General features: G+C 45.2%; 1 protein-coding gene and 1 non-coding gene across 2 annotated transcripts; both read right to left on the bottom strand.

Annotated features, from left to right (window-relative positions):
- Window positions 1–24,731: 24,731 nt before the first annotated feature.
- On the bottom strand, window positions 24,732–24,803 carry Trnag-ucc. Its single transcript has one exon. It is a non-coding gene; the product is annotated as a tRNA-Gly (tRNA).
- A 3,260-nt stretch (window positions 24,804–28,063) lies between these two features.
- LOC115319401 (4 kDa defensin) lies at window positions 28,064–29,087 on the bottom strand. The gene is made up of 3 exons (XM_029979374.3): window positions 29,045–29,087; window positions 28,917–28,976; window positions 28,064–28,185 (listed from the first exon to the last, which is right to left on the bottom strand). The coding sequence occupies exons 1-3, from the start codon at window positions 29,085–29,087 to the stop codon at window positions 28,064–28,066; spliced, it is 225 nt and encodes a 74-aa protein (XP_029835234.3).
- Window positions 29,088–72,089: the final 43,002 nt, after the last annotated feature.

Consider the following 72,089-nt stretch of genomic DNA (forward strand, 5'->3'; position numbering starts at 1 on the left):
CCTATAGACCTTTTTCTAAATTACCCAAGCATCGAGAAGAACGCTGGAAGTATAATTCTGCGGTCTGCGCGCACTGGCCTTCCTCTTATAAAAGATTCGAAGTAAATAATCATAATAAATATTTGACCAACGCACGTGCAAGACAGAATTTGTTTTAGACTTTTTGCTTTAGAACAGTTACTACTTCAGACGCCAGCATGTGCAACGCGTGTAACTACACTTGTAGCATGCACCTCGGTGCTTGGGAAATTTAGAGAAAGGTCTAATATGGTCTATTGGGACGCTGTCTGCTTTTGTGTGCTATTAATACCCGGCCGATTGAGTCAAGGCAATCCACTTTCCAAAGACATTGCCATGCTAACATTTATCGCATTCATTTAGGCTTAGGGATGGCCAGAATCGAAAGACTATCTAAAAATGTGGCGAGGTCATATGCTCATGCTTTGCGATTTAAATGAGGTAAGGCAAAGCGAAAGCCTCTGGCACCATTCATTGCTGACTAACGCGCCCAATATTGCAGCTACAACGACATATTAGTTTCAAAGCGAGCGGCGCTCACTCACCGGGGCACCGCCATGTTTCCCTGCATTCCTGCCGAGCCAGTCACGTGATTTCAAAATCCCTCTCCTAGGTACTGCGGTTAACTTTAGCCGCGGTTAGCGCTTGAGCAAACGGGCCCTGGAAGACACACACTTTTGTTTGAAATATCAGAAGATTGAATTATCAAAATTCATCTAAATATTGTCACAAATAAAAACATACTTCTTTATTAAACTTAAAATCAGTGTGTAATGCGCCGAACTTGCGCTGAGAAACATAAATTAACAAAGACTTTTGATGGTGTCGAAAGGACAACTGCCTCACGCAGCCAAGTGAAGGTACTTTTGTAAGCGCGTGGGTATCTAGAAGTTTCTGAGCTCGAACAAAAAAAAATTTAGAGTCGTCTCATCATTCCAGTCACGCAAACAATAGAAAGAAGGACATGCGCTGGCGGGGTCAGCGGCATGTGAGTCGATCACGCTGCTGACTCGGCTATTTGCACGTGAAAGACTCATCGTCTTTATGCAACACAAAATTAAATTAACAGCTTAAACAAGACTAGGTTAAAATACAGTCTCGTAAATAGCAGATTTTCACAGTCCTACCGAGCGTACCTAGTTCAGTTGAGTCGGAAGACGTGAATCGCCTACGGGTCGCAGAGGGCAGCGTGACAATGTTGATGTGCCATTGGCCAACGACTTACAACTTGGGTCTCATGTAGCGAATAACCTTGAGGTCGAAGCACCACTTTAACAGTTCCTTGCTGCGACGATGAATTGGTGTTTAGATTCACAGTGGGTAGCCAGGCTGAAACTGGGCGTCGTGGTGACAAAGATTGTAAGTCATCGTCAGGAAGTTTTGGCTTGCATCAAAATGCTACCAAGCTGGCAAACTTCCTCCGTTCGTTGAGTGACATACCAGGCGTCGTCGTCCTGTTCGTCTTCGTGACAGATACCACACTTGCCGTAGGTATTGTCATCGGGTTCATCATCAAGGTCGCCGTCAAGTTTGTAGTCGTGGTTGTCGTTAAAGGGCAACTCCGGACCATACTTTCAATTTTGGGATTATGATTGTTTTTAGTGCAGTCAGCGTCCCTGAATTGCAAGGTGTAATTTTTTCCTCGTTATTGTGCGTAGTTTTAAAGATATGGACGCCTCAAAGTTTTGTTTGGGGCACGGCCAACAAAACCGAAACTAGCCGCTCGAGGCCCTGTCAGCACTAGAAATCAGCCGCTATGTGAACGTGACGTCAGGTTCGTTCTTGTTCAACGAGTATGCAGGTTGATCAGCAGCTACTTCTGTTGCGCTAGCCGTCTAAAGGTAGGAGGTAAGCTGATTTTATTTTAATTCTGTATATATGGTAGTTATCCAGCACATGTAGGAAGAGTTAGTGCGTATACCCAAAAGCTAGTGACTGGAAAACCCGTAAACTCGTACAGTGCCGTACTCGGCGGCCGCTGCCGCCGTGCGTGTGCCATGCCGTACTTGTCGCTAGTATACCCAAAAGGTAGCGACTGGAAAACGAGTGAACTCGTTCAGTACCGTACTCAGCGGCTGTCGCCGTGTGTGCAGTCTTCCGTACTCTGTCGCTAGGCCTAAATTGTCATCGGGGCTCCGTGGATGGAGCGGCGTTGCTCTACGACGCGCTGCCAGTGAAGTACAGTACTGGGTGCCCTCTCGCTTTCGCGCTGCGGGTCAGTAACAGACGCGAAGCTTTGAGGCTTTCCGGCACGGGCTGCTGCGTTAGGGCTGTACATGTCTGTTTTTGCATTCTTTTTTCCTTGGGCGCGTAAAAGCCAAAGTCCACTAGTCGAATAGCGTTTACCCACACCTTCTTCAATTTCTGGTACGTTGGAAACTTGTGAAAAAGCACCTCCGGGTTGTGCAGCGGGTTGTTTGAGCAGCCCACAGCACTACAAGTTCTACTCGGCATCCTTCGAGGAACAGCTGGGCAGTCTTGGGCGCTACGAGTTGCTCGCTAAAACCAGTCTTTGAGTCCTCACAAGCAAATAAACAAAAGGCTATACCGAAGCTACACGGGCTACAGATAAAAGCAATGGCTAAACATGACAATCACAAGTCCAAGTAGCGGTGGTAGCGGCTCAAAGAAGCGCACTCCGCGTAACGCTTGGAGGAAAAAAAGAACGATACTGACGTCACGGCCCAATGTTGCTTTAGTGATCGGCAACCCGCTAGCCGACCGCTAAGGTGCAGCGGCTCGCGGCGGGTCACATTTTTATTATCGGCATTAGTTGAGAATGCGGCATCCCACGGACGTAATATTTTGGCTGAGGTCGTATTTTGTGTCACTACAGCGATACCAGTAATTTCTTTAATTTCGAGTTTTGGCCGGAGTTGCCCTTTAAAGTCATCGTCCGGATTGCCCTTGGATAACTGTCAAAACCGTAGTCGGGATCGTCTTCCATGAAATTGTTTGAGTCTTCGCCTGGGTCATCATAGTGTCATCATCAGTCTCGTCACCACGGTTGAAGACTGTTTGTCATCGAGGCCGTTGTCAGGTTGGTTGTTGACATTGTAGCCGGGTTTGGTCTTTGGAGTTGTCGTCCGTTTCATCATCAGCGTAGAAGTCGTCATGATGTTTTCGTCTAAGTGTAGTAGCCAGGGGCTTTGTCAAGTTCAATGTCCGGGTCGCTTCCGAGGCCTTGAGGTCGTCGTTGGTGTCAGAGTTGGAGTCGTCCTCGGATGATTTCAAGGACGTCGCCTTCACGATCGTCGTCTTCACAGTTATCGTGTTCACAGATGGTACGCTTTATGGGCATAGACTGCGTTACCCTGCACATCCACCAATATATCATGAACAAAAACAAACTTGATTAATAAAACTTCAGATCAATATTAAATGCAGCGAACTTGTGCCGAGAAACAAAGTAACAAAGACTGCACATACTTTGACAGCGACAAAAGGACGACTGACTCGAGCAGCCATGCAAAGCTCTTTTTGTAAGCCCGTAGGTATCTAGAAGGTTCCGAGCTCGAACAAACAAGATTCTCGAGTCATCTCAAACATTCTAGGCGTGCAAACAAACAAAAGATTCCCCATTCCACCCAACTCCATTGCAGAGAATTGGAATTTTCTAATACTAATTCCATTCCTTTGAACTCCTGGAAAGGAAACACTGGGCCCATTCCCACTCCTGGAATGGCTGAACTGCTGCATTCCATTCCTCTCGATCCCTCCCAATTGTGAAAATGGCACTTGACAGCTAGTACTAAGTTACCGGAAAATAACGTCGGCGTAAAGCTGGCGTTGTGAAATGCGTAGACAACTGCAAAATTCAAAACCCTACCCGCAATCATTGATTTTACTAAGTTGAGCTTTGGTTGCACATAACACTAGTGGCAATTGGTATGGGGGCACTGCAGATATTGATCGCACCACCAGGTGTAAAAGCCTCGTAACAGAGAGGAAAACTAAGTCGCCCATCTTTTCCACAAAAGAACCGTATATGTCCTCCACTTTTACGAGATACATAATAAGTGAGGAGTCACGTGTATTAACGAAGTGCGGGCGATGTGACATTGTCCCTGCCTGGTGGCCTGCAACTGGTGCTGTAATCACACATGGTCCCAACAGCCTTATGGTTGCATCTCGCAGCACCAGGAACGACACTTTGGCTGTGTTCCAAATCTTACCCAAATAGATCCGAGTTACTCCGGTGGGTCGTGTCACGTGACAACAGATTGAAAAGTGCTGGGCACGGGTAGTTTTTGGAACGCTGAGGTGCAAAACCCTTAAGGCCCGTTCACACTCTTGCGACTGCTTGCGACCTCTTAAACCTGGGTTCCTTAAAGCTTCTTAAACCAGAGAACACACTGGCGCCATCTATTGGGAAGCAGTGTAAACTCGGCGGTCCGGCATATTTTTTTTTATTTCTCGCGCAATATCCTTTCTTTTTTGGCTCGAAAAGCTTTTGTCAATGTTATAAACGAGCCTTTCGATGGGTATTACGCACATTTGACCTCGGAAATCCCGCAAAACCTTCGCTTTTGTGAAATGCAGTTCTAGGGTCACCGCATAGATGGCGCCACAATGTCAGTGCGTTCCGTCATTCTAGAAACATTTAAGAAGTTGTAAGAGATCTCGTCTCTCTCAGTCGTACTCGGTCGCAAGAGTGTGAATGGGCCTTTACCCTGGATTAAGATCGAGTAAATTGCCCTTGTCAGCCTACAACTCTACAGTTTGGGTTGCTTCACTGGGGTTGCCACTTTCATCCTCGAAAGAACATAAGCAGTCAGATAACCAAACCGTCAGTTACCTAAGTGCAATAATGCCGTTTCGAAAGCCCCTTTGACGGCATCTAAGCAGCTCGCATTAGAACAAAGCCTATTCCATTCCTACTCTATTCTGGGCAAAATGTAACTACTAATTTCATTCCCATTCCATTCCAGTGCTGCCACCATTTTATTTGCATTCGATTCCAGGGTTATGGAAGTGCGGAATCGTTCCAACTCTGGTGTGGCAACTCCTCAACACTGGTGATAGTCACCAAGGCACCCAGTTCAGTGTGAATGCTGTCCTCACAGCCCATCCAAAGCTGTTATTACTGTAACAAACTCCAGTACGACGAAGTAGTTGAATTCGGAAGCCTGTTGTGCAGATTTGTACCTTGCATTGTTTCCGGTATTTTTTATTTCTTTTGTATTTTATAATGGACAACAACCGTTGTAATCTCGGTATTGTTGCCAAACCTGAAGGTTTTATCATCGGTGCACTTTTAAATAAATACATATATGCCACAGCCGCAGCTCAGCGATGAGCACTTACACTGCGACTTGGGTGTTTCGTAAGTATTCATTTTGATTGCGCGATAATGATGTTTGTCTTCTGTTAGAATTAAAAAAAAAAAAACAATATTCAACATGATGGATAATTTTGGACACCCGCGGCATGTGTGATCTGAGCATTTGTTCTTTTCATCTGAAGTGTGTCTCTTGCTTGCTACCTATAGAGTATACGATGTTGTGGACGGAAAAGATGATGCGACCAACTCCGAGCAATAAAAACATTCTGTTTATTCTCATGTCGTTGAGCTCGTGGTGACGAGTATGAGTAGCACTGTCATCTTTGGCGATGCCAAGGCTGAACCGATAGACTGCCGCAGAGCTATCGCCCTCAGCTCTGCACTGTGAGGAATGGCACGATTTTGTTGAAGTGATTGCGGCTCCGGAGAGGTGTCGTTGCTGTTGACATGTACCGCAAGCAGGATGACATACTAGAGAGCAGGAAAGAGAGCGTTTGGAAGCCGTGCATGGTAGTTGACGCCGAGGTCAGGAAATGAGGCAGCAGACGGGGGAAATCGACCCTGTCGTGCTTTCAGTCCGGCTCGATCAGTTTGGAGTGTACAGCCTCGGACTGAAAGGGGGATGCCGGCCGACTGCGGGGCCGATGCAACATCCCCTAAGATGAGGAACCGAACTGAGAGCGAATGCCTGACATGGCAACGATGAGGAGACCCTGGTCGGCTAGCAACATGCCTTGTGAACAGTGTGAAGATGTCGATGAATATTCACTTGCCAAGCCGGTGGGGCAAGCAAGGTGGTCGCAGCCCATTGCTGGGAGATGCCGGTGCTAGATGCGACAGAGCAGAGGTGGTTGCGGAGGCGCTGCAGATGTGGAGGCTGAGAAATTTGAATATGTGCCTACTGCATTTTCGTCCGAAAAGGCAGAGCCATTGCCGTGCCATTGGCCACGAAGAACATTCCCCTGGATAGCAGGTGCTCGGAGTCAATCATCATGTCCAGGTCACCAATCTGTAGCACTTTCGATCTTGAGGACGAAAGAGACGGTGCAACAGACTCTGAGTTTAACTGTGAAAACATTCTCTTTATTCTCGTACCGTCAAGCTCGTTCCGACGAGTAGCTTGCTTTTATACACTGCAGTCATTAGCATTATAGTTGATCTAAGTATCTTGCAACACTATTAATACGGCAGATTGGGCGAGTTGGTACGGCATAATTACGAACCAGCGCACAGGTGGACCAGTTACTCTAAATCCAAATACACAAAAATATGCACTCGCACAGCGCTGATGTGAGTTTTTTGTGTTTGGATTTTTGGTAACTGTCTACCTGTGCGCTGGTTCGTATTATTGCAACACTGCCGTCTTTAGGCGGTGTGGAGGCTGAACCGATGGACCGCCCGAGGCCCATATCTGTATCTGTTTCATATACTGAATGCCTTTTTGCACGGCTCTGTGTTTACTTTTGTCTTCCAGATTTTTACTTCTCACTTGTTTTTTAAATTTTATTTAGAGGATACTACTGGCCATTGAAGGCCCAAGTAGGAGTGGGGTACAACATATGCATTCACACACCTACAACAACAAACAAATAACACGACATTAAGAGGTTTACAACAACTAACCAGCAAATATACAGGATATATATATTTAAAAGGGGGGGGGGGGGGCGGCACAGCAGGCATCAAGCAGCATGTAATTCAATCATTTGTAATAATAGATGTGAAATTTCAAACTCATATTTAAGATTGAACATTATCAAACAAATGTGAATTTAATTAAGCTATAAATTTTATATAGACTGTTACTTTTTATACAATTTTGTCTAGATTTGTCAGGATACAATCTGCAAGTATGCATAAAGTAACTGGAAAGTTGAAAGAAGCAAATTAGTGATTCCAAAACCTACTTCTCAATAGATATTTTTTCCCAAAGTATTTACGTGATAGTGCAGCTGAAATAAGGCTCCTTTTTCAATTTTTTTTATTTGAAACACCTTAAAAATACATTGTTCTCTAAGATTTTTTTTATTATTGTGCTTGGAAAATTAAGTTACCGATTGTGTTCAGTTTATTCTAAACTATTTATATGAAATTTCAGAGTGCTTTTGTGCATATATCAGTGGCTAGATAAGGTTTTTATAATTTCTGATAAAACAAACTGACTAGTTTCTCTTTAGTGACCGTTTCGCCAAGGTGACAGCAGAACAAGTAACGGATCCCGACGTCAAACTACAGGAATTTGAGATATATGTTTTCTTAGCGAATGCACGCCACTGTTGTGACATATATTTGAATATCCTTATCTCTTGCTTGGGCTCAGCGGGTAATGGAGGTCGGCACTAGCGTGAGTATAAAGGCTGAACTGCATAAAGCGATTTAGCGAGCGACAGCGACAGCGACGAGTCAGCGACGTATTACGAAGATTTCTTACTATCGCTCGTCGCGTCACTCAGTTTTTGGATTTCTAGAAAACATCGTTCCGCTTTCATGCTGCTTGCGTCGTCGCGCGAGTGACCGAGCGTCAGCGAAGCGGGTCGCCGTCGCTGTTCTCGTCGCTCGCGAAATCGTTTACATTCGGTTTATACTTCACGCTGTCAATAATATCGACTCGAGCGCGCATAATTTCATTTCCACGGGAGCAAGTGTAAATCAAACCCTAAACCAAGACGGGGGCTGCAGCCAGCAGCTTTGAGAGCGTCATACAACGGATTATATTTTGACAGAAGCAAGCACACACTTCGCTAGCGCATTCCAGCCATGAGCGCTCGAACTTCCGAAAACGAAACCAGATTTTGCTACATTTTGGCTAGCTCGAAACATTTTTTTTTTAAATATAGGGTGTCTTTTAGCTATAATCTAGACTAAGAGAAATGTGTACCTTCCCAAATTATATTTATGTCGCCGTACTATATAAGTAATAATTGTGTAATATCGTTACGTTCATGTAAAATACAGGGGGGGTCACCGGACCTTCGTTTGAAACAAAAAGTCTGCTATATACACCGAGTGGGTTTCTCTCGTAATCGAGTAGGAGTGTCGGGTTGTCAGTGTCTCTGTTCGTTGTTTGTGTATGTAGATGCTTGTATGTTGATCTTGTGGTATGTGCTGTGATGTATGTGTTGGTATGCTGCCGTCCGTGTTCGAGCGTGTCACTTCCTCAAATACCGAAATGTCCTTCATTTTTGTAGTTTTCCGCATACTCACTAGGCGGCGCTAGCAGCCGCCCAATTTTATTTTAGCTTTGTTTGTACATAGTCCATTTATGTGTAAGGAACCACACCACATAGCTACAGTCTAGTAGAAAAGTAACCGCGTGTTTAAATGGCGCATAGCGCCGGCGTTCAGTTCGTCTTCGTTCGCTGGCCGTTTCGGTAGCCGATGCGTACCCGGAAAGCCGCAAAATTTGCGTAGACACGAGATATGAGTGGATACGTCGAAATGTCGCGTACAACTTTGCTCGCGGTAAAGAGGTGAGCGGAACGTCGGTAACGCCGGTCGGGTAGGGTCGGTGTCGGAGCTATTCGTCGTCGCTCGCGGCAAACGGGCTTTTTCAATAAAGTTCATGTCTGTGGTCGCGACAAGATAACTGCTGTGGAAATTACCCGGCGTCGGTGACAATGCAACCGGCTTGAGGCCTCGGCGATCGGCTGAACCGCCACGCGAACGAGACCTGCTCGATGGGGAAGCACGCTGCTGGATGCAGTCGATGGTCGCCCCCACTGTCGCGTAATCGCCGTAATGGATACGGCGTCGGCGCTTGGGGGTGAATGCTTGCGGTAGTTCAGCACGTATGGACGATTACGAACGAACACGTGCAAACTACGCTTTCGCTGCGGCGAAAAGCCGTGTAAAGCGCTGGGCCTCGCTCGTAGAACCCGTCTTGCGTCAAACGGCCGCCATTGTAAAAAAACACCCCTAGACGTGTGATCGCAGAACGAAGTACACGTTCGAAGATGTTCATTTTACACGAGACCTCGGGTGCAAACGAAATACACCGAGCCTCGCGTGTAAAACGAACACCATTTGGGGAGTCCGCCCTGGGACAACGGTTTACACGTCCAGGGGTGTACTTTTTCGCTGTGTGTGTAGTGAAGGACAAAGGCGAGAGGAAGGCGACGTCACAGCGCAGAATCCAATGCACGAGCGGAAGCTGGGGCGAATCGGAACTTGAAGGTGTGCGGTGCGCGTATGCCTTGGCTTGTGCTACAAAATGGAGAGTGAACCAAGTGCTAACGCTGGTCCGAGTAGGCGGCTAAGAAAGATCCATTGGGGATTTTTAGGGAATGCGTTAGCATGACCTTTGGGAAACGCAGAACGCTTACCCCTTTCGGAAGCGCTGAGACTGACCTCGTAAAAAGCCAAATATAAGCAGCAAAAGAGAGGAAGCAAAAGAAAAAGCCAAAAGAGAAAGCCAGAACAGAAGAGTGAAGGGCCTTAGCATTTTCTAAAGGGGGACGTACTGTACGTAACGTTTCGGAAATGTCATATTGACGCATTCCTTAAGGATCCATCAATAAATCTGCCTTTAATTTTTATTGTACCACTAAGTTCTTGGATGACAAAGTATTTGAAACTTTATGTGAGTTTCTTTTGAACAAGTTAACATTTTTTCCTACGCCTCGTTATAAACGGGTTCTATACTAGTGAGTTTGCTCACACTTCAACTGTGAGAGGCGGGATACCTGGAACATTGCTCTAAAAACACGAGTTTTATAGCTCATATTTCGGGAGCTTAATTAACTCAAAAACAAATATACATAAAAGGCTACGTTCTTAAGACGCATGTATGTAAATGCCCCAAGCTACTTTTTTTTTTTTTTTTTTTTTTTTGCTAAGCGCTTTGTTTGCGCGTAAAAATCTCCGTTGTAGAACACGCCACGTTGAACAGCTCACCTCATCAAACGTCCGCACGCGAGCGTCGGCTTTCATTGCCGCGAAACAATGGAGGCGTGTCGACTTTAGCGCCGACAGCACCCCGGCTCGCATTCCTAATCAGTGCCAAAGCAGAGAAGCCTCGTAATCCATCCCAGCGCATCGGATCATAAACAAGGCGCGAACGGCCGCGGCGAGTGTGCGTGCCTGTACAATAGGGCGTCAGCGCAACGTTCACCAAACATTGAGCAGCGAGCCACGTTACCGTCGTCGCTGCAGTGCGCTTCACGGGCCACAGGCGTGTTCGAGGCAATTTGTTAATACTCGTTAATGCAAGATATCCTAGGGCGGCTACGCTGCCTCGAGCAATTTTAGTACCTGCTGCATAGTGATTCCCCTGGGTTGCTTTCATTGCACATTCGGCCACTTTGTTTTCTAGTCCTGCTATGGTTATTCCTGCGCATCGGAATTTTTTAGTTGACGAGCATGCATTGCTTCGAAGTGTGGAGAATGAAGGCCGTAGTGGTGGCTGCAGCACTGCCAAGGGTCAAGGGTGAATTACAAGGTTGTTAAAGAACCACAAAGGCTGAAGTGGACCGACAGTTCAGTATTGGCGCATCGCTCGCTGAAAAGGAACACGAAGCCGCTCTCGTTTCGAGTGGTACATGACTTGCATTATCCAGATTGAAGGGAGGGTAATTTATTTGATGGTACTTCAGTGTATTCACATTTTTTATTTATTTATTTATTTCTGCTTCCGCTTATCGTAGTGCTGCTTGATATGGGGGTTGTTAAAGACGTGGGGCCAATTATCAAAGTTCAGCCTTAGTTGAAGTAATCTATCACGAAAGGAAACATGAAATCAGCTGGCAATGCGCGAACCCCGTAATTTTTTAAGGACCTGGTTCAACGTTGACAGCGTTAAAATTTACAAAACACCTTCTGACATAGGGTATATATATTTTTTTTTTATTTCAGTAACACACAATACCATATTCTATTAATCATCTTTTGGTGGGGAGGTGGGGGGGGGGGGGGGGGGCACGCGGTACCTGCAGTGCGTGCGTCGTGCTCCTTATTATAATGAGTCATCGATGAAGTATTAAAGCAGTCGAGATTTAGCCTCCCGATTTCGCATGCTTTGAGAACCTCTCGAGCAGGTTTATCGTCATTTTTAGTGAGCACAATAAATTCGTTGAAGGACAATGAGCACCCGTAGTCTTGACTGTAAAAGTATTTCCAGATGTGGCTTTCGAAATTTAAATACGTCTTTATTATCCTCCTTTTTTTGTATAATTATCCTCCCAATTTCTCTCGCCAAGTGTCAGCTACATCCTCACAAGTGAAAGGTATATACGTACGCAGAAATATTTGTGGAGCTTAGTTGGCGAAAGTCTGCACTCTGCACTAAAAGATGAGAGCTCAATTCCTGTTTCGACCAGTTTAAATACTGAACCGTATCACGGAAGCACGGTGGGACCGCGGGAATATAAATAGCGAGCATTGTGCTGTGCACCAGATTTCATCGCAACAACTGAGAGGTTCCATGTCTTACTTTTTCCCCTTTCGCATTTTTCGCCCGATCAGATATCCAAAAAAAAAAAAATCACCTTTTCCACACGCTGCATCGCAAGTTTCTCCACTCAAAACGAGCAAAATTCACCGTCGTAAAAAGACCAAGTAGGAGCGCCCTGAAAGAAACGCACGATTCCCACGTTCGCAACAAACGCAGGGCCAACTTTTTATTCATATTGCAAATCCTGTCGAATCAAACTATCAAAATGGCAACCAGGTGACTGAAAAACAGGATGAAACTCCTCCTCAATGACGTTCTTCGTCCTAAGGCAGAGTCAGGAGAACGTAGCTTTTTACGTAAAAAACGTACATCGAAACGAAAAAGAGGGTGCGGCGTGGCGAAGAATACAACAACGGCTAAGAAAACAAGAGACGGGAAAAAAGGAAGTCGCACAAGAAGAAATACGGTTTTGGTCGTCGTGTTCGATGCACACGCACCGTCGCCGCATCCAGCGATCAAGAGCTCCTCAGAGGGTCAGCTGGGAAGGTGGCAATCTTTCGCGACGGCAGCACAAAAACAGCTTCGAAGAATTGCCGCCGACGTGTCCTGCACTTTACGGCGTGCCAAGAGCAGGAACAGGGCATGGCTGCCGCTCCTCGCTTGCGAGCGATGTCCGTGTCTGTGAGTTTCTAACCAGATTCCTAAAGAAGATGGCTGTAAGTTCCCGCGCACGTACGCATTTTCGTTCATCCGTTTCGCTTTCGGAATCTCCAGTTGGTTTCTTTTCGTTTTTATGTTTATATTATTCTCCGGCGCCTGCGCATCTTTTCTCAACAGTTTATGTTTTATTCCATTCTTAGTTTTACTGCGCTTTTTAGTATTTATTTTTTTCTTCAGAGGTCGCGGTTAAACCGACCTCTCTTCCTCCTTCTTAGTGCATAAAACACTGCTTTTTTGTCCTCGTTTTCGAATAAAAATAAGCACAATAGAAATAAAATAGCGTGAATATTAGAACATCTACAAAGAGAATTAAATTTCAAAAATATATATTGCCACGGGTGGTGACCAAAAACAATAAGTAAACAAGAAGAAATAAACGTTTAATGTGGCGAACATGTGCCAAAAATAAAAGAGTACAAAAGATAATAACAGAGCGTCGCGGGCGTCGAAGTCGGCGTGACAGCAGAGTCGAACGCTGGGGCGAGACTGAATCCGGCTTGCCATGCGGAGCCGCTTTTGTACACGCGTTGGCTTCTGGAGCATTCGACGTAGAAGGTTCGACGCGTAGAACATTCTAAACTCGAATCAGCAAGACGGTTCTCGGATTCACCAGAACATCACATTACAGTGTCAACAAAATGCGTAGTCGCGGCTAGGAATCGAACCCTGGCCCTTCGCGTGGGAGGCAAGCGCGATAACCGTTAGGCTACGGCCGCGCTTCCTACTTGGTGCGCGGCATTACTCCCCCCTTAAAAAAAGTGCATCGCCCCGATGAAACACAAAACAAAACAAAGCACATAAAAAGAACGGCAAACTAGAGTCATTTGAAACACATAAGATCCACAGTGCTATCGAGCGTAGTACGGCTTCAGGCGCACGACGTGGACGACTTCAGGTCGTGGTGGGCGGCGTGATTTCTTGTTCCGGCGGGCATCACCTCGTAGTTCAACTCGCCGAGGCGACGAAGTACCTTGTATGGTCCAAAGTACCGTTTCAGCAGTTTCTCACTGAGGCCGCGGCGACGGATGGGCGTCCACACCTACACCCTGTCTCCGGGCTGGAAGTGAACGTCCCTGCGACGAAGGTTATAGCGGCCCGCGTCGACGCGTTGCTGGTCTTGAATCATGGGTCGGGCGAGCTGGCGGACTTCTTCGGCGCGTTGAGCAACCACCTGGGCGTCGTCGCTCTGATTGTAAGATGGCTCATGGGGCAGCATTGCGTCCAGCATGGTGGTTACCTACCGGCCATGTACCAGCTGGAAAGGGGTGAATCCAATGGTCTCCAGAACCGCCGTATTGTAGGCGAACGTGACGTAGGGCAGCACCTCGTCCCGCGTCTTGTGCTCAACGTCGACGTACATAGAGATCATATCGGCGATTGTCGTGTTCAGTCTCTCCGTCAGCCCGTTGGTCTGCGGGTGGTACGCAGTTGTACGACGGTGGCTTTTGTGACTGAGTCGGAGGATTTCTTGGGTCAGCTGTGCCATGAACGATGACCCGCGATCAGTAATCAAAACTTCTGGAGCGCCGTGCCGGAGGACGATGGACTCGATGAAAAACTTGGCGACTTCAACAGCCGTGCCTGCTGGAAGGGCTTTCGTCTCGGCGTACCGTGCGAGATGATCGGTGGCGACGATAATCCAGCGATTTCCCGATGTTGACGGCGGGAAAGGGCCAAGTAAATCCATTCCGATCTGCTGGAACGGTATAGACGGGGGAGAAATCGGATGCAGAAGTCCTGACGGCTTCGTTGGCGGTTTCTTGCGTCGCTGACACTCGTGGCATGATCGAATGTATAGGTGAACGGTCTACGGTAGCCGCGGCCAGTAGTACTTTTCTCGAATCCTGGCGAGCGTCCTACTGTAGCCAAGGTGTCCAGCCGTTGGGTCGTCATGGCATTCTTGGAATATTTCGTCTCGAAGGCTGGCAGGAACAACCAACAGCCATGCTCTGTTGTTGTTGATAAAGTTCTCCTTGTACAGCACCCCTTGCCGCATGGAGAATGTATGCAGGATTTTTAAGAAAGCAGGGGGACCGAACTCGCTTGTCCCTCTAAGTGCTCGATGAGCGCTCGCAGCTCAGGGTCGTCTCGTTGGAGTGCTGCCATGTCGCTGACGTCCAAAGCGCCGAGGAAACACTCATCGTCGTCCTCTTTGGTGCAGGAAGGACCGGCCTCGACTGGGGCCCTCGACAGGCAGTCGGCATCATTGTGCTTCCGGCCGGACTTGTACACCACGGTCATGTCAAACTCCTGCAGTCGCAGGCTCCACCGAGCGAGGCCTCCGGAGGGGTCCTTCAGATTCGCCAGCCAGCAGAGCGAGTGATGGTCTGTGACCACGCGAAAAGGACTTCCATACAAATATGGGCGAAACTTTGTTATTGCCCAGACGACAGCGAGGCACTCCTTGTCAGTCGTTGAATAGTTCGTCTCCGCGTTAGACAGCGTCCGACTTGCGTATGCGATAACTCGCTCTGCACCGTCTTGCACTTGGACTAGTACCGCACCCAGTCCGGTGTTACTATGGCGTCGGTGTGGATCTCGGTTTCAGCAAACTGGTCGAAATGGCCAAGAATCGGGGGCGTCTGGAGTCTTCGTTTGAGCTCGTCGAATGACCTTTGGTGTTCTTCTGTCCACTTGAACTTTACGGCGTCCTTCGTGAGGTGTGTCAGCGGTGCGGACAGTTTGGCGAAGTTTCGAACAAAGCGTCTGTAATGGGCACAGAGTCCGAGAAATCTTCTTACTGCCTTTTTGTCAGAATGCGGCGCAAATGCAGCTACGGCGCGGGTCTTCTCGGGGTCAGGTAGAACACCTTTGTTGTTCACGACGTGGCCGAGGAACTTTAATTCCCCATAGGCGAACCGACACTTTGTTGGCTTGAATGACAGGCCGGCGGTCTTGATGGTTTGAAGCACGGCTCGAAGTCGTCTGAGGTGTTCGTCGAAATCTCGTGAGAATACCACGACATTGTCCAGGTAGACGAGGCAGCTCTGCCATTTCAGACCCGCCAGCACGGTGTCCATGACGCGCTGGAAGTTGGCTGGTGCTGTACAAAGTCCGAACGGCATCACTTTGAATTCGTACAGTCCGTCGGGAGTGACGGAGGCAGTTTCTCCCGGTCACGTTCGTCGACTTCAATCTAACCACTCTTCAGGTTCATCGACGAAAAATATCGGGAGTGGCGCAGTCGGTCTAACGTATCGTCGATGCGGGGGAGCGGATAGACGTCCTTTTTCTTCACAGCGTTCAGTCGACGATAGTCCACGCAGAACCGCAGGGTCCCGTTTTTCTTCTTTACAAGGACGACTGGGGACGCCCATGGACTTCTTGAGGGTTGAATGATGTCGTCGTCGAGCATCTCCTGGACTTGATCTTGAATCACTTTCCTTTCCTTTAAGGAGACTCGATACGGCGACTGGTGGACAGGGAGTGCGTCGTCGTCAGTAATAATGCGATGTTTCGCCATTGGTGTTTGGCGAACTTTCGATGTCGTGGCAAAACAGTCACTGTATTCGGCGAGGAGGTCAACCAGTTGCCGGCGCTTCGGAGCTGGGAGCTCGGGGTCGATGTCGAGCGGCGGCGGCGTCGTGCTCTTCTGCTGTGGCGAAGAGGTTTCCTCGGAGATTGCGGTGACCACGGCTGGCGCCTGAAGCTCCTCGATGTGGCCCACGGTGGTATCCTTCGTTAGGTGCTGCGGCTTCTCTCGAAAGTTCGTCACAAGAACAGTTGTACGTCTTTCTTGGAGATCCGTCACACCTCTTGCGACACCACTTCCTTTTTCGAGGAGCAGTTGGACGCTGCCTTCTAGAAGAGCTTCACCGTGCATGGCTGCGTCGGTTATAACGGTGACGAAAACACTCGACCGCGGCGGTAGGTTCACATGGTCGGCAATAACTCGGATCGTGGTTGACGTCGTGTTGATCTCCATTGGCGGCACGACGGGCTTTCGAAGCGTCAACTGGTTTGCAGCGAGGTCGATGACGGCGCCATACTGGCAGAGAAAGTCCATTCCGAGGATAACGTCCCTCGAACAGTCTTGCAGAACGACGAACTTCACGGGGCACGTCTCACCGTGGATCTCGACGCGAGCAGTGCACCTCCCGACTGGTGTGATGAGGTGCCCTCCGGCGGTTCGTATCTGAGGTCCATCCCACGGCGTCGTGACTTTTCGAAGGCGGCGGGAGAGCCTCCCACTCAAGACTGAGTAGTCTGCTCCGGTGTCCATGAGTGCGGATGCGTCGTGGCCGTCGATGATGACGTTTAGGTTGTTGGACACCGTTTCAGGAGCGTCGTTTCGGTCTCCGGTAGCGTTCGAGTGGGGGCCCTCCGACGTTCGTGGAGGATGTTGGCGTCGGTCGTCTTCGGCATTCGACGTAGAAGGTTCGACGCGTAGAACATTCTAAACTCAAATCAGCTAGACGGTTCTCGAATTCACCAGAACATCACATTACAGTGTCAACAAAATGCGTAGCCGCGGCCAGGAATGGAACCCTGGCCCTTCGCGTGGGAGGCAAGCGCGATAACCGTTAGGCTACGGCCGCGCTTCCTACTTGGCGCGCGGCAATATGCATTTACCTGTCAGCAAAACTCGGTATACCCTTAAGCAAGTTATACCGTAATGGTTTTTTGTGTTATGTAATTTATTCCATATTTGTGAAAATGTTCCGAGATATCCTGCAAGCAAATAAAAACGACACATACTTTAAACAGAAACCTTACTGGTCTTGTGACGACCATCTTCCGTGATTCCGACGAGGCGGCCCCCCCAAAAAAACTGGAAGTTACTGTTCCATACATTTCATTCGCATATATTTTCTCCACAAGGTTGAATTCTCAGTTTTTTTCTTACTCGCAAAAACGCAAATTTCAAACACGTCAACCGACATAACGTGATTTGAAGACACTGTCAATGGGGTGCAACGGAATTTTTTATGACTCTGAGCGGTTCCTTTCGTTTGTCTTTTCTGTTACCTTTGATTATTATTTTATGTTTTGTTCTGTCCCAAATAAACATTCAAGGCGACTTGTATTTGAGTTAAACGATTGTTAAAGTCATTCGGCTTTCGTGACACGACGCTTTGAACAGGTTGGGTTGGGCAAATGTGGAACCTTTGATGACGTATATGTTTCTCTTGCTTAAGAATTTCAACTCGCATAAAAAAAACTATTTCCATCAAAACACTTCGAAGCCGTGCGAACTATATATGGCGTAGCCTGTTGCAAGGCCAAAAATAATAAAGAAATTTTCCTTCGAACGCATATTTTAATAGAATCGTTTTAAGTGATAACATTAAAAAAGCGTGTTAATCATGCCTTTTGATAGCTCGACATGGTCATGCGCCACAAAGACTAGACGCTTCCTCGCTGATGCATTCTTACAGAACTTTCAGTTTATCGGCTGTTCGTTTTGAATTATGAAGTTCAATCTTCGAAACTAATAATGCTCGTCATAAGAGAGAATTCGTATCATACGCTCGAAAATGTATTTCTGTGTTGCAGGGTGATCGATAATGTAGTTGTCTGATGCGGCCCCCGAGCCCGGTTATACCGCCCACTTAGAGGGTGATTCAAGGAGAAGCCAGGCTCTTTGAATCGACCGCAAAATTCGGTTTCTTAACCTATCGCGCTACGACTTTGTGCAGCGTTGCCCACAGATGGTGCATTCTTTTTTTGTAAAATTTGCAAAGAGCGAACTTACCTGAGGAAAAAGTAAAGAAATAAAAAGCCTTAGCTCTTATAAAAACGCAGCGAAGCCACCGGTCTTCAAACAAGGCGGCGCCGTTTCGCACAGGAGACAAGAGATGGCGCAAGTGGTCGCGACGCCAACTGCCGCCAACGAACGAGCATACGACTCTGAGAGCCGGCGTCTTTAGCAGACAAGGAACTGCAGTTCCTTGTTGTTAACGCTCCTGTTTTTGTTTCTACGACTGCGGAACGCGCGCCGCTTTTGAGTCGAAAGACCAAAAACGCCGGCTCTCGGCGCCGTATGCTCGCTCGTTGGTGGCGTTCGTTGCGCCATCTCTTGTTTCCCGTGCGAAACGGCGCCGTGTTGTTTGAAGACCGGTGGCGTCGCTGCGTTTCCATAGGAGCTAAGCCTTTTTCTTTCTTTACTCTTTCCTCAGGTAAGTTCGCTGTTTGCAAATTTTACAAAAAAAAGCACCATCTGTGGGCAACGCTGCACAAAGTCGTAGCGCGATAGGTTAAAGGGACCATGAAATGACCTTTTTCCTTTTTCCAGATAACTTTTACATTAAACCGTCAATGTTCACTGAATGCCGAACAGGCATCCGTTTTCGTCTCGGTTTATTAACTTCTACACAAAAAATTATTGAAATATCGACTTTTTCATTCTCTCCAACTGACCGCAAAAGAAGCCGTGACGTAGGCCGTTTCCGGAACCGGAAGTTCTCTCGGCAGTAGGAGAATGGGAGTGTTAGCGGCAACGAGTTGGGGTGCGCCGGTAGGCTTTACTGCGCTGATGTCACCGACGTATTTCCTGAATCGGCGCCTCTCATCGCCGCATCGCAGCTGAGCGAAATTCAATGAGATATGTTGCGCTACAGCGACAGCATGGGACTAGTCCCATACGCCGGTATGCCTGTTGGGAAGTGCAGCGAGTCTTCCGGTGAAGACTCCAGAAGTCAACCACCCCGTCATTGTTGGCAGAAGGGCCGGCCCGTGTCAGTCGTTTGCAAAGCGACGTAGATGGCGTTTTTCACGGCCTCGGAGATGCAGGAGCGAGCCGACGTTAAAAAAGATACGTTTGAACTACGAGTGTCAGCAAGAGCCACGTAAATACCTGTTTACACTCGGAGCGGACGCGCGCGCTTGATGGAAGTCTTGTATTCGCGCTGTTTGTAAGCGCTTCGGGACCGTTCTTTTACGATTGCAACTCGATACTGACGCGACCCTCGGCAAAGAAAGGTTGGACCGGGGTTGTACGTATACCTCCCACGAACTGTTATAGCTCGACAGTGACGTGCAGTCTGTCATAATAAAAATGGCATACCAATAACAAAGTGTACATACCGTGTTACGAAGGTAATTCATACGGCGTTTATTTCAGCTCTATATCACACAAAACAAGAAGATAGAATCGACGAGAGTCCCTTTTCGACGAGTGTTCGTCAACACTGCCTCGGAAAACAAGGGGAAGAGATTGACCTCACCTCTTAATCTAGAATTGAGGTCAGTGATCAAACTATAATACGGGAAGGGTCCACAAGGGTCGCGCGGGCATATTCCATTTAGCACGCCAGCCGATCGTAGGCAGACGGTCTTGCGACGAAGCAACGCAGCGCCGAGTCGGAATGCCTGCTAGGCCTATACGCTTCGTCGGAGTCGGTGGATCCAGCGTTCTTGTTCGTCGTGGTCTGTTTTAAGTACTGTTTTCTTGCTGCTTGAAGTCGGCACGCGCGGGAAGAACACGTAGAAACATAAACGTTCAGTCAGTCAGAGTTTTGAGAGGAAGGAAAACAAAGAAAATAAACGTTCGTCGCTGGCCGCCACCCAAGTAACTGTGGGCCCTGCCCTACTGCGCACGCGCAGTAGTTGCTTCGTTTACCACACGATAGATGGCGCCTGGCTCTCAGCATTATCAAATTTGGCAATTTTCGCCACACATCTCTAATTATGCTACAAAATGTGGATCTGAATATTGCTAAAGTTGAGGCTTGGGCGAGTTGGTACATACTTCGGAAATTAAAAACAGCGCGGAAAGACGAGCTGTTTTTAATTTCCGAAGTATGTACCAAGTCGCCCAAGCGCTACGTCCGTGTCACTTCTTTGTCTGGTCCTCGTCTTACCGCGCTGTTTTTAATTTCCGAAATCTGAATATTATTTAACAAAACTTTTAGGAAACATTCGCCGGCTATTTATTGTTTACGATCGCGGTGCTGGTGAGGTAGGCTCTTACCCAATAGGCGACCTGGATTTGGCTGACGTGCTCCATTTCCGCGGATGCATCGTAGTGAACAGGCGAAGGAAGGAAGACGCGAAAGAGTCCAGTTTTCTTTTAAAAGTTCTATAGCAAATAATTTTTTTTGGCTCCCTATTTTTGTGTTTTTTGTGTTTCTTTTCACACCTTTTACGACGTGCGGTGGATGAAACTCGATTTTAACATCATTTCATGGTCCCTTTAAGAAACCGAATTTCGCGGTGGATTTAAAGCGCCTGGCGTCTCCTTGAATCACCCTGTAGATATGCCCAACTCCACGTAATCCATTGGCCGCTCTAGAGTCACTAAGTAACAAAAAATGCGTGATCGCGTGCTTTAGTGGAGTTGGATTGCGACTTTGTTGATGCCAAACTCAAAGAAATCATCATATTGATTTAAAGTGCGATTTTACGGGAATGTTATAAACCACGGAAAAACAAAACATATGAAAAATAATTTTCTTCAGCACAAACAAAATAAATATTTAAAGTCTGATCTAACCTCTTAATTGTACTGCCCTGACATCGCAATTTTATGAAGGTAAGGCGAAGGATGTCACTTCAGCAGTCTTTGGGAAAGTGGAAGATAAGCACACTATAATAGCGAAAGGATTGCAGGCTCAACAACAAATTATGAATCAAGCCTCCCCTTGGTGTTAACGAAGGTGTGCTCAACAACCTAATTTATGTTGACGACCAAAAAAAAACATGAGCCATTCTTCTTTGTGAAGGTGGTTGACCAGCGGAGTTGTTTCGCACACGACACAGAACCGCCCCGAGGAGCCGGAGGAAACTAGACACGCTCGAAGGGACCGCCACCCTGGGAGAGCAGAAAGAAAGAAAACCATGAACGCAAGCGCTTTTAAGGCTGTGCCACCCCACGCGGGTGGCACAGCGGCAAATCTTTGAGAAACCCTTATTATCTACCTGAGAGTGAGTGTTGCGGAATGGGCAGTTCCATTCCATTCCAATTCCATTCTGGGAATTAGAGTTTTCGATAATTCAATTCTTTCAACTGCTAGGATTGGGGACACTTGGCCCATTCCCACTCCTGGATTGGCTGAATTGTTCCACTCCATTCCTCTAATTCCTAAACGTAAAAATTGGGACTTGACAGCTGCATTTCGCAATGTTTCCGGCATAAGCAGCATAAAGCTGACATTGTCAAACGCATAGACAATTGCAAAAAGAAAAAAGAACGCTAAATGCCTCAAAAAAAGCACTAGTTTTACTAAGCTCACGGTGCTGGATTGCCTGGAGCGAAGCGTCCGCAGCAGTCCATCGCAGGTGAAACAAAGTATGCAGAGACTAAAGTCAAAGAAAATGAGCGGGCATCCGCTAGCTCGTTTGTAACCCCAGCCCACTTGAATATAAAACATATAACACAAAAAACAAGCATTGGAACAAACACAAAGCAAAAGGTAGACTTCCACGTAAAAATGCAGTATAAAAAAACAAGCGTCGGAGCAAAGCGCAAGAGAAGAAGTGAGAAGTGAATCTCGCTTTTTTCGCACTTCAAAGGAGTGCGCGCGAATGGTCGTGGATGGAAGGCAGCAAGGTTGGCCACCTGCTAAACAGCGCTCCTCGAACTACAAGAAAACAATAACTGATCAGCTTTCTGCGGCGGCGTGCGAGTCAACGAGATATCAGAGCTCTGCGAGTTATGAGTCGCCCCCCGCTCCCAGATCTCAGTCTGTGCGCGCGCGTGCGGCTTCTTTCTTTTCCGCTTCCTTCGCGTGGTGCTTGGTTTCTCGTTTCGCTCTCGTGTAACACCAGTAGAGCCCGCCGTCTGCGCGTCCGTGAAAGGCGCCACCGCCACCCCCCTCCCTCCCCCTTTTGGTCTTTGCTCTGACGCTTGTTTTTTGTATAGCTAGCAGTTTCCCGCACATATCTTTTTTTTTTTTTTTTTTCTGAGCAAATGACTCGCTGACTGGCTCCGTTTAGCTAAACGTAACCCCCCCCCCCCCCCCCCCCTAAAAAAAAATAATAAAGAACCGGGCCCATTCCATACCCATTCCATTCCGGCAATTGACATCTAATTCCATTCCCATTCCATTCCCCTCATCGTTACCGCCATTCCATTCCCATTCCGTTCCGGGGTCGCGAAAGTGCGGAATAATTACGGAATCATTCCAACTCCGGAGTGGCAACTCCGCAACACTGCTGAGAGTCTACTGGTCTTGAAAATGGTGCCTATTGATAACTGATCTGCATAATAGACCTATTGGTATATTAGCCAAGCATCAAGGGGAATGCAGGGATTGGTGTTCCACGCGCCGCACGTCTTGGCTGCAGCAGAAGTAACTTAACCCAGGGATCCTGGGTTCGAGCCCCACCCCTGCCCGTTTCGATCTGGATGAGCATCGTACCGGCGTGCGGTCGTGTATCACTACTGCGTGATGCACGTTAAAGACCCCAGGCTAGCGGCTGTACCGCACTGGCTAAATTTCTCATCTACAGCTAGGAGACTCGTCGCCCCTGTGAGGCAGACCAAGTTCTAGGCTGTATAAACACACACACAACCCAATTTTTTTAGAAGTAACTTTTCTAAAGCAAATACCTAAAACAAATGGCATCTTGCACGCGCGTTCGTCAACGCTTTATTTGGGGTATTTACTTCGAATCTTTTATACGAGGAAGGCGTGCGCGTGTGGCACGATTAACACCAATCCCTGCATTCTCCTTGATGCTTGGGTAATATAGCAAATGATCTATGGACCTATTGCTAAATTACCCAAGCATAAAGGAGAATACAGGGAATGGTCTCGCACGCGCCGCACGTGCCAGCGTCTGCAACCGTAACGTTTCTAAAGCAAAAGCTTAGAACGAACGGCATTTTGCACGCGCATTCGTCAACGCTTTGTATTGGTTATTCCCTTCGAATGTTTTATACAGAGAAGGTGCGCCCGTGCGGCTCGTGCGGCGGTGCAGGCTTGGAAGTTTTAGTTATTGCACACGAAAGGGTTCCGTGGAAAATTCTACGGAACCCTAGCCATAAACAGCTTCGCTGTTAAACCGCCAACTGATTCATCCACCGGTGTCGTGATAGAAACATGCGCCACCTCAGAGGGGAATTCGCTTTTCTATTTTATATTATGTCGTGTCGCCTTCGTTACTTATCCCCATCTGTCCTTACTCAACTGCAAGTAACACCCCCCCCCCCCCCCCCGCGTTGAAACTTTAGGCCACCACAAGCAAACCAAATACCTAGAAAGAATTCGAACTTGCGAACCGGATCGTTCATGCTTCACTGCATCCTGACCAGCGAGTAAAAAACACATGAACGACACTAACGTGAATAACGTCACACAGCTGACATGCAAAGTTGTGGAGCCAACAAAAACGGTCTTTTGTGAAAATGCCTGAATAAAAATACAACGAAACAACTAGGTATAGTAGACTGTGTCTAATATGAAGTCCTAGGCCTGAAAGTGATCATACACTTTACAGGTTCAGTGCATATTTGGTAGTTCGGCAAAGAGTTTCGTTGCACCGAGCTGCCGACTCCTGGGTTTTGAGGTACTCCTTACAACGTTGAATTGGGAAAGGGAATTGACGGTTCATATTCTCACTTCGTTTCTATACCGGAAGAATCGGTCGGTATCGAGGCGCACGCCGCCACCTGTTTGCAGACTTCTAAACTCGGCGTCAGCACCGTGTGCCACGTGATCAAAGCTAGCGTAGTTACTGTAGCACTCCTAGGCTGTCAAAGCAATTGGGAACGAAATCTAAGCGTGGCGCCCCGCACCGGCTTAGTTGAGAAGCAATCACATGTGAAAATCAGTTAATTTGTTTGCGTTTATGAAGCAGCGCTCGGCAGGAGTTGCTAAACACTGGACCAGCGCTATGTTTGGTTCTTCAGTCATGCCCCATCAATAGTACTTTATTTTTCTTCTAAAGGGCCCATGCACCAGGGAAGATGTTGTTAGTGTGTAGGTTCACTTGCAGCAGGAGCTAAACTGTGCAGCCCTCACTGATCCTAGAAGAAAATACACTTTGCACGTGCGTTCTTTAATGCCTTAGATAAATTATTTACTTGGAACCCCACAAACTGATTATGCGAGCGTGGGCAGCGTATATACGTATATTCCCAGTATTCAACCTGGCGCATGGGTAATTTGGCTGGAGGCAATGTTGCCACAGCCTTTACACTAATGCTTTGAACCAAGTTTAGACGGTCAGTGTACATAGATTTCTCAACGTATCAGCAAGAGTCGTCCAAACTAATGTTGTTCGTTCGATACATTTTTACCTTTAAATTAAGCCCATGGATTGGTAAATAATTGAAGGATAAATAATCGTAAAAAAACAGGTTGCTGCGACTTCAAATGCAGTATGGACTGAGCGACAAAACATTTACATAAAGGGAAAGAAAAACAAACTAGTTTATGCGTCGGCCGGGAATCGAACCCGGGTCAACTGCTTGGAAGGCAGCTATGCTTACCACTATACCACCGACGCAGACGTGTTTTGTCGGTAAAAAGCGGAGAGTCTACTTTTAAAAATAACTTTATTGCGCCACTGCCGGACTTGAATTGAGGTCACCGTTGAGGTGTCCTGCTTTCCTTCTTGAATGGTTACGTTCTCTATTCCATGCCCCTCAACAATTAGTTGCCTATCATCAGGGTTGTAAAGTGCCACGGTACATGTAACAGGAAATTGGTATCCAGGTACTTTTGTTCTACCTGAGCTACAAACCGAGGTACATTCATTTCTCGGTATCTGTATCTGTATCTCAGGTACATTTTCTAGTAACGTAGGTAATTTTTTAGTAAAAGTAACTTCAGATAGTAACGAAGGGAAGTTACTTTTGGCGAGTACTTTTCTATTCACTTCGTCAAAATGGTAGAAATTATCAATCTTGAAGTATTAACACACTACCATGTGCCGTGATTAACGTTAAGTTGGGTACGAACTGGGAGGTACCGACATGATAGAAAGACGTTTTAGCGAACGAAGCCCCGCCCATGATGTTTCATCGAATTACACTTTAGCGAATGGCGGTGTTAATTTGAGTGAACGGTGGATTAGAGATGCCAGTCTACCGACACCAATTTATGGAATCGCTTCTTGCCTGTATGTTTGTAATTTGCCCCTCTTGTTCCCCTTCTCCAGGGATTATTTGTGTCATTCTTGTCCAACTCGCTTGCACCTTTGCATTTAATTGCATTATAATTCGGAACTCCGTTTAAGGAAACTGGCGACCTGCTTCTCTCGTCTCAAACCGAAATCGACTTCATTGCGTGTTTGAAGCATCTCTGAAAGCTATACAAGGGAGGAAAACACTTGAAAGATGTACTCTGTTTCTGTTCTCTATATCTTGTTCTGGAGGTCGCTCCCTTCTGCGATAAATACAATATAAAATATAATTTAAAATAAATTATAATTGCCATCGTAAAGCAAAGTACAATCGCCTTTATAATACAATCTCCAGTCAATAACTCGAACTCAAATTTTGCAGTTATCAAAACTAAAAAAGTTCCCAAAGAAAACAGAATGTTTTTCCAACTAACAAAAGAAAACAAAAACGAGGAAGCTTGAAGCCTTTCGCTCGTTGTCGCGAAGGTTCGGTGCATATGCACCCTACTCATGCGTTTCTTCATGCGGCCGACGTCTTCTGGGCCCGTCGTCGTCAGCACCGACTCTGAGGGCAAGAACGTCAACAATCGAGTTTCGGCGGTTTCGGCGTGACATGGTAAACAGTGGAAGCTGTGGCCTCTGTGAACCAATTGGATCGTGGGAATAAGGCACGTGAGGGCTTAACTCCGATGTGGACATTGCATTGACACCAATGGGTCCATATCACATGAGCGAATGGCATTTTACCGAGCAGCGACATTTGAGCGAATGGACGTTTTAGCGAATAACCGGGGCGCGCGTTAACCCATCCACCGCGCTGTGCTTTACGCCGCTTCGCGGCGACAGTCTGCGGCGGCTCATTACAAGAATATAAACCCATTTGGGCCACCCGAAAACGACGCTTCGCGGCGTCCGACTATTCGCTAAGGTGTCATTCGGTGAAACGTGGACGTTCGCTAAAACGTCATTCGATCAATTGAGTGCCTCCCGACACCAATAAAGCACATTTACCGTACTCCTTTTTGTATGTATCCGTAGTATAAAAAACTTTACTTTCAATATATTCTGACAAAATTGGGGAAAATAAATAAAATATCTTTGAAATAAATGCACCGCTACCTAGGTTTATTTTGTAGCGAGCACCTAGGTACGTACCTATACGTACCCTATCGCACGAGTAACGGCAACTGTATCTTAGGTACATTTTTCAAGTGACTTTACGACCCTGCCTCTTATAATGCTGAATATTTATCGCGTTTGAAATCTTATTTATTGCGATAATGGCCACGCAAAGGTAAAGAAAAAAATGTATTACTCAGATATCATAAATACGTAACAGCGGCTGTATACGTGCCAAAATAAACAATATGCAGCACCTTTAGAATATTTCTTTCGGGTTTGGGTTGGGTGACTGCAGTGCTTTCCTTCTGATACGCTTTCTATATACACCCTTCAACATTCAACTGACACATGCGGTATGAACTACGCGCTTGCCAGATTGATTAACCGCCTCCCCTTCATCACATGGCCCCGCTGTCCGTGCATAAGTGTGAGGCAAAATCGAGATCACTGGGTGCTATATTACTGATCCAACGGTCAAAACGCTTCCTCACTGCAATATCAGGAGTGAACGGAGTATGGTACGAGCCCAGCTACAACAGGTCGGCATTGTCGACGTAGTACTTATATTACCATGTATACTTCGACTACGGCGATGGACAACCAAAAACTATTATATGTGCTAGCTCATAACGTTTGCATAGAGAGGCTCACCGTTTATTGTTACCCTCTATGAGCGTCGGTAAATTTTCATTAAACCTACCACTATTCTCTAATTTTAGTTTTCAATCCGTGACAAAATTGAGTATTTCCACTAAAACGAAAGCAAACAGACAAATATAATCACTGCATTCATGTACAAAATTAATGTTTTTTTTTTCGGCCGGTGTCAATGCTTTCAATCAAATTGGAAACGAATCTGCTTGAATATTGTTTGCAGTGCTCCTTTTAAACTCCCGGCAGTTGAAAAACACCTTAAAGCCCAAAACAGGAAAGTGCAATGACCTGTCAGCACCTGCGAGGGGGTTGCGGCCGTTTCCCGCGCAGTGTGTTAAAAGTTGAGAAAGTTTGACCATATCGAGTGGATAGATTGTCCTCGAAGAAATAAATACATCAAGAAACGTGTTAAGAGCTGTATTGATAATGATTACGATCACAAAACGACCGTACACAAAGAGCCAGCTTTTGAGGTTCGTGTCAATCTTTCTTCTTTCATTTGCATCCTCAGATACCTTAAATACGAGATAAGGGCCTACAAAACTAGGCCGCCTTATTTCTAAAAAATAGGCTAAAACTCCTAAAAGCCCCCATTTTTCGTCCACCTTTCTCTCTACGAAATGAAGATTATTAATTCATGAAGTGAACACACCTGGACGCTTTTACTTTATTCCAGAATTGAAAACGCTCTTTGTAATTCCGGGTTTATTTATTACGGAAAATTATATTCTATTGAATAAATTGTTGCGGCCGTTGTTCAGATCCAGACCGGTTTTAAATTATTATACGGCGACTAGGAATTCTAACCGACCCGTTTTGCACATGATGACATTAGACGAACTTTCAGCGCTTTCCATCGCTTTGCATTATTTCCGGTAACAGGTGCAAGTTTGCTTGGCGCATCCTGAACAATATCCGCCCCGGCGTCTGATGCTTATGCAGTGTCCGTGGCAGGCTGCTTGGCTGAATGGACACCCAAACCCGCGACCTGTAGGGATTAAAATGGTTCAAACATCCCGCATTTTGCGTGTATTCGATTTATGTTCTTTGTGCCAAATACGAAAACGTGGCATAAACCCTGAGACTGCAGGTAAGCCCGACAGAAACACTAAATGGCCTCAAAGCAATTTAATGTTGGTTTGGATTTTCCTGCAGTTGTGTTCATGTTCAATTTAAGCCAGTCTGTTTGGGCCCTTACATTCACTTCACACATTGTAAACGCTTATTTCAACTGAAGTCACGGAAGTAGCAATATTGGCCTCTCTGTAAAGTTCGCAACAAAACACACAACAAAGCGAATCGCAAAACGCTAAAACATTGTTGTATAAAATTCGAATGCCGGACACTAATTGCCTTGTTAGCTTGAATTTACATAAATGTGTCATTTCGGAACAAAATTGTGGCCACTTTTTTTTTACACAGTGACAGTGTTTTTAAACTTCTGGGTCAGGTAAACAATTCGTATTGAATTGATCTGTTATCAGTTGTATTATGTTGGCAATTAAGAAAAAAATGTAAGGTATGCGCAAGCGTCGGGAATGTATGACATTGAGATGATCGTATCTTGTGCCAAATATAAATTACTTGCATGCAAGCCGCTTCATGTTATATCAATCACAGTGCTTAATGATCAAAACGTTCAAGATTCTACTGATATGAATTTGGCAGGAGATCGTCCACATTTGCGTATACAGTGCGACATATAAAACGCAGACTCACGAACTCTGACGTGAAGTACTTGACTATCGTGTTGTTGAGAGCACGAAAAGCTGAAAAGGCCTGAAAAAAAATACCTTTTTTTGTAAGCTGAAACAAGACAGGAGGAGATATTTAAAAAGTGATTTTACCTGAGATGAGCACGACAACAAGAGCAATTCCGACGACCTTCATTGTGAGGCGATGTTGTCTAGCTTCCGGAAAAATCCAAATTCACTCCTGGAAATGTGGTGGTAAAACGAGCGACGGTTGTCAACTGATCAACCTTCGAAATCTATGCGGCGTGACCGCGTGGTTGCGAAGATTGTGTCGCCGCTATAACACAATTAAACTTTTTTGTGTTGTTCGTTTCTAACTTTGTTAATTTAGTCAGTGATCTACCAAACGTTTAGTGTCTTCAGATAAAACAGTTATCCGTGTGTTAGTAGCAATTAGATATATAAACTAAACAATTAAAATTGTTTCTTTTACCATTTAGTGGAGGGCTGCAAATGTATACGTTTTTTTATTATTTTATATCGTTTTGGCAGCTTTACTGTATTTCACCATACATAGAAGAAACGCAGATTGTTAACAAGGTGAGTGTATGACATGCATAGAAAATTCCTGGGAAATTGTCTTGCACGTGAAACGTGCAGCGTTGATATGCTCCCGACGCTCTTCGTCGGTTATTTTAGCGACTGGAGTAACGCGTGGCATGCACATTCCATAGCATCTCCTGGAATTGGGATGCAGGCGGTTGCCCTGGTTTTAAAAACGTGTGATAGGGTGTTAACTGTCGAGAAATTTGATACCGGACGTAGAGCGTATGACCCACAGGAATTTCCTGCCAAATATTACCTCAACTCACGGCAATGTGTGGTGACTTCCTTGAAAGACACTCGCTTAATAATTTGGCTCTGGTTTCAAAACCCGCCTGACGAAAACGCTTCTTCACTCAGGTGGCCGGCTTTTCCCCCACCTCCAATTGTCAACCAATCAGTGTCGAGCCTCGCGGCCACTTTTTTATCGAGACTTCACTTTTTGACTTCACGAAATGCCGAACACCTAGCAAAAGAACGTTTGAAGAAAATTTCTAAGAATGGTAAGAACAATCACATATAATAATGATTTTGGTGGGAAGTGTAGTGCAGCAATTCCATGTCTTTCCCACTACAAGGTTGCCATCGCCTGCGGATCTGCCTGAAGACTTGCAACTTCAGGCTGAAGACATGTAAGTCTTAAAGGCTTGCAACACCCATTTTCGATTGTCTTTTAACCCCACACATTATATAATACCACCCCTGAATGGTTTATTACGGTAATAAAGCGAAGTTAAGAACTATTGATAGCAACTTCCGCTTACCTTTAAGGTGCTAGTGGCAGATACTCGTTCGAAGGGAATGTCAAGACAAGCTTGGTAGGAGGAGTTATATAGGAACCCAGGAAAGAATGCTCCGAGATGAGAGAAGGATTTCCAGACTGATTCAGCGTTCGCTTTGCGCTGGCCTGTGCAACTGGAACTGCAGAGCAATGCTGAGCCCTGCAGTCCTGTCAACCGGCCAAGGTTTTCTGCTGAGCAGAGTTTATATTTTGCTGCATGTTTATATGCTACACCTGTTTTGGCGTCGTTTGTCCTTGCCGGGAATGTAAGCTTTTGTTTTTTTATGAGCTTCTGGGGCTTCATTCGAAATATTAGAGTTACGACGCGCGCACATAAATATTGCGACAGCATTAGAGTGATAAACCAGCTATGTTATTTTTTATTCAAATATTACTGAAACACTGTCACTAAATCCGCTTGCGCTGTGAAACGTGCTTATTGATGGCATGAAGTTATCCTGGTGTATAAGAACACCTTGTTGGAGTGAAACTGAGCCCCAATCGCAAACACTGCTGCGTTCTGGACGTAGCCTTCCTACACAAGAAAGCTGCGTGTACTGATAGGTGAACAATGTAGGTTCTATAACGGCGCAAACAGGACAACTTGAAGTTCGAGAGAGGAACCTCGTTCATAAAGATAGAAGTCAATTTTTATCATGTACTTCGTATGTGAAAACGCATTAGAGTGTAAAATAAAATAGGACAAAAACATTTAATATTCGACACTTTCAGCGATGGTGGTACCGCGGTGCGAGAATTGCGCTTCCTAGCTCCTGGATGATCGGCTTCAAAATAAAGGTGCGTCCTTACTCCGTTCTGACGCGCAATTACTATGTAAAGCTCGTATTCGCCAATCCAGAATTACTTAGGCGTCACGGACCATACCCGTTCAGCTGTTCTGCGACCATCATCCAGATGAAAGCGATTTTGATAGGAACTATGCTTCGTTTCGTCCAGACGCAGCCGACGCTACGAGCTGAAGGGACCAATCATAGACCACCAAAAACACATCAACATGGTGTTCGTCATCTTCCTGTGCGTGTTTTATGAAAGTTGAACTAGTCATAAACAGAAAATGCCATAGTGGCTTCCGCTTTTTATTCTGCTTAATTAGTTCCATTAGCCGTGGGCTGCGCCTGGACGTAAGCTGAAACAAAGCATAGGGTGCCCCGTATATGCCGTGAAAGTTGGGAACATTCACAATCTTAAACAAATTAAGGCAAAAATAGACCTAGTGTGCCCCGACTTCCCAGAAACAGTGATCTTAAGACGAAAATGCGATGGAAGAGGACATATGCATAAAAAGAAAGATAGTATCTTAGAGCGATTCGCGGTCTGTGCGATTTACGAGAACATAAAAACATAGAGAAGGCGACCCTTCCAGGAAGTAGGAAAACAAGCTTTGGAACTGCGGCAGAGCAAAGCGCATCCAAGCGGTCTGCTCTTGAGCAAAGCCGCTGACGGAACAATGTCTTCTGACTTAAAAACGAACCGGACTATGAGTTACTGCGACGGTCGGATTTTGCTGTTACTGGCATTCAACGAAACTCAGACCTTTCCAAACTTCGACAATTTCGAGCAAATATCGCTGGAGAACACATCGTCATCCCTCAGGAATAATATGATTAACTTCGTGCCTAAGAAGTGAGATACATTGAAGAGGGAAATGAGCTTCTGTTGCGAACTTTACACGCGGACTGACAGGGACAAAAAAAGTTTACGCTGAAATAAATATATTTATCGGGCGTATGTTAGCTCACTGTTCTCTTTCCAATCTCCCATCGAATTACTCTAACACATCACGAACCAACTGAACCAAATCACGTGACGTCAATTTGTTAAAGGTTATAAAAGTTAGCAATCTGCCAACAACGGCGTCGATTAAGTTAAGTATTACTTGAACGGGCATAATCACGTATTTTCCCAATCACGATATTTATTCTTGGCGAATATGAAATGGGAGCCTGGTGGTATCACGCGCAAAAGATAACGGCCAAAAGTATGGGGTCCCGTGACTGTCTCTTATTAGGAGCCCTATAGCACTCCAACTAATAATTTCCAATTAATCGTAAAGAAAACGTGCCATTTGGCATAAGGAACTGAAAGATAACCATTTATAGTTAAAAACTGTGGACGTTTGTGTTTTGAAGACAAACCGCAACGCCATCATTTAGGTATGAAGCTCTGTCTTGGCGCGAGGCTCTAAAAAGGCACTTAAATATGGTAATTATCCCATTTGCATTAAAGGAACCTTCCGCGAAACATTCTTCGAAAATAACAGGAGGATGGATAGCACGTACTTGTATGCGTGTTTTTTTTGTATGCTTTAGTGGGGGAAAGGGGGGAGGGGCGGCGAATTGGCGATTGCTTGAGGGCACTCAGCGCTAACGAGACAAAAGGAACCAACAAAACAAAATAAACTTTTCTTTGCTGGCACTAGCATGTTTCTTTTTCTTATGACGGTGTAGTAATTGTATGCCTCATCTTTCAGGCGAAAGATTCTGGTCTCATTCAAACCACCAGGAATTTTGGAATCGCCAGGTACAGGAATTTTGTTTTGGCTGACGGTTCTTATCTTTTACTTGGAACACTTTCTTGTCTGCTGCGGTCTTCCTTAGTGCACAGATCATGTTTGTGAAATTGTTCGTGAACCGGCACGGATAGTTTTATTAATGTATTTATTGTGTTTGCCTTAAACGCGCTTAAACGGTCTAACTTAAGATGTAGGCAGCTCTGTTTTGAAAGTGAAATGTTTAAGAAAATATCACTACAAAGGAAAAACGAGCTCGAGAAATGGAAGCTATACTTCGATATCAATAGGAGAATTTTAAATGTCTGTATATCTATTTGACAAGTCGTTTATGTGCAATGTATGACCACTGTGCACTTTGATATTAATGATTCCGCCAGATTATTGCTAGACGCGGTGGTATGCTGTACCGTTCCTTGGGTAAACTATCCCCGGTAAGAAACACCAGCAAATACTGCGTTATTACTCTGTGGTTAGGCGACTGCAAACACGGAAAATTGATTAGCGGTGATATGACCGCGCTGTATGTTCTAGTTTTAGAAGTTTCATGAAACAGCAAGTAAGACGGCATGATAAAATATCCGCGTCTCAATGTAGTGCACAAGGTTGGAAAGCCACAAACACAACACCGATCAGCGATAGAGTAGTGCCGAACGACCTCGTTTTGTGTATCTTGCACTTCTTGCCTCGATTAATCTTCTGGTACTTATTTATATGCCCGTACTGGATAAATGCTTTGTGAGCGAAAGCGGATTGGAATTTTTCTTTCTGCCGTAGAATCCGTGGTTAAATTTTTAATCCGCCAAGAAGCCTCAGTCAGTGCGTTCACGCGTGTCGGTCGCTGTCGAAAGATGTTCGTTTTGTTTCCTATTTACCTAAAAATGAATTCCTCTCTGCGGATTTAAACAAATTAGCTGTATGAACTTGCGAGTTTTGTTTCAAATTCAAAGGGTCCGATATCCAAAGTAATTATTGAACATCTTAAATTTGAAATACATTTATTTATGTTTCATAATTAAACATAACCTTTTATATTTCTGTCTATATATTTTTGGGGCTTTTTTTCTTTTGTTAAAAATAACATACCGTTTTATTCAATGTTACTGAATGTTCGAAAGGCAGAGGTAAAGGTTTATAGTTTAATGAAGAAGTTTGAGCTCTACATATTTTATTTATATTGAAAATATAGCTATATAGATGTTTTTTTCTCGTTAATTTAAAGCGTAAAATGGGGGATCGCACGGTTACATTATCAAGGCACAAGGTGGCTATCACTTATTATATTTACTTTACCGTGCGTAGAAATCCGACCGCACTGTTTGCTTGATTACGAAATAATGTCACATAGTGCTCACGTTGGGTAACTTAGTTATTATGTTTACGCTTGCTGTGTTTAGGTTTTAATCATCGTCGACATTCTCCGTCAGGGCGGGAAAATGGTTTTGGTGGCGCCAGAAGCACCCTATCATGAATCGATTGCGAGGCTAATGATTAATTAACCGGCGCCAATACTGCTAGGCGTTTGTTGGTTGTTAAAGAGGTTTTTCTTGTTTTCATTTTGTACTAGTGCGTGGTTTTGTTTATGCATTCTTTGTTTGTAAAAGGATGCTCAAAACTCTTCCGACTACAGGCCAGACGGAAAGTTTGAGGATAACGACGCTTCACATTCCGGCAACTTTTTTTTTTTTACGGGTATTCTTACAACGTCCAGACTATCGAGTAATTTGATCTCATACAAACAACAGTGAACTCGCGTCGCAACGTTTATGAGCAGAAAACAGATGCTTTATTATAACAATCAACGTGACCACGCTAACGGCTCCCATAAATACAGTAATTCGTTGCTTTCATTTATAAGCTGCAATGCATTACCAATGTTGCACTTGCGAAATGAAGGGTGTGTTCTTTGGGAAGAAAAATGTTCGTTGATATAGAAAAGGATGTTTTGATGTCAATGGTTTAAGAATTTTCTAATATATAAGAAAGTTGACATTAAGAAACAAAACTTTCAACAGAACACAAAAAAAGGAACTATTTCATCTGCAAGCAAAATTGATCGAAGAAGCGTCTGAACTAGCAGTTTCAGGCACAGGTTCAACACTTTCGTTTTTTCTAAAGCATATTTTTTTTTTAATCCTACTATAATTTAGACGAAAATCTTAATTAAAAAAATATGTGTGTCTGTGGTGGAAATCGAGTGAGCACAGTCGTATTGATAAAATACGATAAAGAATAAATGAAACAAATCAATCGAGAAGCTGCGGACACGTTTTGATTTTATTTTTGCACTAATAATAAAGACCTATCAAGGAAGTGTTCGTACTAATATTCTATGTTTTATCACGTGGTGCGTGCCACGCGTTCGAGGTAAGTTATAGCCAGCATTTGGTCATTATCTTTTAGACTTTGCACACATTTTTTTTCTTAAGTGTTGGTCATCCCTTCAACCGAGAAATAGCAACTGGTCTTCTAAAAACCAAGAAGCAAAGGACAATGCTTCGTAAGTCACACAGTCGGATAAAAGCAGCACCCTTTTTGTATGGAGTTTAGACTGTGACATTTGCACTCACCTTATCCGTCAAGAAATCGTATACGTATATTTTTGTTAATATTTAGTACAACACGTTCTCTGAGTCTTTGCACATCCAGGTTTAACATTCGTTCAACGTAAACAGTAAGAGGTTTCGATACAAACCTGTTCATACGCGGGTCGGTTTTTAACAAATCGGTATATTACATGACATGGAACAATTTGCAGAATATGTAATATGCTCCACACAATCACGAGGGGTATTTGGGTGATCTCCCTCATCCATACCCTCAAACAGCGGCATCTTTCCCAACTCCTTTCCCTGGCGCGGATACTGACCTTAGATGATCAGGCGTAGAATTGTTTATGACATTATTTTTTACCAAATCGTATACTTCACCAATTTCATTTTGTTTGCAATTATCTTGCTTTCTCCGGAGGGGAAACCTCTTTAGGAATTTACAATTCGAGAATTACTAAGGATAAAGTAATATCTCTCAATATCCCATTAGCTGTTAGCGTATCTCAATAACATACAGGGCGACATCGTATTGAAGTATAGTTCGGTGCTCTCAGTTGTTCATGCACCTCAGAACGACCTGTATTGTTTGGATACCCACTGAAATAGAGCAGCGGTTGAGCAAAAAGCTTATATTGAAACGTACTGCGCTATTTAGCACCATTCTTTCAATTTATGCATAATATACTGCGTGAAAGACAAAACCTTAGTGTTGTAATTACTTTATAAATTACGGAACGTAGTTTAGCCTACTGTTGAAATAAACTTGATAAACTACATTAACAATGATTCACCTTAAAATATTCGGCAATTCAAAGAATAAGGTTCGAGTTGCCTGAAATACTTTCCCACTAGATATGATAACTTACTATAGATAAAACTTCTTTATATTATTTTTGAGCACACCATTTTTTACCGTTGTAACATTTTACCCACGTAGAAATAGGTAAACCAGTAAAACAAATAGGACGAAAGCAACGGAAAAAAACCCTCCTGAATATCAAAGAACTTAATCCTAATTATGTGTCAAGTCATCCCTATACACTTTCTCCTCTTTCTAACATACCAGCTGCCCATGGGATGGGGCAAGACGCGTGGCCTCTGTCATAAGCAAACCTTCGGGATGCGATGCCAGCGTCAGTTTGAGTTCCGTGCTTTTTTTCGATCGATAGGAGTGTTGATTCTATGTTTTCCTTGCAATGTATGAGAATTCTAGTTGACGCAGCAAAATAGACAATGCTCTCTCACCGCAAAGCGATCGAAATGTTGTGGTTTGCGGGGTTAATAATCTATTTTGGCCTGAGCTCTCCGTGTAGCCTGCACAAGCTCATGAATATGACACATATTACCCCTATTCAATATTGTTTTAATCTGGTTTCTGTTCAGTATTTGTTCCGAATTGCTCAGGTTATATAACCCGGACGTAATAACACGCTGCGTCGTCATCCTCTCCCAGATTATAATTTGGTGAGGAATGAAAGCTTAAAAACAAATACCGTATGCCCCAATAATTATTTATTTTATTCTTGCGAGATTGAGGTGAACTTTTATGGCAATCATGGAAATGGAACTCGAGATTAAATGTCCATGCAAGGTACCGATAACTTATGCGGGCGAATTTCGCAAAAACAGGACAATAGTGTTTTCCGCTCTGTTCCGTTGTACCCCTTTGTTCGTGTTTGCACAAAACAAAGATCGAGATTTGAATTGCTTAGGTTGCTCAGGAGTGATCAAGATGGCACTACTTGATCAAACGTTCTCGACTATTTTAGGAGTAACATTAATATAAATCAAATGTTGATATATCTATCACACTGGTCGGGACCGTCCAAGTGATCCCTGAAAGCATTTTCATTAAAAACAATTGTATTTTGCACTTTCTTTGTTTTCTACTTTGATTTAGCTTAACTTTCGATGATGCTCTCTTTTCTAATATATGTATTACTATCTTGTCGGGGCACGCTAATCATTAAGGGATATTTTAGAGGTATATTAGCCACAGAAAGAAATATAATATTTATTGTCATTTCGCAATTGTTCAAAAAAAGCTACATTCTTATACGTTTTCGAGTAAAAACGTACCAAGGTAGTAAGTCGGGGAGATGATATGCATTCAACACGGTGATGAACAGCGCACAAAAGACGCATACACTGGTGATGAAAACAGACAAGACAAACACTGCAGAAACTGCTGTACTAGACCTCTTAGACAGCTTTGAGATTATTACTACGGTCACAAATTGCATTAAAAAAGTCTAATATCTGTGCATATCACATAGGTTACAAAGAAGGACCACCTAAATCTCTAGTGGCACGCAGTTTGCAGTGCATTAAACTTTTAAAAATAGAATTGGAGAAACTTAATTCAAAGCAAATTAAAACTTAATCCATTCAATGATGGGCAACTCTATTGAACTTTAAAATAACGTTAGCCCGCTAACTCTTGCTAGGTCAGCAATAAAACAATGGTAAGTTTTATACAATATTTAAAATCTTTTAATACAATTTGGCCCTTCAGGACATATTGGTTTAAACCCGAAGGGCGTTTGGCATAGTCGCACTTTACATCGTGGAACGTAAGCAGTTCGGCGATTAAATTACATCTAATCTGCTAAACTATGTCTTTTTTTGCACGATACGTCGTTAGTGTCAAAGCAGTCTATATTTTAGATATGCCTGTAGCTATCATGTTCATAATGAAGAGTAATTATGTTCTCTATATAATCACTGGTGGTTTACGATATAGATCGGGCCTTTTTTTCCAGTTTACACAAATATCAACAGCAAATCAATTGGACACCGAAAAAATTGCAAATTTGAAAACTTTAAATACTGTTTTATATAGCCTAAATGAAAAAAATAGCTTGTACAAGGGACCTTCTAGACAGGTCAACAGCCTCGATGCGTTTTTATATATTTAGGTGACTGGAAAGATGGTTAGTTGTCACTGTGTTAATACCAGCACTGGTAGGACAATAGACTGTCCGAAGCAGATATTTACAGAAGAATACATTTCCAAGAATATATTATACAAAGAATATATATGGCGGTTCTGGTTCCAATAAAACACTTGGGTCTTTTCTAAACAATACCCAGTGCTTTTCGGAAAACGCCATTTATTCTATCGGCCTTAGTTGAATAAATAGAGCAACCTTGCTTCGGGGTATTTTTTTGCCTTCTTCGGTGCCTTTCCAGTTCTAAATTACACATTTCAGCAAATTACGACTAAAACTGCAAGGTACTCCAATTCCAATCATGTTCTTATTGCTGTACAGCGTGTTAGAGGCCTTATAATTTGATAAATATTTAGTAAATTATAAATTGTATTGCTTTCAGACGCTCTATTTAGCGTGGCCATGGAACTCCATATGAGTGTTCATGATTTTAGGAGATAAATAATTGTCATTAGGTGGCTTTTTGTAAGGTGACTGATACGTTATTAATAGAACACTTGTGGGACGCAATTGAAATTTACTTCATAAAAAATCTTTAAAAACTATGTATTTTTTTATATTTTGAAAATACCCGAAAGAACATATAAGCGTGTTTTCGCTGTGGTGTCACTGCCGTCATACGTGCTTGATGTGATGGAAACAATATACTCAGTCGCTCGTTCGTTTATATGGGATTATTGTCATCTGCGTAATGAAATGTCCTCAGCGAGTGCTCTCACAATATCATAAAACATAAAGACTAAAAACAGATGACACATACATACTTTCAGGATCATTCCGACTGACAGATAATTCATCAGGCAGCGCACTCTCATAAGTAGGTTATCGTGTACGTATGTCTTGAAGGATCTCCGGCAGAGATCTGCAATTGAGTGGCGACATAGCCGATACACACTAGTCCCCCTATTACAAGACGGACATCTCTTTGTGCGAAACACTGATTCTTGGCATCAATCCGCTCTATTCCCGTCTCCATAAGACACGGATGAGGCAATGCCATCAGCAGAGCGCTCCCCGAGACGCCCTGTCAGGGAGGGGACGTACAATGGGCTGACTGTGTTCTTAATTAAGGTATCCCAGACGAGTGATGAAAGTCGTGTACGGAGTTCCTTTGGGCGACGATCTCCCTCCAATGGTGAAAAGATGTATTATCGTTCTGACGGTCGTAGTATTTACCCGAAATTCTGCAGTATTAGGGGCAAGGATTTTCTTTCAATACCCATAAAGGCGGAGGAGAAATAGCTCTTCAGGTGCATGTTTTTTTTTTCGCAGGTCAGAAGACAAAACATTGTGTAATGAATAAACTGGTTACTCGGATAAATATGCGGGTGTTCTTTACAAATGAATGAAGAGTTGAAAGCACTCAAAATTTGAATTTGAATAGGTAGATTGGTATATTTTATTTCATAATGTAATACTTTACAACGCTAATCACCATAGCAACAAAGGAAAGAACGATATCTGCTTACAATAACTCGATCATTGCATAAGCCGAGTGTAACCGATTTGCAATGCTTTTTTTCGTTTGAACTAAAGTGTTTGGAAAAATGCCCTTCGGGAGTCATTACATATTTGGGTAGGAGTCCACTTTATGCTTAAGATATTTATTTGAAATCGCGGATATGGGACCCTATCCAAATATGACAAAGTTGAACAGAAATATAACTTTCAGGCGTCTTTGTACTTGCAAGTATAAATACCTGTTCAAAATGTGCAGTTATGTAATCACTGATGTCCAGAACTGTTCCAAACGTAGGAATAATTCGAATTTGCCTTGTCACTGATCTGAGTTTTTCTATTTAAAAGCCACCGGCGCAGTGCTCTTGCACTGTTTGTTGGGAGAGACATGCAGATTGCGACATGCGCCTCTGAATTTTGGAAAAATCCTTCGCCATCTACTTCATTTCTGAAGAGATGCGACCAACAGAACTGTCTGGGGGGAGGGTGCCGAATTTCGATGGGTTCTTTCACTCACTTGTAAATATTGTTATCACACGCTCCTGCAAGGTTTTGATACAGTAAGAAAATATTGATGTTGAGGTTGTCAGTGCCCCTTTGAACATGGAACGCTCATACGAACAGATTTGAACATCGTAAGGAATATGTGTTTAGTGCGCACTTCGGCAAACATCAAATATTCGTCACGGCATTCCACGGAAGCAAACACATATATCGGTATTGTAATGTTTATTTCCAACTCAGTGAGAATGGGCAGCCTAGATGTTTGATGAATCGATCATTTGTTGACTCTAATGGCCGGCCGTATTTTTCAGTGTTGGTAGAAATGTTCGGGCTCAGATCGAGCGTCTCGAGATATTACAAGAAGCGAAAGTGTGCAGGCGAGCTGGTTAGAACACATAACAATCTAAACTCCGAGAAACAGAGGAAATAGAGTAACAAACAAGACGACTCAAAATTGTCTTACTGGTTATTTTATTCTCACTGTGTCTTAGACTTTCGATTATGTCGAGATATTACTTTCTTCACTTGTACCTATCTTCTGCTTTAAAATCAGCTCATGATGAAAAAGATTAAAAAAATATTTTCTCATCTCTTTGCCGATGGTCCCTGAAAACGGCGACATAGAAATAAAAAAGGCGGATGACTTCACGTCTATTTCACCTCCATCGAATATCCTCGATTTTTTTCTAAACATGAAATACTTGGTCCTATAAAACAAATGATTACGTAAAGAAAAAAAAAAGCATAGCGCAAACGCGAGACAGATAGTTTCTAGCCACGCTCAAACCTCGCAAAGAATCGGCAAAAGTAAGCTTTTTGGTCGTTCCCGAAAGCTTTTACAATTCAGGCAAGGTTTGCGAGAAGTGCTTCTATTTCACGATCGCCGAATGAGTCGTGATGCGGCACGAACTGCTTTTATGACGTTGGGTTATTGTGAATATATCTACAGGTCGACGAGCTTTTTTTTTTTTTTAACTACAGCTTCTTTAGTGACGAAGGTAGGAAAAGCGCGTACACTCTTTTTAATATGACCAGTCGTTGCGCAAATTCCCGCCACAGCACAGTAATCACTCGTCTTCTGGGCCCCTTTCAGTTGGAACACACGAGAGCGCCTTGGTTTGCTAAAATGAATGACGGACGAAAACTATACTCCACTTCATAGTAAGGGCGACTGCAGCCGACGCTATGACCACGTGCAGCCAATCAAGCAGCGGCTAAAAGTGCATCTTCCCGTTCCCCCTCGTCATTTTGCGTCTTTTATCACCGGCTGAAAGAAATATGCCCAGTGAATGCGCCGTGTTCGTGCAATTACTTTCCGATTGTGATCGGTTTAGGCAGTGATAGCAAACGCACGAAGACAATGGGGGCCATGATGATGCTCTTTTGGCACTGGATTATTTGCTCTCTCTAATCGCACCGTGGGTTGAAGACGAACTTAGCATGAAGCGGAGTATAGCATGGAAGACGAAGTCAGGAGTTCACACGTATTTTGTCTTTTTTTACGTTCGTCTATTTTCGTAATGAATTGACTGTTGGCTATTTAGTGAATAATTATCGTTACTAAATTTGTGTTTTAAAATAAAATAATATTTCATATCATAATATGTTATACAGCATCAGGCAAAAAAAGAGTCAACTTATGCAACTTACGTTTTTTGGTAATTCTAATACACTTTAAGAATTGTTATAATCGTGGTGCCACACAGACACTTTTCGGCACCTATTAAATTATTTAGCGTGTAACCGGCTGCCACTAATCTGTTTCTTGACGTCCCTACTTCCTTTCTTGTTGAGAACCAGTGTAGAAGTATTGTAGCACAAAACGAAACTACCTCATATTGCCAAAAATATTGCGAGAAAAAGAATTGTAGCCAGGAGCGAGGTTTTGTACGGACCAATGACGGGCTAAGTTATCCCTATCAGAGGCGCCTGCTCACCTAGTCGAAACTTTAAAATATGCCCTCTATATCCTATAGACTTCTTTAACCTTGACGTTATTCTCAGACACGTCACCGAGAAAGCGCGTTTAGGAAATACGATATTCAACGTCAATAAGCAGCATTCGGCCCTGTCGGCGACACCCACATGACACTCTCCGTCCCCCCCCAGGCGTGTTTTTAAAACTACAATATTCAGCGTACATATGGCATCTGTGCCGCGCTGCCGGTTGCACCAACTATTCTACGTTAGTGTCGTCATTGGTGGTTGTGAGACGCAGAAGCAAGCAGAGCGCTCAGTCCACGACAGAACTCAAGAAGTACAATCCGTTAGCGCTTTCGGGACGCTTAATATCAAGCTTACTCCGGTATTCGTGTTCTTCGTAGCCGCTCGGCGGCGCCTGCCGGAGTACTTCTGGCCACCAAAGAGCCGAATCTTCAAGCCTTAAGGGGGACACTAGTCTTGGGGCTTTTTGCCTTTTTTGGCCAAGCCCAATGAAACAGTACAGGCCTGTTCAGACTTTTGATTTGATTTCAGACATCTGTTATTTTTTAATTAGTAGGTTATATCTTAGGGTAATTAACGAGATTTTGTTAACAAAAACAAGAAAAAATTATAAAGGAGAATGTTTTAACATATATTTAGATACTGCAAAATATGAAGGATTCAATGTTGGAAGCGCTTTTTAGATTGAACCATTATTAGTGACCGTGCAACGAATTTAAGTTATGTGCTCAATGTGGGGCTACCAAAAATACATCATTATATCAGTTAAAAATATCTTGACGCCCATATTTAAAAGTCTGCTTCCAACATTGCATGCTTTGAACATTTAGTTACATGGTGCTAAAAATATATTTATTTTTGTCTTCCCTGAATACTGAGATATCCCTTCTAAAATTTGTAAGGATTCCAAAATTTTCGTTTTTTTAAGGAAGTGGTGCTTTAGCTTCAGTTTCAGTACAATCTCAGGCTATATAGATCAAATAAAGTAATATTTTATGGCTCAAATATTAATCTCCAAACTAAGAAACTTGGCAGATCAAAAATAAATAGCTGTAAATTTCGAGATCACCATTTCCCCCCAAAAAAAGCTTTTTCTGAATTTTTTGGCTCAAAAGACCCATGTTTTCCCTTGACCCCAGACAAAGACCGGTATGTATACACATCAAGTGTCGACCGATGCTTTTATTATGGTGCCGAATACTCTGACTGGCGTGGTCAATCTCGACGCGAAAGGACTCAAGCGCCCCGAAAAACACTGCCTCCGTGTTATCCGTGGCTAGTATGACACTGGATGAAAGCAGACAAATGTTACCGACGGGAAGTCTGGTAGAGATTTTGAGCCTGAAGCAGCATAGCACCAGGAGGAAGCAGCATGGCATTCTGGTTCCGTTCAAGGACCTTATGGCAATATAAAATAAGGCCTACAACAAAAATACAAATTGATTTCTATTCAACAGTACTTTCTATTGCCGTCTGAGGCAGGAACGAAATCAAGCTTGTTTTATTATTTTATAATTAGAATGGGTGGTCAATAGTGTTTATAGTCAGCGCAACAAGCTCCCTTGGAACTCTGATATTCTTACGAGGCAGATTACACGGTGGAGAAGGCTTTACTCGACATTCAACGCATACCACCGTAATTATGTGCTCTGGTTCCTAGGCTAAAAAAAAAAAAACAAAAAAAAACAGCGATATTAATTACGATAGTTCGGCTCGTGGTTCAAGTAGTGCCATCACAATCCTCTCGTTTTGCCAACATTGCTTTAAAATAGACGCGCGTGGAGCTAAAATACTTGCAGCTTTCGGGTTTGTCAGGAAATAAGCTGTGTTCTCATCGGATCCGTAGAGTCCTTCGAACCAAAGAGGGAATAATCTCTCCTTCTATTACTCTGTCGTTAGTTTACAAACCTTCCCCGTCCCGCATTTTATATCGGTCCTTATCATTTGGGTCCGGGGGAGACTTTCAGTTAGGCTTTCAATATATCCGGAAGCAATGTTTGCGGATTAAATTGCGCGTTAATTAAGTGATTATGGATGGTGAAAAGACATATACATTTACGTTGGGTCTACACATAATGCATTGCTGGAAGCTCGTTGACAAAAGTCCTAAGTAAAGAATGGCTGATGTCTAACTTTGTTTACCACATTAGTTTAAACGAGAGCTGAGTACATAGCTTCGTTACGGCGTTGCAGTTTAAGAGAGACAGGAGAAGAGATGAACAGGTCTCGCAAAGTCCCTTGGATACTGGTAGCAATCCAGAGGTTATTAATAATCTTTTGTTTCTGCTTTCTTTTTTCGGTGCCCGTTACTGTTACCGTATTTTCCGGACTATAGTCCGCACCCGGTGTATAGTCCGCAGGGGGAAATTCGGGGTCAAAAATATAAATATTTTGCTTAGATAGCCCGCACCCGGTGCATAACCCGCACCCGGTGCATAGTCCGCACCTGGTGCTTAATCGACACAAAAATCTTCTCATAGACTGCACACGTTTACAAATGTCTGCTTTTTAGCTCACAATAAAGCCTATAATGTGCATCAATCATCATTAACATACACTTTCGTGCACGAAATTCGTCACGTCTCGTCATAATAAACGGTCTTGAAAAACATAATTCCTGCATAGTCCCCACGCGTAGATAGTCCGCACAGCCAAAAATTTCAACTTTTAAACATGTATAGTCCGCGGTCTATAGCCCGGAAAACACGGTACTTCCTAACGCGGGCCCTTTGCCCGCTCTATTATTCAAAATTAAGGTTTAGTAGGCATACACAGATGCATTAAAGGGTGTTCCTTACGCGCTGCGGAAGTATCCAAAGCATACTAGTATGTCTACTTAAAATAAGAAAGCTTCCATTTAAATGATTTGATCGGAGCACTTTATAAAAAACGAAGTCTCGAGTAGTTGTGAAAACAACGGGTATATTACTAGAATAAAAATTAAGTAAAAAAATGCTGTCAATTGTGTTGCACACGTGACACGCTGTAGCATCACGTGACATCAGGACACGTGTCGTCAATTTTCAGCCAAATTTAGAGCAGGAGCGCGAAAAGATAACTCACACACTCAGACCACACGCAGACCGTCAAAAAGCAACCTCTCACGTCGCGCGTTGTGCGTGTAGTCTGAGTGTGTGAATCACCTCTAGCGCTGTTGCCTTTAAAGGGAAACTGAAGCGGTTATGTAGTTGAGGAAACACATTTACATTTTCTTCATTTCGCCCCCATAATCTCGAATATCGACAATTGTTTTTTACTTGGGTGCATGGAGGCTGCAAAAACTAATTTTCACGGTACCGCTGTAGCCAGGAGTGTGACGTTATAAAAGGGGCTTTCAGTATCTCCGCTCTCACGCATCTTCCCAGCGCCTATCAAAGCTATGGACGCGCTCTCTCGCTATTTAAAAAAAAAAAAAAAAGGTCGGAAAAGACGTCACAACTGGTGCCAGTGAGGGGAATATACCTGGCAAGCTTGCCATTGATGGCCCAGCCCACACGAACGACAAGTGCTTGGCGGCCAAAGGTTCTCTTATGACGCAACGGCTAGTCGGAGGTTTTTCGTCTTTTCTCCCGTTTAGTTACAACTTCGGGGAGAATGACCATGATATTCAGATTCACTGAACAAGAATTCCTCTAGATTTAAACTCTTCCTAATTGTATTTAAAAGAAGAATGTTTCAGCTTCCCTTTAAGTTGTGTATAGCCAACCTTCATTTTGCACACGCCCAAGCCGCGTGGGCATCTCCTATCGTCGGAGCGCGTCGCTAGAGATCCCACACAACAATGCGACACGCGCGAGGCGCCGATGTCCGCCTCGGCCAGATCTCGGCGTCGCGCCGGAAGTGGCTTGCCAGGCAGCGACCAATCAGAGTCACGGGGGGCGGAAGTGAGGCCGGGCGCTCCCTTTGGAACATCCGAGTCCGTCTCCGTGCGGATGCGTTCAGACGCGTGCGACGAGGTGTACGACAAGCTATACGACAGTCTCGGGATTGACAGGTAATTATCTGTAACGCAAAAACTAAAAGGAGAAGCTTTTTAGCGATAAATTTTTTTTTTTGTGCGGCACTAATGCAGCACTAAAACATGTAAACATATGATTATGTAAACATGTAAACACGGTACATAGTCACCTGACTATTTAACCTGTGACTATGTCACCTGTAAACATGTGATTGTCGCCGGTCGTCCGATGATTTTGGCCTAGTCGATCTGGCGAAAATTCCTAGATCCCGACAGACGCGGTCTGGCGCTCATCCCCGTGCCGTTGGTCGCCCCTTCCCCTTGTCAGTTGTCGCTGACGCAGAGAGACGCGTACGCCCATGAAACATGTGAGAAACGCGTCCACGTTTTTAGGCATTGAGAGGAGAAAGTAAATTGCCGTAATGTCACGTGGCGTCAATTTTCAAGCTAAATTTAGTGGGAAAACTGAATCGGCGTGTGACGCTAAATTAAGCGGGACATTTCCGCTAAATAAAGCGGGGAAATGGACGTCATGTGACGTCCATTTTGTTTGTTTAAGTGTGGACGTCGAAATGACGTCCGCATGTCGATCGGTGTATTGCTCAGGTGACCTCAGGTCACGTGATCTATACACCAATTCAGGTTCTCTGTTAGATTTCGCGGGGAAGTTGAATTGGGGGTGTGCAGATCTGTGACCTCCCATAATGTAACACTGCGCACGTTGCACTATGGGACGTCAAAGGCCGCGGTTTTACAAAATGCGGCTTCACGAAATCCGGCGCAACTAGCCAAAAAACATTTCACGTCAAAAGAGTCAAAGGCAATGTTTAGCCAATCTCCTTTATTCGACGGTATGAAAGGCGTTTTTCCAGCATACCATTATGCTCAGACTCGAAGTCCTGAACGGAGCCGTCGCTACGGTCCAAAGAAATCATTCAAGAGGGGGCAAGAGTGCATCGTCACGATGCGCATCGCCTTTGTGCGTTTGGTATCACCGACTGCACAGAAAATACGCGGTGATCCTGCGGCTTTTTTTTTTTTTTGCGTGAGTAATGCGGAGGGCAAGTTCGTCTGCGCCTTGCAAAGGAGGTAGCGGTGACGTAAGAAAGCCGAGCCCTGATTGGCTCATCGCGACCCCCTATCTGAGCGTCGTCTGCTCCTTTGCAACGTCGTCTGCGTCTCTCTTACCTTTCCTGCGACATTCGGAAGCACAGAGGCCAGGTTCACAAAACGATCTTACGCCAGAAATATGCGTAAGACAAAACTTGAGAACAAATTCGTATTCACGAAACAAAATTTTCGTAAGTTTTCCGCAGGTTACGACGCAATCCTCGACAGCTCCGAAGCTGTATTACGCACTTCTTACGATCAAATCAGCACAGACGACAGCGTCGCGGTCGCGACGACCAACGGAAGTTTATTTTTCTACGTGCGCTTCTCCCGCGTCCCGACTTCAAGCAGCAAGAAAAAAGTAAAAAAGTACTTGAAACAGACAACGACGAGCGAGAACGCTGGATCCACAAACACCCGGGAAAAGCTCCAACGGCCACGATAGCACCGACAACGACCAAGCGAGCACGGAGATAGGCCTAGCAGGCACTCCGACTCGGCGACCGTCTGCCCAAGACCGGCTGGCGTGCTGAATGGAATATGCCCGCCCGACCCTTGTGAACCCTTCCTGCCTGATACTTTGATCGCTGGCCTCAATTATAGATTAAGAAGTCAATCTCTTCCTCTTGTCATCTCCTTGTTTTCCGAGGCAACGGTGAATCTTGCCGGTAAAAAAGCGGTGAATCTCCGACAGACGCAAAAAAGGTAAAGCGCGATCCAAACCAACGCTTCTTTTAGCGCCTGTAGGTCGTGCGGCTGCGGATATGACGCATTTGGTGGCGTTTTTGCTGTTTCCGGGCGCGCTTTCTGAGTCAGAACCGTGCGCTTTGGTTTGGACGGGCGAAACTTCGGGCGAGCGCGCACGCGCGCACGCAGGCACGAGCGCACAAGCAAAGTGCAACTGCGACAAACTGGCAGGCCAGACGGCGAGAGAAAGAGAGAGAGAGAGATCGCGTTGTCATGTTGGAAGAGAATAAAAGGGAGGGAGGAGAGGGCAGCCAGACGGCGAGAAACGCGGAGCCGGAACTAGCTTGCCCTCCACCGATTGGCCGGGACACAGGAGCGTCCTACTACGTCACCGCGCGTTTTTGTGCGCGTTGAGAAAGAAGTTGAAATCAACCAACTTTCTTGTGCGCGCCCGGAAGGAGCGAAGAAGCGGCGCGACGTCACGAAAATACGTCATATCCGCAGCCGCACGACCTACAGGCGCAAAAAGAAGCGTTGGTTTGGATCGCGCTTTAAGCAGCCATCGCTTTGACTAGCAGACGTAAAGCAGACGACGTTAACTGCGCCAACCCGCTGACGCCATTAAAAAGTGAGGAGCCTCGCCGCACACGAAAGGAGAGAAAAAGTATTTGGGAGGGAACTTGCGGACACTAACCACCCTCACTCTCGGTTCTTAGCAAGCAAATCTCGGCGCCTCGGGACACCTCGCCAGTCAGTACTTTGACTTCCCTTCTTGATGCGCGTCTGCCATTTGTCAGACAAAAACAGCGCACCGTTCGAGTTATTTCGTCTGCCCTCTCTGAAAGGCGAAGTCGAGCTCGCTCTTAAAGACCTGCACTTCCGAAAGTCTCAGGAAAGGTAACACAGAACCAGACGACGTTGCGAGCAGACGACGTTGCAAAGGAGCAGACTACGCTGAGATAGGTGGTTGCGATCAGCCAATCAGGGCTGGGCGTTTTGACGTCACCGCAACCTCCTTTCTCATGCGCAGAAGACGAAAATGAGCCCACTTGGGAGGCGTATTGGTTTAGCCATTAGGTTTAGCTAGTGTTGGCAAGCCCTCAAAGACAAAAAGCGCCGTGTCAATACAATTTTGGCGCTGCTTGATTGACCCCACCCTGACGCGATGTCGTCTGCGGTAGCACCTAAAGTGAACCAGACACCTTTAAACTTAAACCTGCTCGCTTCATCTTGCTACGTCGGTTATGTAACTCGTGTCATAGGAAAAGCAAGGAGAGCCAGAAAAGGGTCTTCACTGCCGTGCATTGGCGACGATGCTGACGAAGCACTCTGGACAACCGGAGGAAATACTTTTTTTATATTTTATTTAGGCGCCGTTGTTTCCGTTTTGTTCGCTCCGATTGTCAAATAATCGGATTGAAGGTTATTACGACTAAACCTAATAGATATTAAATACTATAAGATATTTCAACTGTATCAGACGGCAGATGGCTAACTAGCGATGAAAATTAAGGTATTAGGTATTCAATCTGGTTGTGCCGAAATCCGTTGGAAATGCCAAGGCATGTCACCTACAATAGCAATGCGGCGTCGGCGACCAGAATCTTTTGCGTTTCCATGTGTGCGAATGTGAAGATTAATGTCTTGTACACCCACCGGCGATATGAAGGTGAACCATAAAGCAATATAGTAAACGTAAAGAGAGGACACAGAAGCCGATTCGCGACCCAGGTAGTGCGTTTAATGCCCTCCGCTACGTGGCGCTTTTTTGTAATTTGGTTAAAATCAGTTACAACTCTTTCCGTGAGAAGTATTCATTTTTGAAATTGTTATGCATTAGAATTGTTTAAAGTACTTCAAACGACAAAAAAGTTTTAATATAATGCGTCACAAAAATCACGTGAGAAATGGTGCCTGCCACGGCCTGCCGTGTGCCCTGGTGTGCCTGCTTGCCTGCACGCCGTCGCCTCAGCATCATTCTGCATGGCCTCTGCTCGTCCGTGCGTCGTTCGTCCGTGCCGTGCGTGCCGTCCGTTTGTGCTTTCTGCTGCAGCGTGTTTGGTCGGCTTTGCATCAAACAAGGTGACGCATGACTGCCCGCGTGCTCGCATGCTCAGCGTGAGTTTGTGGAGCCGAGCGGCTTGACCTTCCCGGGCTGTTGTTTCCGTCGGGCTGTCGGGCTGCAATCGTGTGTGCACCTTGATTTTCGATGAGATTTCTTTGAAAAGGGACTTGACTTATGACTCTGCAAACGATATTGTCAATGGATTCACAGATGACGGTGTTGAACGGTGTTTCAGATAGATCCTTGGTTGTTGTGTTGTGCTCTCTGGAATTTCCAGGAGGTGGGTTCAGCCACTTGCATACACTGCTGTGCACACTTCAACACCGTTTTCTGTTATCCGAAGTCTCCTCATTTCTCTCATTACAAGAGCTTAAGACTGACTTCACAGTAAAGGTTTTGGTTGTGATCAGGGGGCTTCAAACGTAAGCTTGGCCAACCAAATTGGTGTGTCTGTGGGTAAGCCGTGTTTTTCCAAGTTGATAACGAATATTTTTACTTTATCTTTGATGTTCCGCACCTTATCAAAACAACCAGGAACAATCTCCAAGCACATAAATATTGCATTGGAAATGGAGTCATTGAGTGGTCCCATATTATTAAACTTTATCGTTCTACCCATTAGATATGGTTCCGATTGGCTCCGAAACATACTGAGAGACACATTTTCAGAACCCTTTGAGTAACATGAAAGTATTGCGCCCCACAGGTACTGAGTGCCTCGGTCTGTCTCGCAGTTTTATCCCTTGTTTATGCCAAGGAGCTTCCTGAGGCAGCTATGGCGACAGCTTATTTCTACGATAGGATGGACAGACTTTTGAATGTCTAAATAGTTCACAATTCAAGAAGAGAGGACCGAAGTTGCGTCATGCCATTCTGAAAGGAGAATCTGAGGTACTCGATTTACTTCACCAGCAACTCGGATGGATTTCAGCATGCAAGTTCCAAAGTAGGAGGTAGCCACAAACAATCATAGGGTGGCAAGTTACTATAAAGAGTGTCCTCATGCTCTTTGAGGAAATTTCAAACAGTCATGACTTAAAGTTCTTACTTAAAACGACGCCTGCAGCAAGACCCACTTGAGAACATTTTTGGAGCTATATGACAAATGCAGGACTCCAATACAAACCCAAAGGTGTATCAGTTCCCCTAAGGACTGAAACAGATAAAGATAAAGGAACTGTTCAAACTGTCAAACAATGGAAACGTAGAGGAAGACATGGCTGACCTCTTGAAGGAGTTGTCAATATTTTTGAATCATGAAAGTTCAATTGCAGACAATGTGGAATGTCTTCCAATTGATAACTTCCCGCCACTCGAGGATATTTCTGAGCTGACATCAGACATCAGGTTTAACATATTTGATGACTCGTCCACTTGATACGTTAGAAGTTATTTTATCAAACATTTCCTTGAGCTGACAACCCACAGCTGTGGCTGTTCTCAGCCGCTGAGGGAAGAGTCTGACAGCTTGGCCAGAACTCACCAGTACTTTCTTGTGCTTAAAGCATATTACGTGCCTGGAAAGCTCTTTGGGGATCTAACATACCATCCCAGGCTGCGTTTAATTTCATTCACCAGCTACAAAATCGTTTTCTTGTCATAATATAGAGTGTGGCGCATGTTTGAAGAGTTTGTGCTGTCTTGTATGGGCACACTTTCAGGTCTGGGTAGTTTTAACATTGCTCAGAGTGCCACAAATCGCTTTAAAAACGTTTTGCAGAATACGCTTGTGTTGGCATGTTCGATTTCTTAACTGGAACCTGGACAAAGTTTGGTTACACTCTTCAGTTGCTGTAAAGCAACTAGACAAGTTTAACTGTTAATAGTGTATTAACGGAGGTGGTTGCCAACTCAGAAACAGAAAGTGCGTATTAATTGAGCGGTGCAGCTTGCACTGAAAACATTGGTTTCTTTTATTTTCAGCAAATATGTATCACGGCCCTTTTGCAAAAGTATTTATCCAGTTTCTATAGAATTTTTATGGAAAATAGAGTATAGATGCTGTAGATATTAGAGAGAAAATGTATCTACTTTTGTATCACCTGTTCATAGTTTTTTAGCCGCCTTTTTGAGCCATACGTTCTCTCTGATCAAATGTATTTTGAGGAATGTTTAGAAACGTTGAATATTGTCAGATTCTGAATAGATTTTTCAGTGTTTGGTATTGGCTCACCCGCAGTGTGTTTCAGGCTATGCAAATTTGTATGATTTATAATATCCGAAAAAATTGGGAATTCATACTCTTCCCTGTGTGCTTTGCACTCTTATTATACTCTTATGACTGGTAATGATAGCGATGTCTTCTTTATTTCTGGACTTACTTCCCGAGCCCCAGTCGGCGTGAAAGCGAATGTACCATTCTGCATGCTCCATATGTGGAAAATTTTTGTTAACTTCGTTCCGCTAAAAATCGATTACGAAGTGTACGATATACCGAACTCCTTCATATTAATTTATTTTTGTGAGTATTGGTATCTATTTCTTAAAAAAACATACAGAGCGTCAGAAATAAATCATGTATATACGAATGTGGTCCAATAAAATATTTTCGAACCACTTACTGCTGTTGACCCCAAAATGCTCCACCACTCAGGAGTCAATGTAGAGGTTGTGTAATTTGATTGTTTTACAGAAGAAGAAACGAACAAACACGATATATGCATCTGTTTTGTGAAGTAGACATCTTGTTTTACACATTTTGCATGGATTATATCGTAAAAATAAAATAAAACGGCGTCAACATAAAAAAAAAACGAAACAGCGGCTCTGGAGTCGAAGAGCCCTCGAGAGCATAGCGAGGAGCGACGCAAGAAGGAAAGATGGGGAGAAAGAGAAGGAGAAGGGTACCAGAGAAACCGGAGCAGAAACGCCCAAACCGAAACTAAGTTGACCGGAACCGGAAATAGATTGTGTTTAATGCCGCCCGCTAGGAGCGCTAGCTGTCACTCGTCTATCTGGGCCGCTGGCGCCTATGGCAGTGTTCGCTCTTTACCTTATGTATATTACTCTATGGGTGAACGACGGACCGTTGAGCTTATAGTCGAGCGGTTCGTGCTATCAGCGCCATGACGCGGCTTCCGTGGCGGCTCGCTTTATTATCGCGCGCTCCGCCGTGATTAAGAGCTTAGATCGACCGCTTTTCTCAGCTCTGCTGCTATTCCCCGCAGAAAGCGCCAGGATCACGGAACGAGTCTTTCAGACGCTGTCGGTAGACATTGTGATTTAGTAGTTTTTTTTTTTTTTTTTTTTTTTTTTTTGTGATATGGTGCTATACCGGAAGGCTGCGGAACAATCACAAAAATAAGTTATACTTTCCGTTTCTTAAAAAAAAAAAACGGTTACTAGCGGTCGCGGTTATTAGCGTTCGCTCATGAATGAAAAAAGCGGTTGAGTCACTGATAAACTATACCGAACAACGTCCGCTCTAGTTCACGTGCAATGTGCAAATCATTTGCCCGCAATGACGTGGCACGGCGCCCACAAAAAGCGATGCCGAAATCGAAACCCACTTCCACGCTTTCTGTGGGGAGTAGCAGCAGAGCTGAGAACAGCGCTCGATCCAAGCGCTTAATCTCGGCGAAGCGAGCGATAAGAAACCGAGCCACCACGGCAGCCACGTCATGGCGCTGATAGCACGCACCGGTCGACGGTCCGCCGTTCACCTTCATATCGCCGGCGGGTGCACGTGTTGTGCGCCGGGGTGTCGGAAAATTAAGCCGAAGAGCCAAAAGTATATACGTAATATTTCGAGTCATCACCCTACCAACATTTTGGGCAAATATCAATTTCCCCCCCCCCCCCCCCCCCAAAAAAAAAAAAAAAGTGATCGTTTAATTCTACAGAACTCCCCAAAGCGGACTCATCCGCGAACCGTCATCCGACCCGAATGACGCGACCGCGGACGTTACGGTTGCAGGACGTCCATGACAAAGTATATAGCGAATGAGAGAAAAACATTCCTCTTTCTTGACGCATTTGCTCCTGGATTTCCATGACCCCAAAGTCAGAGTTCATGCGAGCGAAAGAAAAACGCTGCAGATAATGAAGCGAAACTTGGTTTTGCTTACAAAAAAGTTCCCTCGAACAAAACAAAAATAAGAAAGATAAAACAAGAGGAACCCATTCAGGAATGGCGAGGTCAGCAAACGCCCCATATCCTGGAATGTAACCGCGGAGTATAAGGTCCAAGTCCGTTTCCTCCGATATAATGTCACCAAGAACGCGCTCCTTCTCCCGGAACGTCGCGACTGCTGTTTGTAAGGTTGTGCATTGTTTGAGACAAAGGCAAGTAGTAAATAAAAATTTTCACAAACGCCGCACACAGATGTTTGTAATGTGCCCGAAATCGAGCTCCGTATTCCTAGTGCCGTTTACGCGACCCAGCAACGCCGCATCAACCCGCGCTGATCGCACTCCGCGCGTGAACGCACGCATATATGCACCAAACAAGAAAGTTGCACAAGAGGTCCTTGCGATTGACAAGGTATCCAACTTTGCCCGACGCCCAAGTTTTAAACGCGATCGCCGGCGTTCTCGGTTCGTCCAGCATCGCTCTTAGTCGCTTCTTTTGCAACTCGCTCGCTGCGCCTGGTTGATGTTTCTATTTTCTCGTTGACTCTTTTTTTTAATAGCTAAGAGGGCATAGCGGTGTTAGAAGCGTGGTTTCACGAAATAAACCTTTGCGCTGTATGCCGATCGGCGGTCTTCTTCTTGTGTATGCAAGCAACTGACTTTACAATAGTAAAACATTCTTTCGTGAGCCTTTCTTGCATAAGAGATTGAAACTAATTCGAGTGTTGACTTAAATGTACTTCTTCTGCAGCCGCGCTAGATAAGTACAGAAAATAGGCGTTGTCTTTTAGCTTTTTCTTAACATTTTGTCCTTACGTAAGGAGACCTGTCTCACCCCACGCTTTTTTTTTTTTGTGAATTTCAGACGATGACTCAGGATATTACGCTGTATTCTCCTTCTCAACCAACCGGCAACAGAGTATCGAATGAGCAAATGCAATTCCGGAGAAAGAAGTTGAAATTTCGAGTACTTCGAATGTATATTGTCATGACAGCTTTTTGTGTTATCTTTACTCTTGAACATTCAAATGGTCATTTCAGGCCGAGGGATGATAATGTGGCAAAAAACTCTGCTATTTACTGTATTCTCAAAAAGGCATGTCAGGTATTTCTAAAGAATAATGCAATGCGAACTACCTAGTGCATTTCAAAAGGATATTGCCGCGCGCAGGGCTGAGAAAGCAACGCTCGGTCACGGACCTCCAGAAAGTTCCCGTTTATTCATGTAGCGCACGCACGTAACTTCTATTATTTATATCCATGTATCTTCTGCTTTTGTTTTCTAGAAAGTGCGTGTTCATTCTCGCCCCGATCACGCGACGCTCGAGCCGCTTTCGCCGAATCTTCGAGATAGCGACGTACTCTAGATAAGAGGCCGCCCGCGACCTTGTCGCGTCAGTCTCGCCTCAGCGTTTGATCGTGCTGCTTCGCCGCCTTCGACGCCCGCGACGCTCTGTTGTTATCTTTCTTTTGTACCCTTTTATTTTTGGCACAAGTTCGCCACATTAAACGTTTATTTATTCCTGTTTATTTCTTGTTTATTAGTCACCACCCGTGACATTTTGCTGGAGGTGCTGGGTACCGCATGTTCGTGCAGCGCAGCCCCCCAAGTTCCCGCACGGCAAGTCCGAACCCAAGCTCCCGAGGACCCAACGAAGACCAGATCGAGACTCGATCAAGTCGCCGAACCCAAGGGCTACACCCGGAATACGGACCTTTACCACCCAGGACCAGGCAGCCGACGATGGCCAACCAGTCGCAGACCCCCGCCGCTCCTGCCGTCGTCTACCTACCCGTCGCTCCTCGGACACCGGCTCCATTCCACGGCGAGCAGTACGAAGATGTCGAAGACTGGATTGACCAGTATGAACGCGTTGCCCGCCACAATTGCTGGACAGACGAGCAGCGCCTACACAATGTCTATTTTTCGCTTGAGGGGACAGCCAAGCACTGGTACGAGAATCACGAGTCCTCCCTGACGTCGTGGGACATTTTCAAGAACGATCTCAAGGCTACCTTCATCAACCACCACCGCCGAGAGAGAGCCGAGGACCTACTGCGAACCAGAACCCAGGGCCCCAACGAGAGTGTCACCGGCTTCGTAGAGGACGTCCTGCGCCTGAGCGCCCGCGCCGACCCTCGGGCTACAGAGGAGAAGAAGCTACGAATCCTCATGCGGGGCGTGAGAGAAAACATCTTTGGTGGCCTTGTCCGCAGCCCTCCGACAACTGTCGAAGACTTTGTCGCCGAGGCAACGAACATCGAGCGTGCCCTGAAAGCCCGAGCCAGCCACTACCAGAGGCTACCCGGCGTCAGCGCGGTTCCGCCGTCCGCTTGCGACCTTGGCTCCAGCATCCCAAGCATTCGCGAGATCATTCGCGACGTCGTCCGGGAGGAGCTGCGAAAGCTACTACCCGCCGCGGACCGACCAGCTTCGCTCTCCATCGCTGAGGTCGTGCGGGAAGAGGTGCAGAGAGCCATTCAACCAGAGGCTCCCATCAGCGCAGCAGTCTCCGAAGAACCCGCGCTAACTTACGCCGCAGTGGCCCGACGGCCACCGCCTCCTCCTCGCGCCTATGTCGCGCCGCCCCGACGCCAGTCTCCTGCGCCGCAGCACGACCGACGCCACGACGACCAGCCCCAGTACGCGAGCCAGGAGCCCCGTGCACCCCGGAAGACCGATGTGTGGCGAACGCCCGACCGACGCCCTCTGTGCTTCCACTGCGGGGAGGCAGACCACACCTACCGCCGATGCCCATACCGTCGACTCGGGCTGCGCGGATTCCACCCAAGCGACCCGCGCCCCCGGTATGGTGAACGCCCTCGGGAGATCGACGAGTACCTGCGACGACCCCAGTCCCCCGAGCCTGCGTCCCGCCGAGAGTTCCGGTCGCCGTCGCCGCGACGTCCAGCTTCGCCGATGCACCGACCCCGACGTGAAAACCTGTCACCGCTCGCTCCTCGCCGGGGAAACTAGGAGCGGCTACCCCTGGAGGTGGAGTTGCCGAAGACGACCGACGTAAAGAGCCTCCACGAACGACAGAGCGCTCCCACTCTCCCGACGATACGCATCAGAACGACGCTCCTGCTTCGGTGTCCAACAACTTAAACGTTGTTATTGACTGCCTCGACTCATCGGCACTCGTGGACACCGGAGCAGACTACTCAGTCTTGAGTGGGAGGCTCTCTCGCCGCCTGCGAAAAGTCATGACGCCGTGGGATGGACCCCAAATACGAACCGCCGGAGGACATCTCATCACGCCGGTCGGGAGATGCACTGCTCGCGTCGAGATCCACGGTGAAACGTGCCCTGTGAAGTTCGTCGTTCTGCAAGACTGTTCGAGGGACGTTATCCTTGGAATGGACTTTCTCTGCGAGTATAGCGCCGTCATCGACCTCGGGGCAAACCAGTTGACGCTGCGGAAACCTGTTTTACCGCCGGTGGAGACCAACACAACATCAACCGCGATCCGAGTTATCGCCGACCATGTGAACCTACCGCCGCGGTCGAGTGTTTTCGTCACCGTTATGGCCGACGCCGCCATGCACGGTGAAGCTCTTCTGGAAGGCAGCGTCCAACTGCTCCTCGAAAAAGGAATTGGCGTCGCAAGAGGCGTAACGGATCTCCAAGAAAGACGTACAACTGTTCTTGTGACGAACTTTCGAGAGGAGCCGCAGCACCTAACGAAGGGTACCACCGTGGGCCACGTCGAGGAGCTTCAAGCGCCAGCGGTGGTCACCGCAATCTCCGAGGAAACCTCGTCGCCACAGCAGAAAAGCACGACGCCGCCGCCGCTCGACATTGACCCCGAGCTCCCAGCTACGAAGCGCCGGCAACTGATTGATCTCCTTGCCGAATACAGTGACTGTTTTGCAACGACATCAAAGATTCGCCAAACACCAATGGCGAAACATCGCATTGTTACCGACGACGACGCACTTCCTGTCCACCAGTCGCCGTATCGGGTCTCCTTAAAGGAAAGGAAAGCGATTCAAGATCAAGTCCAGGACTATACGAATTCAAAGTGATGCCGTTCGGACTTTGTACAGCACCAGCCACCTTCCAGCGCGTCATGGACACCATGCTGGCAGGTCTGAAATGGCAGAGCTGCCTCGTCTACCTGGACGATGTCGTGGTATTCTCACGAGATTTCGACGAACACCTCAGACGACTTCGAGCCGTGCTTCAAGCCATCAAGACCGCCGGCCTGTCACTCAAGCCAACAAAGTGTCGGTTCGCCTATGGGGAACTAAAGTTCCTTGGCCACGTCGTGAACAACAAGGGTGTTCTGCCTGACCCCGAGAAGACCCGCGCCGTAGCTGCATTTACGCCGCCGTCTGACAAGAAGGCCGTGAGAAGATTTCTCGGACTCTGTGCCTACTACAGGCGCTTTGTTCGAGACTTCGCCAAGCTATCCGCACCGCTGACACACCTCACAAAGGACGCCGTAAAGTTCGAGTGGACAGAAGAACACCAGAGGTCATTCGACGAGCTCAAACGAAGACTCCAGACGCCCCCGATTCTTGGCCATTTCGACCAGTTTGCTGAAACCGAGATCCACACCGACGCCAGTAACACCGGACTGGGTGCGGTACTAGTCCAAGTGCAGGACGGAGCCGAGCGAGTTATCGCATACGCAAGTCGGACGCTGTCTAAAGCGGAAAGGAACTATTCAACGACCGAAAAGGAGTGCCTCGCAGTCGTATGGGCAATAACAAAGTTTCGCCCATATTTGTATGGAAGTTCTTTTCGCGTAGTCACAGACCACCACTCGCTCTGCTGGCTGGCGAATCTGAAGGACCCCTCCGGACGCCTCGCTCGGTGGAGCCTACGACTGCAGGAGTTCGACATGGCCGTGGTGTACAAGTCCGGCCGGAAGCACAATGACGCCGACTGCCTGTCAAGGGCCCCAGTCGAGGCCGGTCCTGCCTGCACCAAAGAGGACGACGATGAGTGTTTCCTCGGCGCTCTGGATGTAAGCGACATGGCAGCACTCCAACGAGACGACCCTGAACTGCGAGCACTCATCGAACACCTAGAGGGGCAAGGAAGCGCCGTTCCCCGCGGTTTTGTTCGAACACTGCCAACCTTCTCCATCCGACAAGGCGTACTGTACAAGGAGAACTTCAGCGACAGCAACACGGCGTGGCTGTTGGTGATCCCTTCCAGTCTTCGAGAAGAAATTTTTCAAGCCTGCCACGATGACCCGACGGCGGGACACCTTGGTTACAGCAGGACACTTGCGAGGATACGCGAAAAGTACTACTGGCCCAAGCTTGCGAAGACAAAACACCACTACACCCGATCTTGCCACGAGTGTCAACGAAGGAAGAAGCCACCGACGAGACCGGCAGGACTTCTTCAGCCTATTGCGCCGCCATCTGCCCCATTCCAGCAAATCGGTATGGATTTACTCGGACCTTTTCCACCGTCGACGCAAGGAAACCGATGGATAATCGTCGCAACCGATTATCTCACGCGGTACGCCGAGACAAAAGCCCTTCCATCATTAACGGCTGTTGAAGTCGCCAGGTTTTTCATCGAGTCCATTGTCCTCCGGCACGGCGCTCCCGAAGTCCTGATCTCAGACCGTGGATCATCATTCATGGCACAGCTGACGCAAGAAGTCCTTCGTCTCAGCCACACCAGCCATCGTCGCACCACGGCGTACCACCCGCAGACCAACGGGCTGACGGAGAGACTCAACAAAACCATCGCCGACATGATCTCCATGTACGTCGATGTGGAGCACAAGACATGGGACGAGGTGTTGCCGTACGTCACATTTGCCTACAACACGGCCGTACAAGAGACCACCGGAGTGACACCCTTTCAACTGGTGCATGGGCGCAAAGTAACGACCATGCTGGACGCGATGCTGCCCCATGAGCCAGCTGACAGTGAGAGCGACGACGCCCAGGTGGTTGCTCAACGGGCCGAAGAAGTCCGCCAGCTCGTCCGACTCAGGATTCAAGACCAGCAACGCGCCGACGCGGGCCGCTACAACCTTCGTCGCAGGGACGTTCACTTCCAGCCCGGAGACAGGGTGTGGGTTTTTCAACGCCCATCCGTCGCCGCGGCCTCAGTGAGAAACTGCTGAAACGGTACTTTGGACCATACAAGGTACTTCGTCGCCTCGGCGAGCTGAACTACGAGGTGATGCCCGACGGAACACGAACATCGTCACGCCGCCCACCACGACCTGAGGTCGTCCACGTCGTGCGCCTGAAGCCGTACTACGCTCGATAGGACTGTGGACCTTATGTGCATGCTCCAAAAGACTCTTGAGTTTATCGTTCTTTTTTATTTTGTTTTGTTTTACACTGCATCGGGGCGATGCACTTTTAAAGGGGGGAGTAATGCCGCGCGCAGGGCTGAGAAAGCAACGCTCGGTCACGGACCTCCAGAAAGTTCCCGTTTATTCATGTAGCGCACGCACGTAACTTCTTTTATTTATATCCATGTATCTTCTGCTTTTGTTTTCTAGAAAGCGCGTGTTCATTCTCGCCCCGATCACGCGACGCTCGAGCCGCTTTCGCCGAATCTTCGAGATAGCGACGTACTCTAGATAAGAGGCCGCCCGCGATCTTGTCGAGTCAGTCTCGCCTCAGCGTTTGATCGTGCTGCTTCGCCGCCTTCGACGCCCGCGACGCTCTGTTGTTATCTTTCTTTTGTACCCTTTTATTTTTGGCACAAGTTCGCCACATTAAACGTTTATTTATTCCTGTTTATTTCTTGTTTATTAGTCACCACCCGTGACAATATGACTATCCGCTTGACGACACGAACGACGCGAACTTTTTCGCGTGTCTCCCAGTTTACTAGGGGAGAGAGAGGAAGGGGCGGGGCCAGGGTGTGGGTAACCACACCTCAGAGAGTCATTCGCTAGCTTCTAGTGGCTTCCAGATTTGATTGCATACGTAGTAAAAGCAGCGCGTGATTCACTGAGGCGTGTTTACCAAAGCCTTGCCTCCGCCTCGAAATCCCGACCAAAAGCTCACCTGACAAAAGTTCACGAGACAATTGCTCACAGATTTTTTTCACAGACCCGGACAAAAGCTCACCAAGAGAAAATTTTATGTTGGTCTTAACACGAGCGCGAAAAACTTAGGTACATGCGTGTGACACTATAATGCAACTATCAATTAAATCTGACAGGCGCATCTTTTGTTGATAAGAGTTGAAACAAGTTTATTTATCGATTGGTTGAAAGCGAATGCAGTCCCCTACCGCCTCCACCAGTCTTGATAGATCTCGATGTACCTGCAATCACTCGGAAACATTTTTTTAGACGGTTCCGGCATACCTTGTGTCAACCAAGATTGGTCTTATCAGCTCCAATGAGCTTCGGTGACATAGGTTTTGGTCCCGAAATGGTACTTCTGTGCCTTTTAGACTTATCCATCAATCCCGTCGCGTGGGTGGGGTACCAGTTCTAAAAATGGTGCAATGTCCATTGCATCCGTAATTTAGCATAGCCCGTGTTTCTACTCAGGAGCCGCCCCCCCCCCCCCCCCCCCCCTTATAAGAAGAAAAATGTGAGCTTCGGTCCGGGGCTGTGAAACCACGCGTGAACTTCTTTCCTGTAAGCTTTTGTCCAGTGAGCCTTTGTTCTGTGAGCATTTGTCCGGTTACCCTGTCCCCCCCCCCCCTTTCCCCAGCTTGTAAGCCAGAAAAAACGCAAAACGTCTTGCGTCGTGCGTATAGCCACTTCTGTTCACGGTATAATACCTAGCACGTATATCACCTTTCACTTTTAAAACGAAGCACCGCTTCGGATTGTTTTACATTATTTTATTGGTTTTAGAATGCGAGCCACCTGCTCAGAATATTTTGCTTTGTGCCCTTGCTCATGCTGTCGACGTCGCGGACTGTGATTTAGCAGCTCTGTTTTTCAAGACTCCTGTTCTGCTCCAGGTAATTGGAAACTGAGCCTCTGTGGCCGGCAAGAAACTAAAATGTGACTACTGCAGATAATATTTGGTTTTGGAGAAGATTCTTCGTCACGGTGATGAAAGCTGCTTTAGGTAAGGGGGGACTGCAGCTTCCAACACCATTGGTTGTCAGTGTGATGATGCACGTTGAGGTTGTGAACAAGCTTATGTCGCCTTAGCTCATCGCTCAGATTTTGCGGTTACGTGATCAACGAAACGTAATCAGGAACCTGACACTAACTGCGCAGCCCGAGTTAAAAGATTGGACGCTTGTGCAAGCGGTCATTTACCTCAAGCAGTGCCTAAACTTATCCTCGCCTCGTCGACTGACATTCTTTTCCCCAATGTGTGCCAGGGGAAGAATGATGAAATATTACAGGATGCAAGGTCTGCTTCAGGATCCAGCCATAAAGCAAAGGCGGTGTGTGCTGTAGAAACTTTTTGTTATTAAAAAGAAAAGTGAAGAAACTAGGAAGTATTTGCAGGTAGCCGCTGGGGCAAACTATACATTTTGTCACATTCGGTTATTACATGGATGTCCTCTGAGATACAGCCGATGAGTCGCAATTCGTATGCGAATTTGCTTGCTCACTTAAAACTCACTGTTTAAAAATAATACAAATGACCCCTTAACTAGCGCACTGTCACTTCTTTTCGTACTGTTTAGTAAAAATACATGCGTGCGTCCGATCTGTGTTGGGAGGCCAAGAGCGTGTTGTTAGTTATATTTTATCTATCAGGGAATCACCTGGATGACGCTAAACAGAAAATACTATTTCACAAATGTCTAGCCGTCTGGTGTAAACACCAAAATTATGTTCCAAATTAGAGTATTTGGAATTACAGAGCAGCGCTTTGGGGCTTTATAAAATATAAAAAGTTTAATAATTGCAGAAAGGAAATTGTCGCTAATATTTACCATGATGTGTTTCAGTCGTTCAAACTTGATAGATTCACACTAAAATGCAGAGTTGCCATATAAACTTTAAATCAGAAGAGCTATAATTTGATTAACTATGTCGTCGTCACGCGCGGGTAAGTAACGTGCGTACAATATTTCCAATCGAAGCTACAGGCCGCCCGCCGGCGCGTCGGTACAGCAAAACCCAGCCTCCAGCCGAATGTCGCTTCACCCCTCGCAGGCCTAGCCACGGTGACGTCACGAAGTGAGTGCGCAGGCTTTAGGTTCTAGAAGCTGTTGGTACAGCGCATAAAAAAAATAGAAGGCGGCTACAAATGCAAGAATGTTCGAGCACTTTTGTTTGAACAGGAAACGGGCGTCGCTAAAGAAATGCGTCGGTCGACCATTCACCTAGAGCCGAAAAGTAAAAGAATCCAGATAAAGTCTGATACCTAGCACCGAACGTCCCAACTTCTGCTGCTAGGGTGTTTCTGCCGAGAATCTTTGCTTTGCTAACTAAGCAAGCAGTCAAGGCATCCTGCAAAAAACGTGCGCCCCTCTTCATGGTGGTTGGTGTTCTTTTTTTTTTATTAACCTTGTTTCTTTTTGGTTGGCCGTAATATATACTCTTCATTTACCCTATTGATTGCCCTTGCACTCTACTTGATCCACTTCCGACGTACAGGTAAGTCAGTACGGCAGAAGTAGACGTTTTTGTAACGTTAGTAAGGATGTGCGGCATGTTTTTTTTTTCGCTTCAGTATATTGCATGATTTCGTGAAGTGTCCTGTATATTCCTCTCCCACGTCTTGCCCTTTTTCGAATTTTTGTTTTGCGTCCCAACACACAGTTTCAGTTATAATATTGTAGATGGTTTTAGAGGTTGTTATTTGATAGCATTTTGGATCATTCTCCACCCCCTTTCCGCCTCTTTACCCCGGAAAAGTTGCATGTGTTATTCGAAACGAGTTAGTTGGCCTCGTCTTCTACTTATACTGCATTTTCAACATATCCTGCCTTATCGCTGGCTGTGACATTGATCAATACGCACGTAAGTGCTTATATCATGTTCAGTGTCACAGCGCAGGCGGTTTTATCAGGTCTAGGCGTATCTCCAGCTTCATCATACCACCAGCTCTCTGCATAGATAGTAGCGATCGGCTCTCCCAAATGCTTTGCAGCAAAGGAGGCGCACCAAATGTCTTGCGTATAAATGACGTTCATAACGGATTCATTCAAAGGTACGAGCGAGCTGGACAAGAATGACAATATTAAGCCCTGGAGAAGGGGAACAAGGGGGACAAAGGACGAACACAAACCTCGAAACACAGCTAGGTGACTGGTGTGCGACTGAAAAAGTCGTCATACATGACGTCCATATATTGTTTTCCTCTTTCATTCATTTTAGAGCGCAGCTCTTAGGCACCCGTTTCCGGCTTGAGCGGCGACGACGTCGGCGTCGGCGTCGCCTTCGGCGCCGGTGCGGTGCATTATGGGAAACGTCCCAAAATGCACTGCGCCGAAACGTCACGCGACGACGCGCGTTTCTCGCATGAAAGAAGGAGGAGGGGAAGAGGAGAGGGTATGGATGAGGACGAGGGGCATCCCCTCCCCACTAAGTACCCTCCCTTCCTTTTCTTCAGGAGCTGCGCTTTAAATCGGCTTTACAGGGACGTGTAAGTGTCTTACATTTTTTACAGTCACTAATTGATGAGTGCTGAACAATAAAGATTTCGGAAAAATGAATATTAAATGCCGCGAATTTAAATAGCAGGATGCAAACACCAGAGGTATAAAGCTGAGCTAGGGGACGATGAATAAAATATGATACAAATCAAAAGAGTGACGCTCACGGTTATGGACCTCTTTGTTATTTAAACCCTCGAAACAAAGTGCTCTCATTTCTATATATTATTTTAGCTATTAACTTATCTGGTTCAGGAATATTCATACGTCACGCGTAAAAATTTTGCGCCGCAAGACGCACTCGTTACACACAGCGCACGGCTGGATACCCATTCAAGAGATCCCTCGAAAACAACGGGCTTGTCGATAATATGGTAGATGAATCCGGTGTTTGTTTTTGCTATAAATTGAGGAAGCTGCGCGTCCAATAGCAGTCACCTAATCGCCCGAGTCGCGGAAGCTGGCGTCCTTCCATGGCAGCTTTGCCTTAGGTTCTTCTATGTTTTGCTATACCATCCTCCTCAGCGACTTCCTTGCCATAGAAGACGCGCCTAGGCTTCAGCCACATTCGGGTATCCTTTTGTTTGGACTTAATTGTTGGGTTAATGATTAATTAACCTTCGCTGCTTCCGAAAGTGCGCTGTTTATGCATTCGGGTTCGCGCTTCCTAATCTTCTGGACGCTCTTCTGTCTTCAGAAAAAAGTGTGTTTGTGGAACTCTGCAAAAGCGCATCATTAGTGAACGGTGGCTTTAATCTCAAGAAGGTGTTTGTCATTGTTTGATTTGTGCACTAATGCTCGAGTTTTGTGGCCGCAATGGAGGCACGCATATATTTTCGCACGGCTATATACACTACGGTTCTGAAATTTAACTAAAATTTGTGTGTAGCTACACATCGAATTAAGTAATGTAATAATTTATTTTTCTTTTTTATTACTTTAATGCGTATATCGAGGCAAAGCCGGACATTAGCAGCCCCTGCACAACACGAAAATCCGACAAATAAAGGCACCGGAACACGAATGATTGCATCAGCAATGCCGCTCCTCTTAAATATTTTCTTTCCAGAAACTTTCCTCTGTGAGCCTTGGCAGGATTTCTTTCATATTCTAGAGCAAAAAAACAACAACAAAAACAACAAAAACAACAAACAAGCAAACAAACAAAAAAACAACGCGTTCGAAATTTGAGTTTAATAATTGTCGCTACTGTCCTATGACCTAAAATTTTGCTGTTATCAATGAGTAACTCGCAGAATATTTTAGAGTCCAGGTTATTGTCTTGTTTTTTCTTAATTACATTTTTTACATATAGGTTTCTCCAAATAAAGTGTAAATATATTTTACCAGAAGATTAGTTCTTTCAGTTGAACCGCGAAACAACTGAAACGTCCCATAGCGGTTTGATTACAAGTACTTTAATTAGGATCAAATAGCTCAATTTATGCTCAGTGTACGAGTAACTGTTTTGTTCTACTTTAAAGTTTTGCATCATACTGATTTATAAATGATCCTAAATATAAAAACTGAACTTAATTACTTTCATCATCTCTACCATAGATGACGAACTAGAAATATTCTTCAAAATCTTTCTTCCTATCGTCCTCAATATTAATTTATATCTTCTTTTTTTTCTTTCTTCATCACAACATATTTTTAACGTTCTTGGATATATTATAGTTTAAGGTTGACCTTGTCTTAATGCATTGTGTGTATAACATATATTAATATGTGATGTGTATTAGGTAGCTTTACCACACTAGTAAAATATACAAATATCAAGTAATTCACCAGACGAGAAACGTGTACACAGTTGCAAATTTCCATCGTAGGTATATATACCACAGAACTTTCTCCTCCCAGGAAAGCAGAATTCTGTGACATGTCAAGAAACAGAAGCAGAAATCCGAAGAGACGATACATCCTGCAAAGCTCTTTTCTACCTAGTGCGACACAGGACTGGGGACTAAATACACGTTCTATTCGGGTGTGCGCCAGGTGAGGTAGGAAAGGGACACTTGTGACCGAAGCGAATCGAGCCCAGAAAAGGGTCCCCTGGAATCTTCCGTGATTTCTTCTGAGAAAGTCGTAATGAGGCTTTCAGAGTGATGAACCCTGGATCTGAAATGATGTGGAAAAAAAGAGAAGAGACAGGAGGAATAGGATTGAGCCAAAGGCAATGGAATAAAAATTAAATCCGTTTACAATCCCCTGAAACTCCTAATTAAAGCGGAGCTCTTGAGGCGGAGGAGAGAAAGGTACTGAGGGGAAAAGGTGGAAAGTCCCCCACTACCAGTGTTGTGCCCGTTACCGAAAATAAGTGACGAAATGGAGTTACTCGTTAGCTTGGAAACAAGCTAACACGTTACAAAGCTCCGTTACCGTTTTTTAAATGTAACAAAATACCAGTGTCGTTACTTGCCATGACTAACGGACGGTACTTCTACTTTAGTTTGTCGCTACTTTGTGTTTCACTGCTGGTGTATGACAGCTGTTAATATATGACTGTAGAGTCTCAACCACAAACGGCCCCACAAGATTGTCAAACAGTTCTTGAGAAACGGGAGCTTGATGCGTCTTCCTCTGCTTCAGCAAGGGCGTGTGGGGAAAGTGGGTTGTAGTCTCGGTCTTTCGTTTCTTTGAAAGCACCTCGAACTCTCATAGCTTCTGCGAATGGAGGGACTGGCGGAAAAGAAAAAAAGAATTAGGACTGATGCGAAGCAGTGCTGTTAATTTCTAGATATCAGTGGTGTGAAACAACGAAACACTAACTAAACTGCATCACGAATTAGTATAGAAAAAAAAAACTCTTCAAATCAATCGCAAACTTAAACAAACATCATACATACGTGTTTATATATAACTGCCATGATTGATTTAATTTTTTTCTGAAATATACAAGTAAACTAAACTAAGCCGTTTTCGAAGACTTTTCGCTAGCTTACATCAATGAGCATTGTGATATGTAACTGAAAAACTGCGACAAACAAAACGATGTCGAAAGAAAGGTGTGTTCTTTTTGCAAAGAAAGCTTAACGAGGAGATTTTAATGGAACAAAAGTGACATTGAAGAATAACTCAACTTAATGTGCTGTTTTAAATTAGGGTTCGACGTCCTGGATGTGCTCAGCAACTTGAGTTTCGGCACAGAGAGCAAACATTTAAACAGCAAATTGTCTGACTTCGTTTCCCTCAGTTCAAACATAGCACTTAGCCCGGGCCATAATAACGGAGTTTCGGTGGCCATTGCCTTCTTGCACGGAAAGTCAGTGCGAGATAGCAGTAAAAGGGGCTTTCATAGCAAGTGTTTTAAAACGGCCTTGTTTAGAGGCAGACGTTGCATGATAGAGGAAACTGTACAGTACACGGTCTGCTCACAAACAACACAGTCAACACAACAACACTACACAGCCACGCCCGTTTTAGTCACAGTCCGGTTTAGGCTACACAAGCAAAAAAAGAGGACACCGATCGCTTATTATGGCCTATCATTGTAACAAGAGAAAATATTGGTGATTATAAACGAAGTATAACGCCGGCCATACTTTGGTTATAATCACATGCATACTGGTAGTATCATTACCTGTATATATGATTAAAAAAGGTGGCGAGCGTTTAGAAGCTATTTATTTAAAGTTTGGCTTTCAATTCTAAAAGCCTTTTTTTTCTTTTTTTTTTCCCGCCGGCAGCAGCCAAGTAAGGGTGAAGCAGGCGAAAGGCTTCACTATTATTGCTACGAATCTGTCTCTCTATAAGAATGGTACAGTAGCCTTCACACACGACCAGGAACATCGACGAGGATAAGGTGGACGCAGCGTCCAGCAATATATAATTCGGTCTCTGAATGCCAGGGATTTGGGGGCTAACTGCGATACAAAGAAGGTGCCGTCCGGGGTGGTTAGGCAGTCTTTTGTCTAGTTTTTTTAGGTGTTATGGCAGAAAGGATGCTCAGAGGATGAAGTAAGAGGCGACCTTCTGAACAGGAGTCGTTATTCAGCGAGAGACCGCACCTTTAAAGGTGCGGTCTTTTGCTGGGTAACGACTCCCGTAGCACGGCGGCAGGGTTTCTAAAATTTGGTGACGTCTTTCAGGTGACGGACGCCTTTCAATCCTCCAATAACCTTGCCGCTTGTTTTGGTTCAAAGGGTGCGAACGTCAACGCTTCCATATTTAGAGTTTATCCTTTCTGTTTTTGACAGGACGAAAATTTATTCATTTTTAAGAGAAGGATTTGACCAGCTGGAGTAACTAGGGACGATTAGGCAAAATCCTTCGAGCGGCGGCAGACTGTTGCCCTCTGAGCAGATGTCTCCTTCCAGCGAGATGACTCCTCCTTCTGGGGACGGCGATGGTGGTCTTAGAAGCTTCAGTACAAAGACTGCACACAGGACGCTTGGGAATTTCCCAAAGCGATAATCTCGCGTTTTTTGGACCCGGTCGAGGGAACGCTGAAACTATCTTCTGAGGGAGTTTGAAATGGCGCCGTTTATAAATAGCTTTGTTGGGGTTTCTTTGCCACTTTTTTTAGTGCACAGGATAAAAATTATTTTGCTTTCCAACTATCATGCGGCCATTTTTAATAAAAAGTAGCGAGTAACGGGTAACGTAAATTGATAGCAGATACCGTATAAAAATAAAGATATTACTTTACTGGTTACTCATTTGGGATTCCAACAAGTGCGTTAGTACGCTACTAAAAAAAATAACGCGTTACCGGTAACGTCGTTACTTGTAACGCGTTAGTTCCAACACTGCCCACTACAAACATGAGTGTGGATCAGCGTGTCCTTAACGCACGTCGCAGAAAAGGCCCATTTTTGGTGAGAGCATGGCGTTTAACTTTGGCGGGAATTTAGCGGGGCAATTTTTTCCCCTAACTTTAGCGAGGAAATTTTTTCACTAGATTAAGCGGGGAAATTTATTTCCGCTAGATTTAGTGGGAAATTGTTACCGCTAGTGACGTCACACGTGACGTCACTGAGACGTCATCAGTGACGATGACGATGACGAGGCCGTCACTGGTGACGTCACTGCTGACGTCACCATTGATGTCACGCCTTTCATAATGCATCGCATGGTTACGCCGACGTCGACGGCGACGCCTCTCAAGCCGTAAACGTGCGCCTAAGAGCTGCGCTCTAAAAAGGGAAGACTTTTGAGATCGTTGCAGCAAGGAAGCTTAAACAGCTGGTTGAGTGTGCAGAGCCCAAGACACTTTCAAATGCGAAAGACGCTTTTTGAGCAATGGAATGTCACGGCAGTCTATGGGTGGATCATTTAGAAGGGGTTCAAAAGTCCGACATACTTCGTGATTGCCAGACTCTTAGCCGTGCGGGCTAATGGCGCGTCTTAGTCCCCAATCTCACCCATAGCGTTACGGAGATGGCTCTACGTACATGAGCTGTACCGTATCGAAAAACTCTGCTCCCGGTCCACTTGCCAAGACATTTTACAACAAAGCAATACAATATCGCGACAATATCCTAACCCTGTGTCTACCCCTCAAAAAGTTGCACTTGAGAACCATAACTTCCGCAAAGTGTACCCGTTCGGCTCTAACTTCAAAAATGGCGGCGCCCGCGAGCCACTGGCATGTGATCGAATATCACATGACGCCGAGTCCACGACCTACCTAATAGGGTAGGCGACTTTTAGATGTATAATTAAAAAGACACTTGTATATGAAGCTATACTTTTACAAGAAAAGTGTTTTCTTAAGGGATTATTAGAGCTAATAATGACAGAGATTCAACTCAGCGATTCCAAGAGAAGCTAGGGAAGTGGATCAATACCGATATCTTTAAGATGGAAGAGTTCACCCCAAAGGTGTCATAAAGTTGTCTGGCCTCGGTCTCGTAAAGCTAGCGGTCTGGCAACCAAACAAAGACCAATTCTTTACACAACAAAGTTTAAAAAGGCTCAATAAATTAAAACCTCTATCATAAAAAACAACATGAATACTTAAGCAACTTAGACGAATGAAAAAAGTTGTTATTTAAAGGTATATAATAAAACATCTCTGATACAAAAAAATATTTTCTTGAAATTGTGTTTAGTGTTGTAGTTTCCTAAAATGTTTCCCCACGTAAAAAGATTCTCTAGATCCGAGTGCACTAATAAGGTGACGCAAGCGAAGGCATCCCTCTGTCTGCATTGCGGTTCGGTCACTTCTGCCGAGTCCTGCACTGCGGATTTGTGCCTAACGAACCACGCCATGTGGGGCTCAAGGGATCGCGGTGTTTTTGTTCTGATTGGCTCCGAAAAACGGGTCTCGACATTGGTTACGACAAAACGGGCCCATAAAGAATATTTGACTTGACTCTGGTTGCGACATCGAGCAGTTTCGTAAAGCGAAACTGCTGTATCAGATGCCCTATAATACTATTGGGCATCTGATACTGCATTTTGTTTTGTTCCTGCAAGTCTCTTTCATGTCTGCGCGCCACGAATTGAAGACATTTGTCCTTGTAGACACAATATCTTATTGGTACCTATTGCGATTTGAGGTGAAATATATAATGTATCAAATAAACAACGCAAATAAATGTGAGAGAACATATATCGGGATTGACGACTTAGCTTACTATTTCTCCGCACGCCAAAGATTCGCACGATTAATGCAATATTTTTTTGTTTAAATTATTACTGACAAAAATATGTATTACCTCATTTTGAAATAACGGTGATGGATGCGTTTAAGATTATATTTTGCTTTTAAGCCTAATACTTTTATTTTAAAGGAGCGTGCTCGAAGCTCTACAATCGTCCCGCTAGTTCGCACTTCTTATTGTGGATACAAATTTTAATTCCACCGAAGATAAAATCGATTGGAAGGTGAGTTTATCAAAACCGTAATACCTTCTAGGCAAGCTAGCATTCCTGTCATAATGCCAAATTCAATTATTCCTGCTAATTTCCTGAACAACGTACAAGACGTTATTTGTTTGTACGATGCTCTTTTTCTTAACTTGTATAGCGAATGGTATTTTTTTTTTTACTGAAGGAGAAAGCACTCTAAGCATCCGCAAGTGGCAGAAGTGCCTCAAACTCCTCTTACCCTCTGGTACTCTCACCCTTTGTTTCATGATTTTAGTCTAAAGAACTGCTACGTCCTGATAAAATTAAAAAAAACGCGCTTTTGTTAACGGACACGTGATTCTCTAGTGATATAAATGTAGGGAACCACACTGGGCGGTGATATGCCAACGACTGCGAGTTCATCCATATATATTGCCTCAGGCAATGCAAAAGACAGGCACAAAAACACGTAAGTTAAACGAGCGCTCTGATAATTTTAATGAATGAGTATCAGCTTTTCAAGATTTCAGCTCTTCTTTACCAACAAGGTGCTTGCACTTTCACGTAAAATTCGGGCACATACCTGCATACCTTTTAAGTTTTACCATACGAGAGTGATAATTGTTGTGTGCGTTCACCTTAACCGACGCTTCACTTTTATACC

The sequence above is a fragment of the Ixodes scapularis genome, unplaced genomic scaffold (assembly GCF_016920785.2).
Source record: "Ixodes scapularis isolate PalLabHiFi unplaced genomic scaffold, ASM1692078v2 PGA_scaffold5__190_contigs__length_132052651, whole genome shotgun sequence".
In the NCBI taxonomy this organism is placed as follows: Eukaryota; Metazoa; Arthropoda; class Arachnida; order Ixodida; family Ixodidae; genus Ixodes; species Ixodes scapularis.

What these genes read in the sequence shown, in the direction of transcription:
- LOC115319401 (XM_029979374.3), bottom strand. Translation starts at nt 29,087, where the DNA reads ATGAAGGTCGTCGGAATTGCTCTTGTTGTCGTGCTCATCTCAG. An exon ending in TGTTGTCGTGCTCATCTCAG is followed by an intron (nt 28,977 to 29,044) that starts GTAAAATCACTT and finishes ATTTTTTTTCAG; the next exon opens with GCCTTTTCAGCTTTTCGTGC. An exon ending in AGTACTTCACGTCAGAGTTC is followed by an intron (nt 28,186 to 28,916) that starts GTGAGTCTGCGT and finishes TAATCCCTACAG; the next exon opens with GTCGCGGGTTTGGGTGTCCA.